The 66,266-nt window shown below is 40.4% G+C and overlaps 4 protein-coding genes and 3 long non-coding RNA genes across 7 annotated transcripts; 3 read left to right on the top strand and 4 right to left on the bottom strand.

Moving 5' to 3' along the window:
- The first annotated feature begins 9,117 nt into the window (after positions 1-9,117).
- On the top strand, positions 9,118-12,896 carry LOC104450808 (ras-related protein Rab7). The gene is made up of 7 exons (XM_010065508.3): positions 9,118-9,471; positions 9,574-9,600; positions 10,045-10,144; positions 10,240-10,386; positions 10,682-10,762; positions 10,837-10,982; positions 12,543-12,896. Exons 1-7 carry the CDS (start codon positions 9,419-9,421, stop codon positions 12,604-12,606), a joined length of 618 nt encoding a protein of 205 aa, XP_010063810.1. The 5' UTR covers positions 9,118-9,418; the 3' UTR covers positions 12,607-12,896.
- An 899-nt stretch (positions 12,897-13,795) lies between these two features.
- On the bottom strand, positions 13,796-15,957 carry LOC104450807. Its single transcript, XM_010065507.3, is given in 3 exon segments — positions 13,796-14,240; positions 14,243-14,294; positions 15,472-15,957. Coding segments are annotated over 3 exon segments (561 nt in total). The 5' UTR covers positions 15,823-15,957; the 3' UTR covers positions 13,796-14,082.
- Positions 15,958-19,909: 3,952 nt separating this feature from the next.
- On the bottom strand, positions 19,910-21,121 carry LOC120294783. The gene is made up of 2 exons (XR_005552084.1): positions 20,608-21,121; positions 19,910-20,459 (listed from the first exon to the last, which is right to left on the bottom strand). It is a non-coding gene; the product is annotated as an uncharacterized LOC120294783 (long non-coding RNA).
- Positions 21,122-21,444: 323 nt separating this feature from the next.
- LOC120294839 lies at positions 21,445-23,729 on the top strand. The gene is made up of 2 exons (XR_005552178.1): positions 21,445-21,728; positions 22,843-23,729. It is a non-coding gene; the product is annotated as an uncharacterized LOC120294839 (long non-coding RNA).
- Positions 23,730-24,222: 493 nt separating this feature from the next.
- On the bottom strand, positions 24,223-28,644 carry LOC104450806 (laccase-14). The gene is made up of 7 exons (XM_010065506.3): positions 28,303-28,644; positions 27,963-28,114; positions 26,112-26,356; positions 25,872-25,997; positions 25,154-25,754; positions 24,694-25,052; positions 24,223-24,600 (listed from the first exon to the last, which is right to left on the bottom strand). Exons 1-7 carry the CDS (start codon positions 28,591-28,593, stop codon positions 24,401-24,403), a joined length of 1,974 nt encoding a protein of 657 aa, XP_010063808.2. The 5' UTR covers positions 28,594-28,644; the 3' UTR covers positions 24,223-24,400.
- Positions 28,645-33,315: 4,671 nt separating this feature from the next.
- Positions 33,316-34,281, top strand: LOC108957667. The gene is made up of 2 exons (XR_001984626.2): positions 33,316-33,525; positions 33,685-34,281. It is a non-coding gene; the product is annotated as an uncharacterized LOC108957667 (long non-coding RNA).
- A 13,358-nt stretch (positions 34,282-47,639) lies between these two features.
- LOC104450805 (laccase-15) lies at positions 47,640-55,924 on the bottom strand. Its single transcript, XM_010065505.2, has 7 exons — positions 55,776-55,924; positions 55,495-55,646; positions 53,444-53,688; positions 52,888-53,013; positions 48,850-49,453; positions 48,267-48,625; positions 47,640-48,180 (listed from the first exon to the last, which is right to left on the bottom strand). Exons 1-7 carry the CDS (start codon positions 55,881-55,883, stop codon positions 47,981-47,983), a joined length of 1,794 nt encoding a protein of 597 aa, XP_010063807.1. The 5' UTR covers positions 55,884-55,924; the 3' UTR covers positions 47,640-47,980.
- Between the last annotated feature and the right edge of the window lie 10,342 nt (positions 55,925-66,266).

The following is a 66,266-nucleotide window of genomic DNA, read 5'->3' as shown; positions in this document are numbered from 1 at the left end:
ACCTTCACCAGTATTAAAGGTTTATGAGGTCTTTTATACACAACTCTTAGAAATTAAAGTAATTGACTTGCTGCAACTGATCAATCTTATTTTCTGGCAAGTCTGCAAAGTGCAATTTATGTCTAGGAATTCAATTTGAGTTCTGGTAGAGTATAAACCATTGAAGTTGTCTGAGCAAGTGTGTCGTCCAGGTCAGATCACCCTTTTGAATATACCCTCATCAACTCATCTATAAAGCCAGTAGATAACAGCTATGATTCTACTACATGCCCACTCTAATCTGTTTCTCATCGTCGCATTATCCGCAAAATAACTCGTTTTAATGTTTGGTAAGAGGCTTTTGATATTCTTCACCATTCTCGTTGATGGGATCGTGCATTTGATTTACAATGCATGAAATTGAAGAACTAAAGTGCCATGGACTCGAATTTATGACTAATTAAATAATAAAATTGAAAGAGGTTTCCGTTATAGAATTGCTAGAAGAGGCTTTGACTAAAACTGATTTAGTGACGTGTAAGTCACCAGGAGCAGTACACTTATTTAAACCAGAGACACACTCTAATTTAGGGGGACACAGGAGCTCCATTTCAAGTGTACATGTTTTGCGAGAAAAGACTTGATTATTTTTTGGTATAAACAACTGGTCTTAAAATATCAAGAATGTCCAAGCCAAGAGTGAAAAACAGGTAGACGGAAGATTCTTCTTGCCAAAGATGGAAATGAATCTTCAACATATAATGCTCGTAAACAAAGTAGGGACATCTAATATTCATTTCGGTGATAACTACTAGGAGAAACGCATTGGAAAACACGATGATCAAGAATGACATTGTAACCTGCAACATTCCATGTCCATCGGGAACTATGATGATTTGCATTGACCACCTCTTCATATAGCACCAGAGAGAGACGAAATGAATGACCAGCTATAGCAAGCCTAGAGCAAATTAAGTAACCATACATAGGCAAACAGTTGTTTTCCAGAGAATCCTAGCCATCGAAATCTGATTCTTTTGCATCAGCGTCAATGTATATTGTTTACCTGATACAATCATAACGTACATAATTTGCGATGGGATCAAGATTCTCCGCTGGATTTCTTACGGCCTTGTAGTGGAAGTGTAGTTGATGATCTAGAAGAGCAAATGACAAATAATGGCTACGACTATTACACTCAATCTACAAACTCAGACCAAGTCTGATAAGGCCACGCAGCTTGTACTGGGCACCTTTCAAATTTCGATTGTCATCTATGCTTGGTAAATGTTGGGCCCGACCTCACCAATGGGTGCCTGGATAATATCGGAGCACAAGAGCAGTTCAAAGATTGTAGAATGAGATATGAAAATTATCAATTCATGAAATGAATGGAGGGTGATCAATGAAGCTTGAAAAGCATGACTAGGTTCCGAATTGTTTGGCAATTAAATAATTGTGATTGGTGTCGTTATGATCGTTAAGTGTTATCAAATACCGTTGAACTCTCGTATTTAAGTTATGATTGATGGCACCTGAATTTTTATTTGACAAATCAAGCGTACCTTTTTTGCGAGAATAAAAAACAACAACTGCAATAACGCTATAAGTAATAATAACAACGAACGGTTGAACAAACAAGTAAAGGGAGATCGACCCATCTGGTGCAGCCCACAGCCCGAAATCAAAGGGAAAAAAATCCCTTAAACCCATCAAAGTAGGCCCATCTGGTGCAGCCCACAACCCATACGTCGTCGCCGCCGGTGCGTGACGTCATTCGCCGCCTCCGCGCTTCACCGACCGCTCCCCTTTCACGCTCTGTTCCGTGGCCGAGTGTCCAGATCTCACTCGTGGTGCCTCCTCCGGTCCTGCGTCCAATCATCCTCAATCACGGAAGCTTCTCTCATCGATCCAATCGCCACTCGCGGGTGCACTTAGCTTCGTTGACCAGGCAACATCTTTACTCTGTTCTGTGAAGGAGGAAAACAGAGATCTCATCCTCTCTATTGAGATCAAACCGGCTCCCGCTTGAGTCTATTTCGTTGATTGCACATGTCGCGAACTGAATTGGAATGAAACTGTGTCTTGAGTTCGACTTAATTATGCTTCATTTCATTCCCTGGTCGAACGCACGCAACCTGTTCGTTCATATTTCCCTGAGATATGGCGATGAGCGAAGTCTCATGTTGTTGTCCAGATCTGACGTTTTCTGAACGCCATACACGCGATGTCGATCGTTTCCATTAGCTATCCAGCTTGGCTTCCAATGTTATTTTGCGTTCCTGTGGCGGTTAATGGGAAAAGGGAGATGGAAGATGGTTCAGCAGAGTTCCCGTTCGTAGAAATAGATGAAGAACCGAATTAACAAAGAGGGAGAAACAAAAACTCAAAAAATTTATAAATAAATCAATCAATCAAAAAATTGTAGAAAGTATCCTCAATTAGGTGGTTAGCTTTCCTAGATAGATTTAGTCGAACCGCTTTTAGATAATGTTCATGTAGTTTTCGGCAATTTAGTCATACTAGTCAATTTTGACTAGAAATCGCTGATATCGTTGACGTTAACATTCTATGTGCATTGTAGCCTTGATGTTGACCATTTTTGTAATTTTTTAAATAAATTGAATTCTTTTTCTCTGCATTTTTTCCAATTGTGCCTGTGAGGATCGATGTTGGCCCTGCTAGCTACAACCTCAGCCGGCAAGACCACAAAGACCTTTGCTTGGGCGTGGCAAGGCTAGGATGGCCTTGCTCAAGGACTTCACAGCCTTGCCAATCACAAACAAAGATGTAAAGGCTCTCGCCAAATCTAGGCAAAGGTTGCGATGCCTTGCTAACAAGAAAAAAAAAAAGAAAATTCGAAATTGTAAAAAATTTTAAAAAATTATACACATTAGCATTGATTGTGCTATATAGGATAGTCTCAGTACCCATATAAGTGATTTCCGGCTAAAATTAGTCGAAAGAACTTAATTAACGAAAGTGTCAAAAGGTTAAGGATTAAATCGGCTAAATCCCAACAAAAAAAAATTGGCTAAATTAAAATATTTAAGACTGGATTGGCATAAATACAATATGTCTAAGACACAGAGGCGTGCAAAGGAAACGGGAACCACTCGAAACCAGATTTGACTGCCCAAGAATGGATGGTTTGTAAGGGAACCAATCCGATTCCCAGGCTCACTCAGACTCAACCAATAAAATATATATGATATATTTAATTTTTAATTAAAAAATGAAAAATTCTAAATCCCTAGGCTACTAACTAGTTTTTATGTTGGATCAATGTCTGCTTTTGCCTATCATAATAAGTTTGGGGAGTGTGCTCTCCTGTTTATACATTTCCTAAGATACTAATGTTGTCAGTTCATTAGATTTGGCTAGGAGTATTTTTCAATGAGATGTGATTTTAATTATTCCAAAATAAGTTGTTTTAGTTATGAATTTTTTGTTGCATATTACAGTGCTAACATGTGAAACTTAATAAGATCGATTCTTAGGTGGATTCATAAAATCAAAGGCGGTTCCTAATTTCTACTTCTAATTTTTTGAAACTATTTCTTGGTGGGTGGTTCCCGATTCTATGGTGGGAACCGCATCGGGAACCACCCACCCCTACTAGGACGTTATTATTTTTGGTAATATACTAAGGAAAATTAGTACATGTATACTGCAAGAAAGAAAAAGAAGCGATGGATAGTTATCCATCTGTAGGTAGCCGTGTTAGTTAGGCTTCACTATCTCATCGCTGATGGAATGGTTTGAATCTCTGGACGCTCGCGACTTAAGTAGGAGTCCCAGGAGGTGTTTATTGGGCCAGCCCTCGAGGGTTTACGTCTAAATAATGGCTTGCGGCGAAGCCCCACTGGTGCTATCAAACACCGGAAGGTTGTGTGATTTCCGAAAGATTATCTTTGCGATCCTTCGGTCATAAAAAAAAAAAAAAAAAAAAAAAAGCACGTTTGAAAAATAAAGTATTCTTTTTTTCAATTACTAATTTTAATAAAATCCACTCGAGAGCTCCACGTCGGCAAGTCGATTAAAATGAGCACCGCCGTACCTCTTTTCCCCGCCTCCCGTCGTCTTCATTAATGTTGGCCGGCTTTCAATTAAATAGGACTGAATCGACCCCCTGCAACATCACAGTGAAACAATCTGCAGAGAAGAGTGAGAAAAAGAGGGATCGAAATTGGCGCTCCTTTCTAGTGAAGGTAAAATAAATACCAAGTTAGCAAGTTTTTCCGTATATAAGTTCACATGCATAACTAATGCGAGGGTGCAAAGTGGTTAGTGATTCCATTTCTACAATTATTATGATATTGCATACTCTAATCTGATTGGGTACCAGAAAAAGAAATGGATCTGGATAGGTACGCTACATCTAAACTAAATTCTTTCTAGTTAAAGAATCTCTTTCTAGTTGCTTTGGAAAAATTAGGAGATTCTCTAGAAAAAAAATTGGGGTTATGCTTTTGGCAGCAACATGCTATGGGAAAGGTGAAATAAAACCAAGTTAGCAAATTTCTAATTCACAAATTAAAATCATGAAAATGATGCCCAATCGAAAAGGGAAGTATGATTTCGGTATTTTCCTGCTTTGGCTTCACCATTATCTCGTTACACAAAAACATGCATTTGATAAGAATGATGTTAATAGATGTCTTAAATGAAGTTATAGGATATTCTTCTTTTTGGTCTTATACCGAGGAAACTGGATATCACAAAAAAAAAAAAATTTGAAAAATAAGATATTCGTTTTTAATTAGTAATTTAATAAAATCCATCTGATAGTTCTACGTCGGCACGTTGATGAACATAAACACCGCCGTACTTCTTTTCCCCAATCATCATCGTCATTGATTTTGGCCAGCTTTCAATTAAATAAGAGAGAATTGACTCGCTACACTACAAATTAAAATGCCAAAAAAAAAAAAAAAAATCAGTCATATAATGCGTTGGTATATGAATTAAATTAGTCTCAATATATTTGACCATATGATGGGTTATAAACTTATTTCTTAACTCATATTTGATAAGGTTATTATATGCATTAAATATTCAGTAATTTGGTCATAAATGAGTTTCGAATGGTAAAATAAAAAATAATGTAGATGTTAAATGGGTCTATAACTTACTTGACCTCAACCCACCTACTTTCTTGTCCTTATGCGATCGGGTCAAGTATGAGTATGGGTCACTATATTTTCATTATATGAAATTGGCTTCAAAAGGGTTAAATGAGTCAATTTTGGGTCGGATTACTTTCGACTCACCCAAACCCCACTAGAACCACCTGTTTGATGGGTCTACCATCCATTCATATGGCAAAAAGGAGGGAAAATGACCAAAAAAGTCATAAACCTATGATAAATGTACAAATTCAATTATAAACATTTTTTTTTGTATTTGTGTTAATTCAATCAACTACCAAAATTTGGCCAATTGACGCTAATGTAGACCATTCTTAATAATATTTTTAATATTTTTTTAATATATATTTTTATTTTTTTCCCTTCCCTTCTTCTTCTTCCTCTAGCCTGAACCTTGGCAACCATCTAGAGGTGAGGGTCGGCGAGGTCATCACTCGCAATTAAGATAGCATCTAGTGTTAATATTGCCAAGATATGTACATAGGAAATTATATTCGACATTTTGGTAAATGCTGCATTTCCCACGCAAAGTTTTTTCCTTGTTAATGATAAATTAACTGTAGCTTTGATTGTACCTCTCGGTCGAAGAGTTCGTTTCACTATGTTTATCGAAGTTTAAAAATTACCAGATGTATACACTCTCAGAAGTTAAAATAATTACTCCCAAGAAAAATATAAGGCTCAAAATGCTCAATTAAAAAATTAACAAAAAAAAAACCATTGTCATTAATTGGACTAGCTTTATATTAAATAAGAAAAATGACTCATTACACCAACATCGAAACAACAAGAAAGATAACATAAATGAATCATGAACTTTAACGCAATGTGTAATGTCGTCTCAAAACTTTTAATGTGTTCAATGTAGTATCTAAATTTTAGTTTAATTTATAATATCGTTTATAAATTTTTAATTTTTATGATGTATCTCTTGATATCGAAAATAATCATAATGTGCATGAGTACGTAGTGGAGGATTCCGAACGATACAAATTAGATAAAGACAATGTGACCAGAAAGCAAGCAGAGACTGATCTCTAATACTAAGAATTCCAAAGCCAAAAATGAAAAACAGGTGGAGGGAAGATTCCTCTTGAATGCTCGTAGCCAAAACAGTGACATATCATCTTGGTTTCAGTGATAATTACTAGGAGAAACACATTAAAAGCACGAGAAAGACATCGTAAGCTGGAACATCCTACGCGCATCGGAAACTATGATGAACTTCACGAACGGCCTCTTTATATAGCACTAGAGAAGAGACGCAATTCACTGTGATTTTCGTCAGCCGCTTCTTTACATAGCAATCTTACAGCGAAATTAAGGGATTATATACAGGCTCAAAATGGCTGCTTTCCGAGGAATCCTGGCGGTCGGAATTTGGTTCCTTTGCATTCGGTTCAGCGTATATCGTTTGCCTGACACTTTCGTAATGGACAAAATTTGCAATGGCATTAAGTTCTCCTATAGCTCTCCTTTCCGCCAAGAAATGAATAGCGTCCTTGATGAGCTGGTGGAGGAAACATCAATCACTGGCTACAGCATTTATGCTCAATCTCCAGACTCTGGCCAAGGTTGCCATGGCCATGCGACTTGTAATGGGCTTCTCTCGTGTTTTTATCGCAATTTGTGCCTACAAAATGCGAGGGCCGACTTAATAAATGGGTGCCTGGCCAATAGCGGGGCACAGGTGCGGCTCATAGATTGCAGAATGAGGTACGAGAATTATCAATTCTCTGAGTAAATGGAGGATCGACGGAGCAAGAGTGTGAGCGGGATTCTGAGCTATTTTGGCAATTCCATAATTACGGTTGGTGCTGCAATAATACTCATATAGTATTATTGAGATCGTTCAATGTTATTAATTACTGTTGAATTCTCATACTTAAGCTATAATGTGTCAATGTTTCTTGAGGCTTTACATCCCTTTTCACGCAATTTGAAAGAAAATCACACCCAATTTTGTGAGATTACATGATACTATTATCAACCGTCCTAAAAATTTAAACTATTAGATGAATGCGTGATTTAACTTTTTAAATATTCTAACAAATCTTTCTAGGTGAACAAGTTTCGAAAGATTATGTTAGGAGTTTTTCATGGTATATTCATGTCAATTTCTTAACATTACTCGTGAAATGACAGAGAAAATTAATTACTGAAAATAAAATCACAGCTTCCTTTCTAAAAGAAGAGACGATACATAAAATAATGGTCAAGAATTACATAGCGACACATTCTGCACATTCCGCCGGGCTAACGGGCAGTTTAAGTCGCTCGGCACGAAGGGGACTAACAGAGGGAGACTCAATCGTCGATGACGTTCATGAACAACCTCTTTTCGGTTCTGGCCTGAAAAAGGAACTCAAGAGAGACATACGGTGGTGGTTCTTCGGAGAACCGTTCCCACTGGAGTTTGATTTCTTTTGCGTCTGCATCGGCGTAAAAAGGCTCGTCCCAACATGGATGTCCGAGACATTTAGGGGCGGTCGGCACGACTAGCACGCGACTTACCATGTCGAGGTGCGATATGTTATTGGTAACTTTGTGTACGAGACTCGATAAAACTACTGCGACTATTACACTCGATTTAGATAGTCGGGTCAAGGTAGCTACCGCCATGCGGCGTGTGACGGGCATCTTTCGCGGTATGATTACTTTCTATTCTTGATAAAAACGCTAATCACGAAATGGTGAACGTTTGTCAAGACAAAGTACAGCTCAAGAATTGCAGAACCAGAAGGTATTCGTAGCGGATGCCGATGACGGTGGAGTCGTGCTTTGGTTTGAAGATTTAAATAAGTGTAGTAAATTCATTATTTGGGTGGAGGTTTTTCGGAAAAAGAAACGATATTTTTTCTAAATAAGTTCACAGGTATAACTAGCGTGAGGGTGCAAAGCGGTCAATAAAGGTGAAAAACTAAATAGCAAATTTCTAATTTAAAAGATAGAAGTATGAAAGTGAAAAGTGACTGAAAATCGAAGTATGTTTTGGGGTTTTTTCACATAGTTCCATCACACAAGAACATTGATGAATTCATCTTAAAAGTCCTAAATTCATTATATTTATATTTATCATAAATTTTTCAATAATTTAGTCATAAATATTTTCATAATTTGCCAAGTAAGTTATTCTGGTTAATTTTGATTAGAAATTGTTAATATGAATGTCGATCATTTTAAATGGCATAAGGCAGCACTAAATATTGACAGTTTTTGTAATTTTGTAAAAATTTAAAATTTTCTTTTCTTTTTCTTTCTTTACATTTTTTTTTTTCACTGTGTTAATGAGTGGCACTACTGACCCTCGTTGGCGAGGGCATTAAGGCCTTTGGTAGATTTGGGCAAGCTCAAGGCTAGCAATGCTAGGATGGTCTAGCTCAAGGACTTCATAGCCTTGTTGACTGTGGGGAGAGGTGCCAAGGCCCTTGCAAGATGTAGGTGAAGACCTTGCTGGTGACCCACATTGGTGTAATGAAAAAAAGAAAAAAATTCTTAAAAAATTACCAAAAAATAAAAAAAAAAAAAAAAACTAACCCGTGTCAAACGTCAACTTTGCCATGTAGGAGACATCTATGTAGTAATTTGTTGTTTAAATTAATTAGAAAGATTCAATTGACAAATTCTGAGAAGCTTTATAATTAAAATTGACTAAAATAAAAAAATTTATGATTAAGTTGACCAAAACGCTTGGAATGCTCTTTCTTTTTGGTAATATACCGAGGGAAATTAGTACATGCATATTTTTATTTTTAACGATAATATATATGTATATCACGAGAAAGAAAAATAAGCACGTTCGAAAAGTAAAATATTCGTTTTTACAATCACTAATTTAATGAAATCCGTTGGAGAGAGTCCCAAGTCGGCACGTCGATGAACACGAGCGCCGCCGTACGTGTTTCCTCCATCGTCCCCGCCCCCATCGACGTCGTCATTAATGTCGGCCGGCTTTCAATTAAAAAAGGGACAGAATCGACTCCCTCACTCATAACAACACTGCCCCATCAAATTGAAACAGCTTTGCAGAGAAAGAAGAGAGAGAAAGAGAGAGAGAGAGGCATCGAAGTTGGCGCTCCTTTCCAGCTCGCCCGTCCTCAACCGACTCCCTCGCCGTGCTGTGCTCGCCTGTCGCGATCTCCTCCGTTTCCCAGATTTGGATTTCGGAAGGGAAAAGAAAGGAAGCTTTTTTTTTGTTTTTTTCCTTTTTTGGTTCGGATTGATTCTTCCTTCATCCTCCCCACGGACGGACGCCGGCCCGCCCTCGATTCGAATCGAAATCTCCTCCGATGTCAGTGCGCAGGCGGACGTTGCTCAAGGTCATCGTGCTCGGCGACAGCGGGTGCGCTTTTTAGGGTTTTCCCTTTCTCGTGCGTTTCTTCTCTGCTTCCCGGGTTGGGCTGGGTTGGTTTGTGGTTGATGTTCGATTTTGCTCTTGGTTTAGGGTTGGCAAGACGTCGTTGATGAACCAGTATCCTTTTGGTCAGTCTCCCCCCGATGCGTCGGCCGTGGTGAATGGTGGAATGCTGATTTCGTCGAATCTCTCTGTCTTCCTTTTCACCCCCGTCGGGGGGCAGCGAGATTCGTCCACTTTGGAAGCCCGTGCGTTGCGGGTTGGTCGTGTTTTTCCACCAATTAGCGCTTTTGTGTTAACGTGTTTGAATTCCGCTGGGCATTGTGAAGCTAGCACCATCTCGCTTTCGCTTTTTTGGTTCTGGCTTTGCCAATTTTTTTTTTTTTTAATAATAATAAAGTCTTGTTTTTTTCCCAGTGGAGGAGTGATGGACGGGGACATTGACTCGTTTTCTTTAAACTTTTAGTGCATTGCTGTCCGTTCGTCCTTAATGGGAACTGTATGCTCTGTCACAGTGGTTTTCGGTTTTGCCTGCACGATATTCTTTGACCCTTTACACAGATATGTGCACAAGAAGTTTAGTCAGCAGTATAAAGCTACGATAGGTGCTGATTTCGTTACCAAAGAACTCCAGATTGATGATAAGCTGGTCACCCTGCAAGTGAGTCTAAAGTTAGAACGGTTGTTTCTGTCAATGATGAATTAGTCGCGACTGATACGTGTCTTTAACATACATGGGGTGTTTTGCGATTGTAGATATGGGACACGGCCGGACAGGAAAGATTTCAGAGCCTCGGGGTTGCATTTTACAGAGGGGCGGACTGCTGCGTCTTAGTATATGATGTGAATGTGATGAAATCGTTTGACACTCTTGATAACTGGCATGATGAGTTTTTGAAGCAGGTTCGTGGTAAAGGTTTCTTTTTTGCCCTCTCGGATAAGGCCATTTGGCTCATTTTAAGCAATAAAAGCTTAGACCATGTTCTTCTTTTGTCCCCCTGTATGCTATTTACCTTCTCCTGAACAACTCTACTACATGACTTTTTATTTGAACCATCATCGTCTGTACAAGCTCTTCTCTCTCTCTCTCTCTCTCTCTCTCTCGCTCTCGCTCTATACATACATATATATGTGTATGTATGTATATGTTGATTAGGCAGGGGACATAACATGGTTTTTATTACTATTATCATAACAGGCGAACCCAGCAGACCCAAGGACTTTTCCTTTCATATTACTTGGAAATAAGATTGACATAGATGGTGGCAATAGTCGAGTGGTAAGCACTTGTAGTTGCACTCCTGGCCAAAATCATTTGCTTCCTGCTCCTTTACTCAAAGATAACTTCCGTAGGTTTCCGAGAAGAAAGCTAGGGATTGGTGTGCCGCAAAAGGGAACATACCTTACTTTGAGACATCTGCTAAGGAGGACGTCAATGTTGATGCCTCATTTTTGTGTATTGCTAAAGCTGCTCTTGCTAACGATCATGAACATGACATGTAAGTGTAACTTGTTTGCTTATGGCATATGTAATTGATTTGTTCCATTTTCTATGGTTATCTAACATGTAAGATTGATTCAATTTGATATAATTACATTGGAGAAGATTAACTCTAGATTCAGGAAATCACCATTTGATTCTTTTGAGAACCAATAAGCAGGAAATCTTGTGATGTTTTAATTGTTAAAAATATGGAATTAAGTGGAAAGGAAAAAACTTCAGTGAGGAAATTTAAAACTTAACCTTCAAATTCTTTGGGGAGGAGTGGATGTAGGTAAGCTAATCAATGTTGGAGTTTGTGACCCTGGTAAATAAGGACAATTAAAGATGCACTTTTAGCTTTGTCAATTTTACTGGAACGCGTACGATCTTGAAATGATAAAACAGATCTAATTTCAAGCTACTCTTATGATTTAAATCTTCTAATTGCTCAAAAGGGTCTACAGCATCTTGAGCCACTTTTGTTTGGCTAATAGAACTACGTAGATGAGATATATCACATTCAGTATATCTTGTCAGAAATATGTTAGACTTTGGAGTTTTTTAAGTAATCTGAATGTGGATTTCTCTAAAAGGTAACTTTACCTTCTTTTTTTAGCCTTATCAATGAAATTGGAATCATTTGACTTAGAGATGCAAAAATATGGCATTGACAACTCACTGAATGATAAGGAATATTCCTTCCATTAATGAAATAAAAACAGAGTGCAACTTGGAACTACAGTTACTTCCATCTTAAAGGGTTGAAACATTGTGCTTGTCATTATTGAAAAAAAATTGGAGTGTTTGTCAATCTTCAAGTCTTCATCATTTTACTTCAATTCATATTACTCTGTTCTCTTTCTAATATGTACTAGGTTGCTAGGTACTTATGTTGTATTCATCCTCTGTACCATGTATTTAGTTAGATTCTATGATTCACCGTCCTATTCCAGGATTCCTTTCTCTTGACTCTGCAAATGTTAAGAGATTTTCTTTGATCTGCAAATATAACCTTGTTTTTTAAATAAATGGAAGCATTGTTGATGGCAACTATGGAAGTGTAATTGTTTTACAAGATCAATTTGAGTGTAATCAATTAATCAAAAATTTCTTTTTGAGGTGTAAGGTGAAACATGAGAAATTTTTGAGGTCTAGGGGACAAGATGAAATGATACATGTGATGGAAGATGTCATCATATTCTCTATCAATGTAATTATACATGCATGCCGTGCCATGTAGGTGTGGTCATGAAAATGAAAGGAGATCAATTTTTCCAAGGTTGTGATGGAAAGCGTAACATGATATGCATGTAAATTTGTGCAATTGGAACAATCCATTTGTAACTTTTCTTAATTTGTTGTACAAATTACTCGAAGTGCTGAAATCAATGGAGTCTTCAATGAGAAAGTTATGTTTATAATTTGCCCTTACATGGGACACATTATATTTGCGCTTCTGTTATTAAATGTTGGTTGATTTCGATGAGAATTTAATATTTTTTTGACAAGGCTTATGCTGGAACATTTTATAATCAATTCTCTTTACTTTGTGGTGATCTTTCGAAATTGCTTGCAGATATTTCCAGGGCATCCCAGATGCTGTTCCAGACTCAGAGCAAAGAGGCGGATGTGCATGCTGATCAAGAACGACTTGACAAGAATATTATAAAATATCTATGATTGCAGAATTCCTTCATTTTTTGGGATTCTGTTGATACCTCCTGCCATTCCACGCCCTCGGCAACTAATTTTCTCGACCAAGATATCCTGCATTAGTCGCCCTATATTTTGATTGCAAAATGCAGAATCTCGGCTGCTTCTTTTTGGTTGTTATCGAAACGGAGTGTTTGAATTTTGGTGTACTGGTTTTACCCTTTTTTGCCATCAGGATGCCTTTTGATTCATTGATGAATTATCTTACAATTGAATTCTACCCTGATGTGATGGGATTGTTAGTCATGCGCGCTGGTCAAGTATACACAACAAGGAATTGTTTGACGCTGGCTGCAGATGTTGCCCAAAAAGACACTGGAAAACTGGGAAAAAAAAAGAAAACTAGTTCGCTTTAAAAAACTTGTTGCAAATCTTGCGAACTTAGTGTTTCAGTTTTTTTTTCTCTCTTTTTAATGTGAAATGCTCGCGGATGCTGATATGAAAAACTGTATGAACCTCACATACATTTGTCATTTTCAAACTTTCGGTGGGGAAGCATGCACCAGACGGGCTTATTAGTAGTAATAGCTTTACAAGGAAAAATGACTCCAGAAGCTCTGCTGTATGTACAAACACGTTGCAGGACGATTCAAATAAAAAAGAACCAAGAAAATCAATGGCGGACATGTCGTAGCTTAGAACGCTCTCGGAAGGAGTAGGATTCCAAGTCTTGCGATACGCGAGCCGTTCTCTCCTCCGAACTATTGTCACCGAACCAGAGAAATTATCCATCCTTCTTGAGGTTCGGTACGCTCCTCTCCCATTCTCTCGCTTGATTGTACCTCCCGCATAGACAGTGTCGTCACGCGAGTGTGAGGGAACATACTGTGTAAACACCAAACGGTTCTTACCGAGGGTGTTCAGGAAAAACTAAATCTTGTGCGCAGTGTCTATTTAATCTTCTCATCCAAAAAACCATGTTCTAGTAGCAATCAGTGGAATACTTTGTAGCCGTGGAGTTATAAAACAAGGAAGCACAAAAATATACTGAGAGCAGACACTGTACGGAGCCTCATGTGTATGATACAACTTAATGACGTGTAGTCGTAATTAAGTAGAAAAACATCGTAACATGTCATAAATATGATTTAGAGGACATTACGAGACGACCAATCATCATGACCAAGTGCAAAGCAATCGTAGAAAAAATAGGGATATCGTACACAAGTGGGCTTAAATTTTTTTTTGCATTACATTGTGCATCTGAACTGTGCACGAGTGGCAAATCTTTTGCCTGCAGAATTTCCTTCACTTCCAAAAAGGATTTGTTTACTACCCGTTATTGCTCACTTCACTACAGAAACAAATTCCAAAATAAATCAGTCATTAGCATGTCTTTCGGACAAGACTCGAGGACATTGGCGAAAATCAAACCAGAAGTTGAATGCTGGAGTCCCCTTGCTTCACCAACCATACTTTTTCAGCAAGTCCTTAGTTCTCTTCCTCATGCGAGTGAAAACAATGACTACACATGCTAGGATCCATGGAGGGAAGTTACCGCCAAAGATGTTCAACTTGTGGAGCCACTCTGGATGTTCTTTGGAAACTAATGCTAGCAAAGAGCCGTGACTGCTACACCAATTAAGATCTTGGTAATGGGCTTGACCAAAGAGTCCTACAATTGGAGCACAAGTAGTATCGTTATGCGACGATATAATGTAAGTACATACACTGATCAACCCAATACACGGGAAATAACATGTGAAGCTACAAGGAGGATCATTCACTTGCAGGGAAACTAGAAATGGTGATATAGCATCATAAGTCACTTCAGTAGGCCACGCTTTTGAGGCAGAAATGGCATAACTAAAGGACAATAACATATGAAAACTTGTCAGTCAGTTTACATTCTGCACTGCAAATAAGCCATGGAAACAGTACTTTCAAATGAAAATGTGCACATGGTGTAGGTGCAAACACATGAAGCTCATTCTTTTCCATTTCTAGCTAAACCTTCATTCCTGTCGCTAGATATCAGGATTGAGAAAAGGAAGTTTTCCAATCATTGTTATAATATCATCTGGATACCTGCAAGGGATCAGTTATCTAAACTGCAATCATCAATTAGTTCATGACATGCACATGACTCCATACTATTTGGAAAACTTTCCAATGATGTCGAGTGACATTCTAGGGCTGCATTTGGTAGCCGGAATGTCAATTATATCCCATGCTCTGTTTGGAAGATGGACAGTGACTAACAAAGGACATATTCTATTTCGATAGTGTGCAGTGCATGGGATGGGACCATTTGAAACCAGAAAGCATAAAATATCAAATCCCTCAGCAGATTAATCCAAAGTTCAATGTTCACTCTAAGGCCTCGGCCACCTCAACAAAACAATCATTCAGCTGAATTTCGATAGCATTCAGCTTGATGTTTCCAATTCTAGTAACAGAGACAAGCTGTCTGCTTAACTCAAACAAAGAAACATCCACTTATAGTTAGAGATAACCATCGACAACGCTCTGTTGCAGTTGGCATGAGCAAGACAGTGAAGCTATCAGAACAATGTCCCCAAATTCACCCAAGTAAGTCCGATGAAATCATTGCATATTTCCTTTTTCCTTTCTCTAAACAATACCCGGTACAGACATCACAATTCAAATGACAGAACGTCAACCCACTCACGGCATCCGCATTCCCATCGCGCTATTCAAATCCCTCCACGCCGACCCGCAATCGAAAGCCAATTCAACAAGAACGAGCAACACCCACCCAAGATTCTGCAGAAACAGAGAGACCCAAAAAGACACGATAGCAAATCAAGAACGCCGGTGGGCCTCCTCACCTTGGGCTCCCCGTCGACGTAGATGACGGCGCCGTCCTTGTAGGGCAGCATGGAGCGGCCGTTCCTGTGGTTGAACCGGATGGGGGCGCCGCGGCCCGACCCGGGATTGAAGGCGAAGATGGACTTGAGGCCGTACTTGTCGAGGATGTCCCGGACCTCGAGCTGGTCCTGTTCCCACCCGCCCAGGCTGGCCTTGAAGACGTCGACGGGACCCTTGCCCTGCCGGTACAGGTGGATCTCGACCTCCGGCACCTTCGTCCGGACGCTCCTCTTCGCGGACGACGTCGGCTCCGGGGGCGACGCGGTCTCGATCTCGCCGGCGACCTTCGGGGCGTCGGAGTCCTCCTCCATCGTTGATTTCCGTTCTCCCGTTTCGCTTTGGCAGGCCGGTGTTATATGTAGGAGGAAGGGGGAAAGTGCGAGGTTGACCTTTTCTTTTTGGCTCTTTCCCTTTTCGTAAAATTAAAATCCGATGTTCTCAAAAATGAGAACAACTTGCAATTCGCAGGCTGTTGTAAACGGTTATCATTGCCTTATGACTCTCGCATGATGACCATGCTGAAGATAGATTACGTCATCGCGCATCCAAAAATCTGCCAAAAAAATCTTAAATTTACTACGTTCCTATTACTTCGATCTCGAATATTTCGAGTATTTCTATTATGTCCTAAGCCTTTTAACGATATGTTAATATAATCTATTCAACTAATTTTAATCGGAAATTGTTAATATATAATGCCAATCCTTATATATAATTTTGTCGGTATTGATGTGAGCAATTTTTTTTTAATTTTTTCTGTATTACAGATTGATTAGGTCGTTAGGTGAGTCTTACTTGGCGAGAACTTCCTCCCTTGCTAGCCATATCCGTGCCCTTACCGGCCATAAGTAAGAGTATTAGGCCTTTGCTCAAATCCAGAAGAGGCCGCTACCCTCACCTATTATCTTATAAGGGCCATGACACCTTTGCCGGGTCTAGATGAGGGCCATGATGCCTTTGCTGGACACTTGTAATGTCCACGAGCAGATCTGTTTGACAATCTTCCAAGATCGCCCCGATTACAGCTTCTGCGTCGAAAGACAAGTCACAAGTTCAAAACCCCATGATTGATCAAGCAAAACACACTTGCCGTTCTTCCGTCTTTTTCGCAGCTTGCTCAAGCGGAATTATGATTATTAAGATCACTTAAAACCTATAAAAAGAAGGGTGTTTGGCAGCTCATCATTCGGAGTATTGCTGTCGTCCTCCTCCTCTTTCTTCGCTCCTGCCGCGGTGTAGGTTGTTCCGCCATGATGATCCATGGATCTTGGCCAACAGCGATCTTGCGAAATTGCACGACGGGGACACCAGCGAGCACAAGCCCACCAGACACCCGATCGCACTTGCCTCTGTTTCTCTCATCAATCCATCAATTCCCTGTTCGCTTGTTGTTTAGGGTATTGTAGACATGGAAACCTGTATAAAGACACCATTGAGATTTGAACAACCTCATGCGAACATGAGGAACGTTCGTAGTTAAAGAAATCATTCAAGAGCACGATGACTCATCAATTACAACAACAAAAAGATGAGCAAGAAATGATCTAAACCAGAGAGAGAGAGAGAGAGAGCAATGAAAACAGCCGTGGATGACGATTGATGAATCACCTCCTCTTTCTCTTCGTATTTTGCGCCCTCAAAATGAAATCCCTCGCTCCTTAACTGAATTATCATTGGAGCTAGAAGAAGAATAGCTTGTCTTTGTTCAATCATTCCACGGGCCACCTAGACACCCGAGAGAAACGTGGCATCAGCCCGTTCGCGCCACGTGTAAAGGACTCAGTATAGTGCCCTTACTTTCCTCTAGTGAGATAAGTCCAATTTCGGCTACCATCATAGTTACTTCAGACAAAAAAAAAAAAAAAAACAAAAAAACCTCAAATGGATCCGAATGCAGGTCACATCCACCATCAAACGTGGGACCCGGAACATGAGACGCATTCGCCGGACCCAATTTCTTTAATGTAAAGAAGAGCGATTCGATCTGGATCAGGGGAGCGCGGACACACGGAGGGGACAAGAAGTGCACCAGATCTGCACCGCAACGTGAAGTCAAAAGGAAGTATTCATGCTCTATCTACACCAAGCCCATGGGCTTGGAATCCCGATGCTTTGGATCCAGCCAAGAGTCGAGAGCATAGTCCACAAACCCTCCAAATGGTAATACCGAACCTCGCGGCGGCAGTACAATGACCAACCCTAAACTGGGCAATCTTTTTCCCAGGTCAGATCACGTTGACCGATCCACACACCCTAGTATAAAGCTGGAAAGAGTCGCGGCCTCGTTCAACTCAAGTGTTCTCCAGTCTCTCCCGACTCCGAGCTCTCTCTCGTGGGGTCGTTTTTGCGTTGGCAAGGTCTGCGCAAGGCTCAGGGCAATGTCCATTACATGAGCTTGTCTCTTCTTAGTAAGTGAGTACGTTTATGCGATGGACACTGGCTTGAGCCCTGCACAAACTTGTCATCTTTCTCTTCTGAAGTGTGGCATTCCGTGTTGCTGGTGGGTATACATGGCTGTCGCAGTATGTTACTGTAATAATAGTCGACATGAAGACATGATGCTCGGTTAATCTCTAGAGAAATGCGTGTGTAAGAGATGCTCAAGCATATGTTGCTATCAGGCTTTTGAGCACTATGCGGGTTCATTTTTTTCTAAACCTACCCTTGAGAAATAGTGCAACTTGATCATCTATTTTCTTTCTAGTTCAGCAACTTGTAGTTGCTACATGTCTGAGATTGAGATGCAATCTTGCATGACATAGTTTGTGCTAATTGATTATCTTTCTGTTGATGCATATGATGATTTGATTCCATCCCATCTAATCTTCCTTGAAAGTTGGGAAAGAAATTAATTTGGCATATGAAAAATTTCCCCATCAGTTTAAGAATGACCATGTTTCATTGCTGAATTACCATCTCAAAACCAGACCAGTGTTGGTGATTTTGTTAGGATTATACATCGTTGTACTCTCATATGGAGCTCGGCTCAAGAAATTGACCCCGAGGTAAAACTACGGGAAATTATTCTCGTTGAGGGTTTGATACTCAATGATATACTCAAAATGGTGTATAGAGTCCATATTTGCCTTAAATATTGCTTGGTGCAGAAGGATCACCTATAAGATGCATCCTTATTTTGTTCATTTAGAAGCGAATTAATTTGACATGATTGTTTTATCTATGATCATCATTATCATCGTCATATGGATCGATTTGTCTCTAATTGGTTACCATAGAGGTGTCAATTGAAGATTATGTGATAATGCCAAGTGCTAACAAGTAACAATATTTCTTTTTTATTTTAGGAGAGTAGAAGTTATTAGAAGTGCCAAAAGAAAAAGGCATTCCACGCACTTTCTCCTTAGAATTCAGATTTACTTCACAAGACATGTTTTTTTTAGAGAATGTGGAACTTTAGCCAATATGTAATAGTACTATAGGCGAAGCAAAGGCCGTGGTTATGTTTACATAGATAATGTTACACTTCCAAAATATGACTCGTTTGGATTATTGCTCATGTTTCTTCTTTCTATTACTAAAGAGTTGCGGGGGACTGAGCTCATTTGAACATATACTTGATGAGGTCCGCCGAAATTGTAGTGACTCATAGCATATTCTGCTGTCTAAGTGGAAGGTCAAATGGTTGGTTGCCTATATCGTTCCATGAAACTAAGTGTGTGAATAGTACTACTGAGAACTTTGCCAGGAGCCCAAGTGAATTAGAGAAATTATATCGCTATTCTTACACAAAGGTAATCTTATAAACTCCATCCTCTGACATTGGTTTTGTATTTTTCTTTTGAACCTAATGCTAATTCTTCATGCATAAGAAAATAGGAATAAATTCAACGAATCAAATCTGCTCGTTTTTTAGTCCAAAGAGGTCAAGCCGTAATTTTGAAGCTCTAAGAAAGAACCTTATGGAGCCGAAACCTTGAAACTAGACCCATCAAACAGGTAAGAAGGACCGGTCCGACTAAAATAAACCGATTTAACCAATTTTGACACATTTTTAGGAAATGCATATCTATTGACTCATATCAACTCAACTTATATTCAACTTGGCCTATATTGAAAAAAATCTCTCGTGCTCACTTACTCCGCACTCTTGACTCAACCTATATATCCAATCTAGGAAAATTCAGACCCAAGTTGAGTCGAGAGTGAAGAATAAGTGAGCACGAGAGATAATGAAAAAAGAGTATTAAAGTTAAGTTAGGCTTAAGTAAGCTGTAAATGTATATGAAACTCATGCTATGGTTAAACCCATACATAATATAACTAATACATATAACAATTTAACTCATCATATATGAGTTATAAAATGGGTTTATAACCCATTTGGATAGGTGTACTTGAGACCATGTAAAACACAACTAAGATAAAAACACTAGCATCTCAAGGATCAAAATCCAAAACAACTCAACAACAGTTTTGTTAGCAAAATGGATTCAAAGTAGGAAGCAATTACTTTCCACCGTTGACGAGGTTGTCAAAAGTGAGGATGGTGCCGGTTCCACGTCACAAGATTCAACTCCCTAAGCTCTTTAACGAGTGTGAACACAACTTCTCTTTAAATGTGGGGTTTTCACAACCATCTACAAACCAAATCAAATCAAACTAACATATCCATTCACTTCGTTTTGCCAATTAGCTCAACACCAAAAACTTTACCCGTCTAACCCCCATAACAAAACTCCATATCCAGATTTGAACAGGCGAAGAGGTCACGGCGCAAACATTCGGAGTGCAATACCGAATTACCAGTGCGGGTTTTAGTGCGGAACTTATTGTTGCCATATTCCAACCGCCAAACAACAGCGGAGGCTACGCGCCGGGTAATGCTGTATGTAGCGGATCCACCAATATGGTGGAGCAAGACCACCTGATATCCTAGAAGAAGAGTTTGTCGTGTTCCCAGCTCATCATCCAACGGGCCACCAGACGCCTGAGAGAAATGTGGCACTAGCCCGTCATAGCCACATATAAGTAACTCAATACAGTGCGCATACTTTTCAATCGAGAAAATATTGGCTACATGAGATGTGGCAGCGCACTAAATTGAAAGGGCATTGAGAATGCGACATGTGTTGTACCTTTCAAGACGGAAGTAGAGATTGCACAGTGGTTTGTCAGACGAGGGTTTGGTCGCGACTTGAAGGGAGAGAGGGAGGGCATAGATGCGAAGGGGCAGCAATTTGGCGACGATGGAGGCAACGGACGAGTTGGAGGGGCGGCACAATGGCTCGTTGGTCGGACGAGGGCTCGGTGGTTTGTTAGAGGGAGAGAGTGGGGTAGAGTCGAGAGCATTGGGCGGGGAGATGGGGGGCGAGAGAGAGAGAGAGAGAGAGAGAGTAGGACAAGCAGGAACTGGAGGAGCGGTGTGGTGATTTGTCGGTCGGACAAGTCGGTGGGACAGAGAGGGGCAGCGAAGTAGAGAGGGAGTTCGGCTAGAGAGAGACTGAGAGAGCGTGTAGGGGAGAGAGAATTTTTTTCCCTGACACTTGGCCTTACTTGTGACACATGCTGTATTATTGTGTTGGCACATCTCATGTGGCCAATGTTTTCTCATGATTAATCTGGGGTGCTCAAGAAAATCCTAAACGGATCGGAATGCAGTTCACACTTGTCATCCAAGTCGGGACCCATGTGAGGACCCAATTTCTTTAACGTGCATAGAAGACGAGCGATTCGATCTGGATCGAGAGAGACTGGGACACACCGTGACCTGCTCGTGCATCTCAAATGCAGTATATCTGTACCGCCAACGTGAAGTACTCATAATCATACTCATGCTCTCTCTATCAACACCCTCGTACCGCGGAATCCCGATGCTTCAGATCCGGTCGAGATTCGAGCATAGTACACGTTCCCCTCCGTGTGATAGTACCGAACCCCGCAGCGGTAGTACAATGGCCCAACCCTTATAAGTGAACTCCGCAACCTTTCTCCCAGGTCAGGTCCAGTGGACCCATCCACACAGCCTTCGAATAAAAGCCCGAAAGAGTTCTCCAGTCTCCCGGAGGGTTCGAGCTCTCTCTCGTTGGAGTCGTTTCTGCGTTGGCAGGGTCTGCGCAAGGCTCAGGACAATGCCCATTACAAGAGCTGTCTCTTCTGAGTGAAGTGAGTATGCTTGTGCAATGGACGTTGCCTTGAGCCTTGCACAAACTTGTCATCTATGATCTTTTCAGAAGTTTAGCATTCTGGGTTCGCTGAGGTGGGTATTGAAGGTTCCTTTTTTTTTTCTTCCCTTCTGTCTTTTGCTTCCTATGAGACCGTCTATTGGATCAGTTTTCGCATATCAGACTGGGTTCGGCGTTGCTTGATTTTGATCTAAACTAGTCGATCCGTCCTCAAGCGATTACATGTGTGATTGTTGACATGTTTTTGTCACGGACTCCAATTGCAAGTCGGGGGACGATCTCGGACAGCATGGTCAAATTCAGGTTGGATTATACAGAGTAATGGGGGAATTTGAACTCGTTCTTTTACCGGTCATGAGAGATTAAGCCAAAGTGCAAATTACTCCAATCGATTGCATCAGAGTAATCTCAGTTTCAAGTAATAAAAGATTCAACAATAGTATTGGACAGTTCTGTACTTGCATCTTTTCAAGCTCTGGTACTACCGCTTCTCTGTATGTACTGATTGTACCTGCGCTAAGACTATTTTAGTTTTATTATTGTAAATGTTGTCGTGACGTCAACTTCACTTTAAAGTTGATAGATAATCATATCAATCTAATTCTATACCGAAATTTACGCTGGGCTCTAACGTGGGTCCACACATCATCATGAATCTTTACTCTCCGATTAAAAGATAATTCGAGACATAAAATTGTAATAATTATTGAATCGTGTAATAATTCAAGCATGTGAAATAATTAGAATGGCCTTCATGATGAAAGTGATGAATGCCCCCATGAAATTGCACAATGACCATCGGTTGGCGGATGAAACATGGGGAGTCTACTGTCACTTTGAGTATAAGAAAGTGTTATACGGAAAATTTAGGGAAAATTATTCAAACATTCCTGAATTTATTATATGGGTCAGTTTAATTCTAAACCTTTTGATTGTGCCAATTTAAGCATAAATATTTTGACAACTTATTCATTTAATCACGAACCTTTTAATTATACTAATTTAGTTCCGAACATTTTCCTTATCTGTCAATTTCGTTCTAAATCTTTTAGCGACAATAAAAAAATTGTTGATGTAGTGGTACATACTCAACGCTAGCCATTATATATAACATGATTAGTGTTAACATGAATAATTTTTATAATATTTTAATTTTTTTTTTTTTTTCCTTTGTCGGCCATCGCTAAGCCTTGTTAATGGCTGGTGGAAGTTCGCCAGCCTCAAGGAGCGCTGCTGTCTGACAAGGGATGCCTTCACCTGTGCTGGCGAGGAACGCCCTCCTTGGCGGGGCGTGGGCCGCCCTCTCCCTATCTGCCTATTTGGTGAGGGCAACTCACACCCCTGCCCAGTCTGGTGAAGCCCGGCCCTCACACGAGGCTGATGGAGGTCATCGGCCATTGACGAGCATGAAGAGAGAAAGGAAAAAGAAAAAAAGGAAAAAAAAAAAAATTACAAAAATTATTCACGTGTGTCGACACCTTATTTTTGTTAGATAATCAACTTACCGTTCAGCAACCGCCATTAGCCGCTGTTTGCTGGAGTTTGCCGTTCCTCATCTTAGTCGTGTTTACTGAAGAGCCGGCCTCACGTTGGTCTCGGTTTGATTCTGCTCTTGGCCGAGCAGATTCGAGGGTGTCGTGACTACTATTGGGGGAAATAGATTTAGAGGTATTAACCCGTACATCATGTGACAGAGGAAAACAGGTTTCGTTCGACAATTCTTCGAGAAGCCAAGATTTCGTTCGTCGGTGAATCGCAAACGATCTTGTAGCCGACTCGATTGTCCGTCACAGTACAAACATTATAAACCAGGTAGTTTCAATGGTTTTCCATTTAGTTTTACTCGGTTTGGCTGTAGAATTGTTATCTAGAATGATGCCTTCTCCGATGATGTGAAATTGAGCGTGCTGAGATTTGTCGTTCAAGTGCGGATAACCCACATTCGTCATAGTCTCAATTTAATTCGGAATCTGAGCTCACAATGGTTAGAATCTCTCGCTCGACCAATTGCCCATAACCTATTCGATTATGTGCCTATGAGAATATGAATAAAAGTCAGTGCAGGATTTGCTGGATGTGTGAATAATATAGCTTACAAACGATTGATTTGTTGTCCATTTAATTCCATTTAATTCATATTCATCATCACCAGAGCCAAATCTGACCATTTCTTTTTGGTCTTTCTGGGCACCGTACAATCTCACGTTGGTTAATTGGCTATCTTCGATGAAGGAAAATGGATGATGATCATAAGTGTGCATATCATCGCTTCTCCGGTAATGTATTCGAATCTCCAGACTTATCTCAACTGTTCTTAATGCTCAAGGCATTGTTTGGTGGTATTAATACGATGGCTTTCGGTGATGGCTGAAAATGGCGAGCCAGTAGTGAAGGTTTGCTGTGGATAGTCGATGTTCAGCTAATGATGGAGGTGGCGATCCCACGTTGGTCGGAATAGAGAGCCAACGACAGTTTTCCAATAGTTGGATGGGTGAGTTGTCGGTCTTGCGGTTTTACCGTCATGGTTCGATAATCATAACGCCAATGACGTTTGGGCAAACACAATCCTTAAGAACTTACTGCATACTCATTCTTAGCACAACAAATAGTATAGACTGGTCACCGGCTATCGCATACGGATGGACACTCCATGTGGCTAGGCTTCAGGTAGATTTTCGTAATTACTCACATATGGATATATCTCCTATGCAACTATATCACGCGGCGGAGGGCGAGGGTACAAAATTCAATTGGAGAAGAGTTTTATTTGATCCGTTTGGTCGTCGAATGGCTCCAGATACGTCACGAAAGAGGCTTGGCAAGGCGGCATATTAGGCGGAGGGCTCCGGAGGCTCGTCTCTGGAGTCCCGCCGTTCTTCACTATCATCGCTGTGCTCATGCCCCAACTGAGGTGCCGGTCCAGATGGCAATGCCAAAACCATACTCCTGTCGCATTTTGTCAAGGAAAAAAAAATGAGCGTTTCGATTCGATACTCGATTTTCTATTGGGCAAGAAATGTCGCGAGATGGAAAACTCACCGGGGTTGTTTGCTTTGAATCTGATGGTTACCCATCCGTTCTTGGGCACCCCGATTGTGGTCACTTCCAACGGGTCGACGTAGTTATACGTCAACGGGTCGGTTTCGTTGTCGAAGTTCCCGTAGCCCGACCCCATGACGTAGAAGCTGTACCCATGGACGTGCATCGGATGGTTCTCCGAGGCGTTCAGCACCTCGGTCCCTTGGAATGTTATCTCCACTTCCTCATCGTACTCCAGCACCATCACCTTCGTCGCCTGTATCGGTACCGTCGTGTTGAATGGCAGATCTGATGCCGTGAAGTTGAACATAGTAGGCGGCCAATTGGGGAAATCCGGGGTGTAGTATCCGCTCAAGTTCCTGGTGCATTTTATTAACGATTCATACGCTCGTAGAATCCACCGTGCAAGAAGTTGGAAGTAAATGAAAGTGTTAGAGTTATAGCGATGGTGTAGCCATACCTGTAGTAGGCAAGAAGTACATCAGTCGAGGGGTTCACAAAACTAATGTTGTTCAAGCTTGACGAGAGCCGATTCCCATTAATCCCTTCGCATGATTCGTTCGGGCAGAGGATCTGATTCATCTCGACCGAGATGTACATTTTCTTGGTTACGTTCATTGGCACGTCTACCGGGTGCTCGGCGCTGGCCAGGCTCCTTAGCTTCCCCAGAAACGTGTCTGCCGCGATGAAGTCCTCGTATGTCGGCAAGCTATGAGGGAAGACCGGACTGGCCGGCGTGGTGTAGTTGCCACTGTACATGAAGATGGCGGTGGCGTTGGTTTTGTCGTAGTCTGTGACGTCCGGCCTGGCCGAGTCATACTGTCTGATGGCGATGTAATAGTGGCCCGGGGTCTGGTTCATCGTGACCAGCACGTCCATGGTCTGCCCGGGGCTTATCATGATGAAGTCCACTGTCACGGGCTTGACATAGTTGCCGTCCATTCCGACCACAGTCATGTTGTGCTCCGCAATTGCCAGGAAGAGCTCCGCGTTCATGTCTGCATTCACGATGCGGACGAGGTAGGTCTTGCCATAATCGACCACCCTGCGGTACGTCGAATCTGCGAGCCAGGGAAAAAAACAAAGAAAAAGAACAGCCGATTGGTAGCTTAGTTTGGTTTCCAATTAAGTGCCCCTCGTAGCTATGAGGACATTATAAGTTTGATATCATGGCTTACTTCTTGAGCAATTGGCAAAATCGCCGGGCTGACCGTTGATCACATAAGAAATGGAACGAGGAGTGTCTGCGCCGGTTACCAGGTCCTCGGCGACTTCTTGGTTAACATCGGCCTCGTACCATGATCCTGAGAGATATGCGAAATTATGGACAAGGACAGAAGAGGATTCGCAGTCAAGAATGCAAGAAAGATTTCATAATTAAGATATCCAAAGCTTTTCGATGACTTAAGTCGACTTACCGAGAACAATGACCTCTTCGTCGTCGGGTGTTGGATAGGGATAGGAGGTTCCCTCGCCCGGATGGATCACTATGGCTCCGTGAACGCTCGATCGGGTCCAATCACTGTGCGCGTGCCACCAGAGAGTCCCTTCTTCTTTCGAGAATATGACCTCGTACGTGAAGTTAGTCCCGGGCAAAATTGGACACTGGGTGATGTACTCTGGGCCATCCGACCATGGATTTCTCGGTTGCTTCACGCCATGCCTGAGAACAATTTGACAAAATGAAAATTAGTGCAATTGACGTAGAAAAAGAACGAAATTATAATTGAAAAAATCGAGGGGTTCTAACTTTTAGTCAACAAATTGACACCAATTAGTCATCACCAACAAAATGTTATAAAGTGTCTTATTGTTGGTCAACGATATTAATTTGGTCTGACTAACGGTTGGGAATCTTCATCTTAATTTCATCGTTGATACTTCTACCTAAGTTCAATCATTGATATTGTACTTGAATTTAATGCTGAACAGACACTCATACACATGTATCGTGTTAACAAGTACATGAATTTCTTTTATCATGTTGGAAAACTCAATAAGGACCTTTCTAATCGAACCCGGTAGTCGTTGGTCGGGCCACTCAAAAGTATTTTTAGAAAAAATTATAAAATAACGAGAGATGTCATTTTATACAAAGTAGTTTCCACATGGAATTTATTTTTTTGGATAAAAATGTTTGCAAATAAGAGGGAATTTCATTGGAACAGATGGACTTGAGAAACGTCATCGAAATGAAAGACGAAAAATAAATTGCATGGTAGCAATCATCACCTCTTGAACCCGTCATCAGTTCATCATTGGAATTGCACAATCTTAGTTTTGGGCTACATGGCTCGACAGTGAACATGACGTCAGTGGCATAATTGAAAAAAGTTGACAATACTCTAATCCAAATCGTACGGAAATGAGGCTAGCTCATGTAAATCAAGCTAGGCTATTCCAAGGTTTGGATCCATATCTTACCGGTGAAATTAAGCCCTAAATGGTCTATAAGATGGATGGATCCAAGTCCCGAATAACCAGACACAGGTCAATGATTGATGGCTTGATCGGGGTCCTCAAACGGTCTAATCCATGATGGTAGATGAGAGTGTTCCAATCGAGACAGCATCAGAATTCAAATATCTTTAGCACTCAATAGCCAAATAATGATATTCAATCTCACAAGTGATTTTCTACGAGGAATTCTTTCCTGTAGTAACATTTTGCAAATGGATAATATTATCGGTGAAACGACCGAACCGGTTGAATTCACATACAACATCAAAACACAACTCCTATCAGCAGCAGCATGGCCTGATGATCCTAGTTTCTTTGGGACCAAACATCAAGACCGCACCATATCAATAATTAGAAACGTTGCTTATTTGGTATTTTCTTCTTCAATTATGTTATACACTACGAAACGAGTGATAACTTCAGTTAATGCAAATTCGATGTCCGAATCGAACCCTAGCAAAATCCCTTTGACCAGCAACGTGTCCTGGTACTACTTGTGTCTCTCAAACATGTCTAGCCTAGGCACCCAAAGCGAGAGAGGTGGTGCAGACGCGAACCTCGAAACCTCCCAGGCGGAAATCCCAGGACAGCGATGCGAATAAGTAAGACATACACGACAGCAGACTTCATGGCGAGGGACGCCATAGCTAGGGCCAAAGAGGAAGAAGCAGGAATAGGGGAGAAGCATTTAACTCGATTCAGTACTTGACGGCCGCAATTTCCATTTTCCGATGGATTGCCAAGAGAGGGCCCCGGAAACTATAAAACACGATCCGGAGTATGAAACGAGATCAGGCGGAGGCACGTACCAATGGATGGTGATTCCGTAATCGCCCTGGTTGTGCACGTTCACGAACACCGTGTCCCCTTTCTGGACTCGAATCACGGGCCCTGGGAAGCTGTCGTTCACCACCAGCATGCTCTTCGTGCTGCACAGCCTCGTGTAGTTCTTCTCTCTCAGCTACCACAGACCAAAGACAAGCAATCACGACGTCATTCGACATGAATATAAGGTACGAAGAATAGAGCACCAGACAAGCGGATAAAGGAAACAGAGTGAACAATGCTCAGTTCGGAACACATGATACGGGCGTTAAAACGTGGAGCGATGCGCATGCATGCCTCATCTGGGATTGGATTGTCACTTACGACGAAATCATAGTAGTGGACTTTGCCATGGGCGGCGCCGAGGAGGAAGGCAGCCGCGACTAGGAGAGAGAGCAGAGCCGAGGCGGTGGGAGTGCGGCCACCCTCCATCTTCATCGGATCTCTCTCTCGTATTTTGGCCGTGGGGACCAGGGAATGGGAGTGTCGGGCGGCGACAATGCTGGGGGCGAGGCCTCTATGTTGGTACGATGCTATCCGGTTCGGGGGTATGTTGATGTAAATAAAGGGAGGTCGAGGTCGAGGTTGAGGAGGAGGTGGTGGTGCGATCTCCATTTCAAAGCCAGGTGAGGCGGCTGCTTCCTCCTCCTACTTCCAGCGTCCCTCACACGTGGGGAATGACTTCTGGTTAGAGAAGTTAGATGAGGGAAGAGGAGGAGTGGGGCTGCGGGCGTAAAAAAAGTCTTTAGTCAGATGCGGGGTCTGGGGTTTGCTTTGAAGGGGTTAAGGAATATATGGTTGGGGCTGTGGGATTCGACGTCTCGGGGAAGGAAGGGTCCGGCATTCGTCCCCGTCAAATCTTTAATTAGAGAGAGAGAGAGAGAGAGGGAGTCTTACATGCTTCCTGCGCAAACGCGTGGCCGTCTCGTCGAATCAAGACGCCCACTTATTGAGTACGCTCACAAAAATTGTAAAAATTTCTACCATCCGAAGGAAATATGGTCCCTTTTTTGGTCATAAAACTATGGTCCCTTAAAAGTTTGTGAATTTCTTCAAATTTCGGAGCTCTCTCTTGAACATTGTGTTTTCAAATGTTAGTTAAATTAACGTAGCCACATGGATTGTTCAAAAGTCTAAATCTATTGCATTTTTGTCGATTCGGTCATAAACTTTTTAATTTTTAATTGAGTCCTAAATCTTTTCATTTCTTGCCAATTGAATCAATCCAGTCAATTTTTGCCTAAATTCACTAACGTGAATGCCGGTCTTCTTATGTAGCATGGTTAGCGCTAACGTAGACATAATTTATTATTTTTTAAAACATTTTTCTTTTATTTTTTTCTCTCTTCTTCCTCTGGCCAGTCGCCTAGCCTCTGGCGACCGGTGAGAGGCTGCGTTTGGTGAGGGTCAACCTCATTGGCCTTAGGCGAGGTCACCCTCATTGGGATTTGGTGAGGGGCGACCTTGCGAGGATCAAGCGAGGGACGGCCTCACAAGCCCCTCACTCGAAGCAGGAGAGGGGCAACCTCGCCCAAGGCCTGTGAGGTCATTGCTCCCTAAATCTTGGTGAGGCCGACCCTTGTTGGCCTTTGGTGAGACTTGCCTAAGGCCAGCGAGAGGTCGGCCCTTGCCAAATCCTGGAGAAGGTGACCTCACCTGAGGCCGGGAGGCCAACCCTCATCAGTCGCAGCCTTTGGCCAATCGCCTGAGGCTGGGCAACCAGCCAAAGGAAGAAGAGAGAGAAAAAAGAAAAAATGTTTTTAAAAAACCGGAAAAATATTTTAAAAAATAAATTTTGTCCATGTCAGCACCTGCCGTGCAGCCCGTGGCACGTAGGATGACCAACATTTACATCAGCAAATTCCAATAAAAAATTGGCCGAATCGACTCATTTGGTAAGAAGTTAAAAAGTTTAGGATTAAATTAGTAAAATTGAAATTTGCAATGCATTGATCACAAGTAACACGAAGGGCGGTGGTGCATAAGTAAGACGATGGTTCTTTGTGTTGGTGTTTAAGGCCCCTTGTTAACAGAGTCTACAGGACAATTGCGAATGGACCACAATGATGGTTGGCCTAATGGTGCAGAACTTGCTCTCAAGTGATTTGGGTCCTTTGGTCAGGGGTCACAATACTCACTAGTCGATTCTCGACCTTAGAAAGCCTTGATTTATCCGCGACATGATGTTGATCATGCTGTGGCACAAGATAATCAGGCTATACTCCCGTTATGACTGTGGTGGGACGGCAGTGACGGATTAGCGCCGGACAAGCAGTAATTATTACTCAAAAACAAACATATTGTCGCGCGTGTAGAATTCTTATAACAACGCCTAAGATGGGCAGCCTTTTCCACTACCCTTCTAATGATAGCAAATAAAAAAAAAAGGAATCTTAGTTAATAGGCATCTTATCCTTATTCGAGTGTGACCAATCGAGGAGTAGATTTATGGATATCGTTCTGACATGCATGTGCTAATTTTCGGCGAATATTCCCCGATGTTCATCGTGCGTTCCAGGTCGAGCCGTTCGTGCTGTTGAAAGTGGATCGCGAATGAGGAAAGGCCATAAAGGCGGCCAGGAGCAGCACCAGGAAATTAGTAGCAGGACATATACGCCCTCGCGGCTGCCATCGGCGGGAAGATAAAGTTTGCTCACGGGAATTGTTTGGTACGATGCTTTTCAACTTGCAAGAAAGTTTGTTGAAGTGCCCATGCGGAGGACTTTTGTGTCCTAACTTCTTAGAAGTCAAATTAATATTTCTTAACTTTCTCATCAGAACTAATATAATACTCATCAAATTTTGACCGAAAGTACAAGAAAACATTATATCAATCCACGTGTCATTATCGTACCATTTCAATGCTTGCGAGCATATCACATTAAGAAAAATCAAAGTGTGAGTGCCCCGGGATTTGGAAAATATTGAAAATCAAAAGTAGAAGGTTTGACTCTGAAAGGACGAAGTATTTTAGATATTTCTTTTAAGCATTTGAAGTCATCAGCTAGTCGCAAATTGATTGCGTTCCAGACGAGTTATGCGGTTTAATAACAATGTTTGGTAGAGGTTTCTTGGTACAGGGATGGATCTAGAACGATGTGGTGAGCAATTGGGTGAGGTTTTTCTTGAGATGGTGTCTAGACATAATCTCACAAGTGAGATGCTTATGGTAATGACACCCATTTCTAATAGGTAAAGTACTTTGATATTCGTTTCTATAGAAAATTCTAAACTCCCATTAAATTTTGTATGAGAGATATTAAATTGTCTGGACATGACACATTCCAAAATTGCCCTAGCAATCCCATATTTTCAATTTAGGAACTAATGGTTGTGGGTTCAATTCTTACCCTAGGGAACTCAAATTTAAATAAGGGCAGGGAATTATTGTGCTAGTTCTAGTCGAGATAGCCGAGTCATTACAATGATTTACCCTAAATGAGTAAAGAATTCTCTGGACATGCCTTGCGCTATAGGGCACTTAGATTAGTTCAAATTTGATAATAATAGCCCAAGCAACAATGATTTTGGAGATGCCGATACCCTATCCCAATTTAGGGAAGGAAGGGTATTTGTTCTCACACCTCGTTTGCATGTATTGTCACCCTACTCACAACCTAAGTCGCACGGACATGTGACACGGACACGCAACACAACATGACACAACACGTCGACACGTAATTTCTAAAAAATAGAGAGTTTCAACACGTTGGGACACGTTATATATTAAATGAACATTTTAATTTTTAATTAATTTAATTCAAATTCAATATTTTTATTTTTCGAAATTATTTTTTAATCTCATTTATTTATTTTTCCGATTAAAAAAAATCCCCGCTGGGTCCACTCCCACTCTCTTCTTTCCCTCGTTCATTTCCCCACTCTCAATTTTTTTTTTTCCTACCCACCATCGTCCATTTCACCCCACCCCACACCACACCATGTCCATTTGCCCCAATTCCCAAATTTATTTTTCTTTCCCTCCCCACCACCACATGACAGACGGGCTGTCCCTGTCACTTCCCCTCCCCCTCTGTCAATTGCCAAGAAAATCCCGACGTGCACCCGTAGCCGTCTTCATACCCCACTGTGTCAGTCGTCGCATGTAGTCCGCCGAGGATGCTACCGTCACCTCTCTCTCTCAGAGGGAGGGGCGGGCAGAGGAGGCAAAGACAGAAGTCGTCGTGGCCGCACATATCAAGCAAATAAAAAGTAATCACATAGATATTGAAGTATGGACAAGATCTTTTATAATGACGTGCCAACAAATTAATATTATCATTGCAATCCTATAAGTGAAGAGACAAAATTGTGCAAATGCAACGTATTGGTGGTTGAAGTAAGAGATCTATATTTTTGTTGCAAGAATCATTGAGAAATGTTACATTATAATTTTGTTCTACGTGATCATCATACCTAAATTTATTATATAGATGCCAATTTAGTCATAATTTTTTTTTGATTTTGGCCAATTTATTGCCAAAATTAGTCAGGAGGACTATATTGACAAATTATCAAAAAATTTAAGATTAAGTTAGCTAAATTGAAAAGATTAGAACTAAATTGGCATTCGTATAATAAAATTTAAGACTTTTTTTTTGGTAAAGAACTCTTTTGGTAATTTTCCCTTGTATCTATAAAGATGCACACTATTCTAAATGCAAGCCACTGTGTTATTACTATTATACATTACAATTTATTCAACAGAGATCAATATAATTGTTGGAAAATTCCTAGTGCTTTATCTGAAAATACTTCTTTCCAACCTCGGGTCCAAGGTTGAAACGCCTCACCTCTAGAAGAGGTATCCAAACACCAGCGCACATGATCTCTTGGCATTTGATGAACTTTCCTTTGAAGAGGAAAACCATAATTAGAATTTTACTTTGTGCAAACTTTTCATCCAAATGAATAAAATTCATTCCGAATCGATCCGAGAGAGATGTGGTGCTTCTTGTGTTTCAAACATGTCTAGGCTAGGCTCCCAAACCGAGAGAGATGGGGCAGACGCGAACCTCGTAACCTCCAGGCGGTCGTCCCAAAACAGCGATGCAGATAAGTAAAGACATATTTGCATTTGGTTCGCTTTCCTAGAGCTTTCGGCCCGAAAGCCCATGGGAAAAAGAATTAGTATTTGGTTCGGTATTTGGAGCTTCCATTCCCCAAATGCTGACCTTTAGAAATCTTGAAAGCGGCAAAGTGGTGGGGACCTGCTTTGGGCATTTCAGCATTTTCGGCATGCTAGTCCCTTTATTAATGAAATTTTACTGGTTGCCTATTTTACCCTCAAAATCTTATCAAAAGTCCAATTTTACCCATACTAAACAAAACCCTAACTCTTTTAACACTCTTTCAACGCTTTCTCCTCTGTTCTGCAGCGACAACGGCTCTCTTCTTCTTCGTCTCTCTCCCTACAACTCGTACCACTCCATCACGATTTGAATCCAAGCACCACTCCATCAAGGCCGAAGTTTGTTGCGACGAGCGAGCGAATCCGAGATCTGGCTCTTCTACCCTCTTGACGAGCGAGTGAATCCGAGATCCGAGGTTGGTTTTGTTTCTTTTTGATCGTTTGCTTCCTCTCGCGGATCGGCGACGGCTCTGCTTCCTGCTCCTGCGACGGTGAAACCCTAGGGACGAAATGGGGGTTTATCTTGTCTTGTGTTGCTGACTTGAACTTGCCCTTTCGATTTGAATCGGTGGCAGCGAGGATCAAGATGCACGAGCTGAGGCAGAAGTCGAAGACCAACCTTCTGACCTAGCTGAAGGAACTCAAGGCCGAGCTCGCCCTCCTCCGCATCGCCAAGGTCACCGATGGCGCCCCGAACAAGCTCTCCAAGATGTACGTCAGTGTTCTTACTTGATTTTCGCGATTTCGATGGTCTACATTGGAGTTTTTTTATGTTTTTGGTAGATGGTAATGTTGGGTTTGGGATGACCATGAACTTTGGTTATGGTGGTTAAATTGGGTTTTCAGCACATATTGGATTTCTTGTTTGTGGAAGTTAGTCAGAGCATGCTGTATTTGTTGCTGTTTATATGATGAATGATCAATGTTTTGGTGATGGGTACTTTCTGGTAATGGGTGGCCGGAAGCATGGGATGGTTATATTATGTAAGGCATTGGAAATTCGGAAAAGCTCGATGGGTATAATTCCCTACCGGGCAGTTATGTTTGGCAGTGAGGTGTTTTTAATGTCAGGCTTGTAGAGTTAAAAAATTGCTTCTTGCCGATGAACTCGACCCCTCTGTTTTGCTGAGCATTATCAAGTCAATGTCGAAATCACATTGGTGGTTTTGGGAGTTGAATTGGCGTTGGACCCTTTCTTTTGCGTGATGGGTTGTCCTACCGGCGGCGACTTGGTCTCCTCCTTTCCATTTGCTGAGATCAATTTGTTTGGTGAGCTATTTGGTTGTTAGAGCTTTTGCAATTGATTGAGCAACGATGTAGGTTTGCTTACTGGGCTATGTGGCGGAAGACTTAAGACGACCTTGATCAATTTTCGTTTCGAGATTGGAAACTATCGGGAATGCCGGAATCGATGTCTTGTCTGTTTGAAATTCTCAATCGGAGTTGGTTTTGGGTTGGAAAAATGTGAATTCTGCAAATCGGTTCATAACGTGTCCAGCATTGTTATCCTTACACCATTCGATATTCAATTTTCTGGACACCATTTGATGTATCCATTTTTGGAGGGTGGAGAAGTTAAATTGTTTGAATAATGCCATAGGATAGTATTATGACAGATTAAGGTAGGTACGATGCTTTTGAGTTAATAATGGCTCATCATTGTCTAATTATCAAGCTGTCTTATTTCAAAGTTGCCAGCATTATACTTGAAAGCCTTCCGAGTTTGCATGATTCAAATTCAGCAGGGAGGATAAAGTTTCATTTTTCGGCATTTTGTACCTGATCTTGAAACGTGGTTCTAGTTATATTGACCTCAGCTGTTGGTTAATCTCTCCTGCTTTGCTGAGAAATGACGGATAGTAATTTGTCTTGACCAGAGAATGAGGCGCCGTTGACACCATCTGATTATTTCCACTGGATGTACCTCCAGAAATTATCTGAATAAAGCTGCAGGGCAGCAAGGGAAAACACTCGCATATAGTTAGATCTAGTGATTTGTCATGGAAGTTGAAGTGTCTTATTTTACTTAGCAGGTCTTTTCTGAGGTAATTTGATAGATGGATAATCTATTGGGCGACTGTTTTACCCAGGAGCAGTGCTCGCTAGAGGCACTAAAACTTCTTCTAGAAATTTCTTTGCAGTGTTTCTTTGATAAATCTTGATTTTTTTAGAAACTAGTAGGGTGTTCAAGCTTTTGATGATTGATAATTGTTTGAATTTAAACATCAAATAGGGTCTGGTCATATCAATTGAGGATAAGTTTTAATAGGAGGTAAATCTGTCAAAATGACAACCCACTATATCAATTCAGATTTATTGTAATAGATTATCTATGGACCAACTCAAACTTGAAATATGGTAGCAACTCGAGAGCTGCTTGAGATGGCAAGACAGGCCTTAAGGTGGGAGGCACGTGACAGGACCAGGTCCTCCTGGGTTGGAGTGAGGGGTTGTCGGCAAACAAGCCAGCAGAGGCCGCGCGGCAGTGAAGGCGGCAGTGGGGAGACTAACAACCAAAGTCACCGATCAACGTCGTTACAAACCAACACCGCCACCGCACAACACCATTGCCGACCATCTCCATTCACTAATTACAGCCACAATCTCAAGGAAATGATTAGGATATGAACAAAATGCATATTTCTAGAAATTATATAACCCAACACCATCTCCAGCCATCGACCACTTTCGTCAGCCACCATCACCGAATGGAACCACCATCACAACAATCACCCAAGACTTTTGCCAGTTATTATCCGCCCCAAAATTGACATCTTTTGTCACTGTCGGTCACCGGCATCTCACACTCAGCGCACGAAACAGCAAATATATCAAGAGTACAGATTGGAGAGAAAAATTGATACAGAATATCTTATAGGATTGACATTATAGGATTGACATTACTGATGTAGACTCCGAACACTCCCTCATCGGCAAGCACCGCAAGGAGACACGCAAAAGGAAGTAAAAGAAAGGAACAATTGTATGCTCAGTCTTGGTCTCATGATAAAAGTAACACTCCAGAAAAAAGGGGTTTCCAGTTGTACTAATGATCATTAATTAACGAATATGATTAATACTATAACAATTAAAAAAAAATTATTCAAAGTTGAAAATAAACCTAAAAGAATTTTAGGCCAAAAGTTGAGCTTTGCATCTAATCTATAATCAAATTTTTTAAATATAATTTTTAAATAAATTTACTAATATGTATCTTTTACATTATTCTCAACATAAAAAATGTAAAAGATTATATAGCTATTGTTTCTTTTATGAAATTTTAAAAATACTAAAATTAAAAAATTTAATTTGGTCACACCAAAGGGCTTTTCAAATATATGTTTACCAAACAGTCTTGCATTTCCTTAAAGCACTTTTCAGTTATAGTTTACCAAACAATCTAGCATTTTGGAAAACCCCTTTACCTCAAACGTATTTGCATTCTCCTAAGGACATTTCCAGAAAGCTGAACCAAACGGGCCCATACACAGCTGCAGACATTTAACGCCAAAGCTATTGACAAAGAGGAAGAAGAAGGTAAAAGATTCAACACAGTCCATTTAACTCGATTCAGTTCTTGACGGCTGCACACGCCATTTCTGGATGGAATGCCAAGAGAAGCCCCAAACGAAACACTTTCTTGAAGATTGTGTATTCAATGTTAGTTAACTTAACTGAGCCACGCGCCGCCTGTTGAGCGAAAAAAACCCAAGTAAAAGATGTGTTTATTTGCTATGCATCAATTGCAAGTAACGCAAGGAAGGTGGTGCATAAATAAAACGGCGGTTCTTTGGGTTGGTGTTTAAGGCCACTTGTTAACAGTCCACAAGATAATTGTGAATGGTCTACATGATGGTTGGCCTAATGGTGTAGGACTTACTCTGGAGCGATTTGGGTCCTTTAGTTATGGGTCCAATACCCCCTAATCATTTCTCGACCTTAGAAAACCTTAATTTATGCACAACGTAATTTCATCCATGCCATGGCATAAGATGACCCAGCTCTACTCCTGCTAGGATTGTGGTGGGACGATGTAACGGACTAGCTCCAAACGAGCAATAATTATGACTCAAAGCAGACATGTTGTCGTGCGTATGGATTCCTATAAGAGCAAAAGCCACAAAAAGAATCTAAAATATGCATATTATGATATATTTATCCTAAACTTTATTCGTGACACTAAAAATTTCCAAACTTGTACTTGTGTGACACATTTACCCTTCATCAAGGTTCCATGAATGAATACTGTTAAAAATCTGCACAAAAAAAAAAAAAAACAAATGATATTGACATAGAACGACATTATTTTGACTAAAAAATCATCTCACGGAACCTAGAAAGAAGATAAATATATCATATATGCACTAGTATGAAATTTTTTATATCACAAGAAGAAGTTTAGGATAAATAGTTATAAATATATAGTTTGGTGTTTTTGATATCACAAAAAAAAAAAAAAAAAAATTCAAGGGAAATGTGTCATTGTGGATCTAATTTGAGATTTTTTTGTGACTTTTTCCCATCTTATATAACGTCTCAAATGAGTTGCCTTTTCCTCCACCCTTTTCATCATAAGAAAAAAAAACAAAAGAACTTTGGTTAATGGAGATGTTTTTCTTATTCGAATATGCCGCTCTAATTGAGGCATAGATATAAAGAAATCGTTCCGACGTACACGTGCCAATTTAGGTGAAGATCCCAGGTGTTCATCCGCGTTCCGGGTCGAGTCGTTTGTGTTGTTTATTAAAGTGGATCCCGAACGAGAAAAGATGATAAAGGCTGCCAGTAGCAGCACCACGAAGTTGGCGGTCCGGACGAGGAGACAGTGTCTCCTCATCGGGTTTGAGTCGGGTCATTAATGGTCCGATCCAAATTGACCCATTAACCCATTTATGACCCATTTATGCTTAATGTAATTTTTTCGACCCAAACCCGACCCGACCCATACCCGACCCGACCCAACTCATATTAATAAAATATTTTCATATTTAAAAAATTTAGAAAAACTTATTCCTATATTTAAAAAAAAAAAAATTATATTATTAAAATACTTCCAATCTTTTATATATATTATTTTTTAAAAATTGTATTGCTAAAATAGTTTTATACAATATAAATTTAATGGAAATTTTTATAAATTTTAAAATGATTATTTAAAAAAATTCGAAATTTAATTATTTTTATTTTATTTTTAAAATATAATTTTCTTTTTCTTTTTCTTTTTCTCTTTTTCTTCTCCTTCTTCTTCTTCTTTGGCCCCGTCGGCCACGACGACGGCTGGCGACCAGCCATAGGTGAGCCTCAAGCTCACGCGATGCCGGCGAGCTCGAGGCTCGTCAGTTGGCAAGGCTCGAGCCTCGCCCGACGCCGGCGAGGCCTCCGCCTCGCCGGATCCGGCGAGCCTCGAGCTCGAGGCTTGCTCGGCCGGTTGCCGGCCGTCGCCGTACCAGCGACCGGAAGGAGGAAGGAGAAAGAAAAAAAAAAGAAGAAAGATAAAAAGGAAGAAAAAGAAAAGAGAAAATAAAAATAAAAAAATTATAATTTCGGTTTTTATAAAGTTAAAGAGAGAAGGGAGGGATTATAATGTTTTTGTTAAATATGAGTTTTCAACTCAACCCATTTAAAAACCTACTTAAAACCCACTTATCTTAAACCTTTAATTGTAAAACCCACTTAACTCTCTTTTGTTATAAACAAGTGACCCATTTATGACCCATTTAAGATTTAAATGGGTCATAAATGGGTTTATGACCCATTTTAACACCTCTAGGAGACACTGCTGACAATTTATTTGAACGAAGTCGGATCGGTCCTCGTTGCAGGCATTGCCAGTATTTTCTATCGAAGGACGAGCACGCCCGTACGCGAGTCTTTGGTTATAGCAGACGAACATTTGGTCTCTCTCGAGGCCGCCACCGTTTGCTGGAAAATCAGTCGTGCTCACGTGAATCGGTACCAATGCTTGTCATCTTGCAAGAAAGTTTGTTGAAAGTGTCAATGCGAAGGCCTTTCGTTCTAACTTCTGTAAAGTCAAATCAACCTTTCTCAACATTTCTCATCAGAACTTATAGGATACTCACCGAATTTTTACGAGAAATTAGATAAAATATTATTTCAATCTGTGTGTCATCGTCATTCAATTTTATTGCTTGCACGCATGCCGTGGGATTTGAAAAATATCAAAAGTCAAGCGAAAGACATGACTCTGAATGGACGAAGCATTCTAGGTTTTCCTTTCGAGCACTTGAATTCATCGGCTAGTCATAAATTGATTGCATTGACGAATTCTCCGATTTAATAACAATGTTCAATGGAGGCTTCTTGGTGCGAGGAACGTAGAAATATCGGTGCATGTAGTAAGTTCGTAACCTCGCTTCGCAGCGTCTATCAACCCTATTTAGTCCCTTAGTCATCAATCATTCAACCATCTTTTTGAAGCAGATATGATAATTCACTGTGCTCATTCGATTTGAAATGGATGTAGAACAATATGTCAAGCAATTAATGAGGTGAGGAGATGGCGTCCATACATAATCTCACAAGTGAGATACTTGTAATAATCACACCCATTTCTAATAGATAAAGCACTTTCAATATTTTATTCCATGGAAAATTCCAAACTCTCAATAAACTTTGTATGAGAGATAGTAAGTTGATGGACATGACCGATTTTGAAATTGCCCTAGTGATGAGGATGTTCCCATATTTTCAATTTAGAAACCGATAATTGTGGGTTCGATTCTTATCCTAGGGAACTCAAATTTAAGTAAAGGGCTATGGCAGTGGGTTATTATGCTAGTTCCACTCCAAGTAGTCCTCTCATTACGATTATTCCCCATGAATTAGTAAAGAATTCTCTAGACATGCCTTGTGTTATGAGACATCTAGATTAGTGATCCTTTGTACTTCGGATATGATAAAAATAGCCCAAGCAACAATGATTTTGCAAAGACCCTATCCCAACTTAGGGAATGAGGGTTATTGTTCTCATGCCTCGTTTGCATGTACTGTCACAGTCCACAGTCCTCATAAGCATCGGATATTGATGTCATATGTCCGTCAATTGCCAAAAATAAAAAAAATAAAAATCCCGATGTGCACTCATAGCCAGCTTTGTGCCACACTGCTTCACACACAGCCACCTTCGTCATTGCGTGCACTCCGTCGTGGACACTGCCGTCATCTCTTTCCTTCTCAAGCATAGATTGAGCGCAAGGCTCAGACTCTGACTCGATCCATGCCAATAGGTTAATGGTCTGGGGCTCGAGCCAACCTCAATTTAGAATCGACCTTAATTTGAGGTCGCTTGAGGTTGGCGATTGTTGAGGATTGGGTTTTCAAGGTCATCAAACATTGGCGACCCCCTGTGTAGAGTTTTTATTTTTATTTTTTTTTTTTTGGGGGGTGGGGGAGGGGGTGGAAGAGAGGGAGGGAGAGAGAGTAAAAAAAGTATGAGCATAGATATTGAAGTTTGAGCAAGATCTTGTATAGTAATTTGCCAATAAATTAATATTATCATTGTAATTGTATAAGTGAAGAGGCAAAATTTTGCAAATGCAACATATTGGAGGTTTAAGTAAGAGATCTATTTTTTTTTTTTTTTTTTAACAATCATTGAGAAATGTCACATTATAATTTTATTTTATAAAATCATCATAGCTAAAGTTATTGTACAAATACCAATTTAGTCATAAATTTTTTGATTTGGTCAATTTAGTCTTGAACATTCAATTAGTCTTTCCGGTCAATTTCGACCGAAAACCGCTGATGTGGATGCTGATATCTTGTGTATGACTAGCATTGATGTTGACAATATTTCCAATTTTTTAGAAAATTTTCTGATTTTTATTTTTTTCCTTTTTCAAATTGAATAAAAAATACAAAAAATTTCCATTTTAGAGTTGGTCATACCACGTAAAACGATTGACGTCCATGTTAAAGATTTGCTGCCAAAATTGGTTAGATGGATTATATGGACAAATTGTTAAAAAATTTAATACTAAATTGGCTAGCTTGAAAAGTTTAGAACTAAATCGTCATCTGTACAATAAGTTTCAGACTTTGTTGGTAATAGTTTTTTTTTTTTTGTTTGTTAATTTTCCCATATATCTACAGTATGTTATTACTACTTTACATTTACAATTTATTGCCTCGGATCCAAGGTTGAATGCCTCACCTCAAAAAATAGTATACAGACAGCGACGCACATGAATTCTTGGTATTTGATGAACTTTCCTTTGAAAAAGAAAAACATAATTATAATTTTACTTTGTACGAAATTTTCATCCAATGAATAAAACCATTCTTAATGATTTTAACTTTTAAAGAAAATCCATAACTTAAAACAAGAAGAGAGCGTTCGACCCAAAAAATAACAGACAAAAGAGTTGCACTCCAAACGTATAATTCAAACCTTTCCACCATCGGTCGTCATCGATCACAACCATAAAACCATATTGTAGTTGAAAAAATTGTCTAAAAATTCATAAATTTATTACACTTTTATCAATCAAATCCCAAATCTTTCAATTTTACTAATTGAGTCATAAACTTTTTATCTTTTGTTAATTGAGTTTATTAAGTCAATTTTGGTTGAAAATTACTAATATGGACAACGATGCTAGCATGTCAATTTTTAAATAATATTTAATGATATTTTAATAATTTTTGAAATTTTTATGCTTTTTTTATTTTTTATTTATTTAGAGTTTGGAGAGAAGGTTCGCGAGGGTGGCCGGTGACCCTCGCCGGCTAGAGGCGAGGTTCGGTCCACCTCGCCAACCCCGGGGCAAGGGTGTCCGGCCCTCTCTAGTTTTGGATAAGGACATCGCGGCCCTCATCAACAAAAGCAAGGGTGCGCAAGCCCTCGGTTAGGGCCAACAAGGGTTAGCTAGCCACCCTTGCTAGCTATCTCTCCAAACCCTTAAAAAAAAAAAAAAAACATAAAAAACATTAAAAAAAATTAATAACAAAGAAAAAAAGGGAAAGAAATAAAAAGAGAAAAAAGAAATTAAAAATTAGAAAAAATTAATAAAATTAATAAAATTTGTCCATATTAGCTGGAGCCAATTTGGCAAAATGTGTAAATATTTAAAACTCAATTGATAAAATTGAAAGATTTATAATTGAATTGATAAAAATATAATAGGTTTAGGACTTTTTAGAAAACTTTTCCACTTAATTCCGCTAGTTTCGAGTTTCGAACCTTGATTTTGGCGGAGTGCTTTCAAAGCCAGATATTTTACCATAATTCAGCACCACCGTTGCGTGGGAAATTTTGTAGCTGTGCCACCGAATGCAAAATTAATCACAATCTTAAACCTTTATATCTCACGAGAAGCAAATTGTTTACCTTACATCCTTATAGTGACCATTTACCATCTTTGCAATCTTCCCCTTAACAAGAGCTGGCCTTATTGAATGAAATTGAGAAGCCATACAATAGATTTAGAACAAACACAGTAGCCATTATGAATGAACTTTGTGATTCCCTAGGGGGTAATCTTACTTCATAAAAGCTAAACCACGAAAGATCGACACATCGGCACGACAATATTCATCCGGTCCAGATCGATTGTTCCTATTTCCCCTTTATTTGTCTTTCGTACCCTTTTTCTGTTCTCTTTTTGCCCTTTCGCTGTATTTTCCCAAGCTGTCCCCCTCCATTTTCTCATGAGCACGATCTTCTGTTGGAAGAATACCAAGACCTACCAAGACCTCGACGTGTTTCATGACTCTGCGCACGAGAATGGGCTTAAAGCAAGAGCAAATACGCACTTCCGATGCAACTAAGATGGGCAAGTTGCACCAGTCTGGAAAACGAAAATTGACCGAGGGGGCCCTTTTAAAAGTAGCGATCGGACCAACCTGTGCAAATCATGCGGTCGACACCTGTCTGTGAACGTGCAGGTTATGCCAAAAGCCGATCTGTCACTACCTCGTTGCGCAGCTCTATCTTATTGCTCCCATTGGACCTTACGGTCGTTGATTCGTAAACATTCGCCATCCTCCAGTCAAGTCGACGTGCGCAAGTATAGATCGGACGAAACATTTTGCAGCAAAGCGTGTTTGAATGTCATTGTCTATTCGGATCGAGCATACCCCACCTTCCATCTCTCCTTGCTAAAGGAGAAAATCGCGATCGACTTAGCCCACGACTGGCTCGGTCAATTGGATTACTGGAAGCCGCCCATTCAAATCCCGCACGACGAGTTAGCTTGGGATGGCACTTCTATCGGAAAAGCATGCCCCATGCAATGATGTTTGTTTTATTTACGATGAAGATGCACGATCAAAGTTCCCTATCCAAAACCATCCACGTATTTGTTAGATTCGTCTTCACTTAAAAATTTGATCAATGAATGATAGACTGATCATAATATATTAATTGCTCAGCATTACACTACATCCTTGATGTGGGTCTTTCACTTAACATCTTATATGTATATCTTAATAATTTTTATCTCACGTGTGTGTATATTTAGAGCAATTAGATTCACATTAACTTAAAGTACTATCAGTCGTGGAAGCCATGACATCTAAATCTAGTGCTTAGATATCATGTGTTACTTGTCCTATGCCTTTGCGAAGATTATGCCAATTTCCTTTGATCAGAAAAACACCGATGTCTAGCCAGTCTAATGGCAATCTCCAGTGCAAGAGTGCATAAGCAAATCTGAGTAATTAATATGTGAATAGAAGACATCACGATAACTGCAGATTAATCTCTGTAGGCCAAAAATCATAATAATTTTCACTTTCTAGTGAAAATAATTGTTTTCTCAATCTAGCATAAAACGCAAATGCCTCCCATCCTTCACAGAATCAAACAACTGGACACAATACGAAATGAGAAGAACCCTAAGAATTAAAGACAGGTTTCACTGATCGTCCTGTACGTTGTCGCCTCTTATCGCTTTTTAAGGAATGATGGTTATTAATCTACCGAAGATTTAAATAGTTTAGCGCACCATGAAAATTTGACTTCATCTCACGAAACAAAGGTTTTTTCAACCTGCAAATCTCAAGGAGGATTAGACTTAATATCTTCAAGCAAAAATGAAGGCAAGGAGGACGGACACAAATCAACGTGTTGCCTTTTGTGCTCGGCTAGCAACCCAATCGCCACATCGAATTTTCCTTTCGATGAATCGAAACTAGCACAAAAATTCCTAAAGAGAATACTGAATAATTTTCTTAATTTCTTGAATAATAAGCTGAGAATACTGAATAATAATACCGTACAAGACCAATCTAACTCCATCTTGGTTTGCCTCCAGCTTGCTCAATAAATTCACAAAAAGCATGGATGTGACTTAAGGCCAACGTGCAGAACTCGAGGGGGTAACAAAAAACCATGACACTGTTCAATAATTGCGCGTCGTGTCACTGTTGCTTGTGCCCCTCGTACAAAGTACTATGACAGTTAGGGCGCGTTTAGGCGATTCATTCCCGGGAACCGATTCTCGACAAAGAAATGATTATTTTTGATTACATTAGAACCGATTCCGAGTAAAAGTTAACGTGTTTGGAATCGTCTAAACTTTTTTATTCGGGAATAGAATTGCGTTTGATAACGTATCCATTGATTCTCTGTTCCAAATTATTTTTTTTATTTTTAAATAATTTTTTCTACTTTTTTTCTTTTTTTGTTTTACCTTTTTCCTTTTTCCTTTTCTTTTTCATTTTTCTTTTCATTTTTTCCTTTTTTCCTTTTCTTTTTCATTTTTCTTTTCATTTTTCCTTTTTCTCATATTTTTCTTTTCTTCTTGTGGCGGTCGCCGGGCCGGCGATCGGCCGGGACGAGGGCCGGCGACCTCACTAGAGCGTCGCCGGCCCCGGTGAGGGCCGGCCCTCGTCGGCCGAGCGTCGCCGGCGGCCTCGCCCGGCCCCGCCGAGGCTCGGCCTCGCCGCCCGAGGCTCGGCCTCGCCCGGCCCGCCGAGGCTCGGCTCGCCCGGCCCGCGAGGCTCGGCCTCGCCATCCGGCGAGGCCGAGCGTCGCCGGTGGATGCGGGCCTTGCGGGCCGGGCGAGGCTCGCCAGGAGCCGGGCGAGGCCCGCCTCGGTCGAGCTAGGCGAGCCGGCGGTGGCTAGGCGGGCCTCGCCTCGCCGTGGACGGGCGGGCCTCGCCGGGCGGGCGAGGCCCGCCCGGCCACCTGGTCGAGCTAGGCGAGCTCGGCCGGTGGCCGGGCGGGCCTCGCCCGGCCCGGCGAGGCTCGCCAGTGGCTGGGCGAGCCTCCGACGAGCTCGCCGGACCTCGCCCTGGCCAGGCGAGCCTCCGGCGAGCTCGCCGGACCGGCGGCCGGCGGCGGGCAGCAGGCGACCGGCGGTGGTGAGCGGCGGCGGGCGGCGGCGAGCGACGGTCGCGTGATGGCGGAAGGAAAGAAGAAGAGTTTTATTGTGTTGATTCTTTTTTTGATTCTCGGACGTAGAATCAAATTTTTTTATTCTCGGACATAGAATCAAATTTTTTTTGATTCTCAAATCTACTCCAAAAGCGATTTCTAACAAAATTTTTACCAAACGCGATTCTCGTCCCAACCGGATTCGAGAACAAAAATCGGAATTAGTCACTGTTTTGGGTGTTGCCAAACAAGGCCTTAATGTTTTGTCATTGTGCAAGGACATAATGTATGACTTATCAGCTTCCAGTGACCCCTTCACGAGACATCTAACTTTTGTGGTCCATAAGTGAAGATTCTTCAATCTTATCATGTACGAGCTATTTCAGCTTTTTGAAGAAAGAAAGAAAGAATTTAGTAAAGAAAGCCATAAGAAGACACCAATATTTATTACTGTTTATTTCAATGAGGAGCAGGATATGTACCTGATATTGTGTACGGATACAAAGTATTTGGCACCTCATTTCAAGTGTGGTCCCTTTAATTCAAGACAGCCAAGTCCTAACATCTCCTTACGAGGAAAGCTTTTGTAAGAAGTGAGACCTTTGGAACGGTTCCTTCTAAAGACTGACGGGTTCCTAAACTAAAAACAAATCCTTAATGGATATCTCCTTGGTCAAAGCAGCCCATCCCTAATTCACACACTCAAATTATTGACAAATATAACCAAAAAAGTCATAAACATATTATATTGTATACCAATTCAAATCTGAATTTTTCTATTTGGAAAATTTAATCTCAAACATTTTAATAATTTATTACTTTAGGAAATTGTTGATGTAGACATTAATCGTCTTATGTGGCATGGCCTTTGATTATGTGGAAATTTTTTACAAATATATATTTTTTTTTTCTTCATCAATATGGCCATTGACCAAACAAAGCTCTTGGCATCGCGATGCCTATTGTATCCATCTGCTAGTGAGGGCCTTGCCCTCACCAGATTTACTTACATTACATCTAGTCACAATAGAAGCTATTACATTACAAGTTAGGTTGGTGACGGTCGCAACGCCCTTTGTACAGTCGTAGGCAGCATGCGTGGCAGAGAGGCATTGTTGAGTTTGAGCTTGTCGGGTGGGTCTTGAGAGAGAGAGAGGGGAGAAGGGGGGAATGATGGTCAAGCTCAAAAGAAGAAAAAGAGCAAGTACACCTTCTTTTATTTTAAAATTTGAACAATTGCTGAGGATACATCCATGCACCGTTAGTGTTCATAATTCCAAAGGCACATCTCTCTTTCAAGATGACTTTGCAGCATGTCAAAACCTTATCCCTGATAAGGTTCTTCACTTTGCATCGGATAAACTGGTACTACGTCCAACAAGAAGCTTGAGATTGCTAATAAAATATTGATTTTCTTCTTGAGACCCAACTAGATCTTCATAGATTTCTCTGGCTATTTTCTTACGAAATTTTATTAGTGTTTATTGCTGCCTCAAGTTTAGGCTGATGGCCCGGCAAATGGACATCGACTCATTTACCTTTGTCGAGATCAAATACATGAATGAAAGAGTGGCCGATTTCACCTCTTTTCCAATCAATTCCAATAAACCGATACTTGTTTGGCAACTCCACCGAAGCTAGTTGGACGAAAATAAAGATTTGATTTTTTCTTTTTGGGCGGGGACAATTTGGGAAAGAAATTGACAATTTGCAAATTATGGGTAGGGGGTTTGAAATCAAATAAAAAAATTGAGAATAATAATTATAGATTAGAAGGGTAACTGACATAACGAGTTTCTTTATTTTATTTTTTGGGTTGATGTCGGGGCGAGGAAGAAGAGAAAAATACTTGATTCGGCCTATGGCCCAGAAGAAAATTCAAAACATGAGGAACACCCGAGTCAATCGATTCTTTACTAGATCTCGGGCTTAAAAGAAACGAGCATTTGGGCCGAGTTCGTATCAACACCGTCGTCGTCAAGGTTTAGAACTTGCGGAAGAATATTCGAGCTTTTGCCCTCCAAATTTTAGGTTATCCTTGATTTTTCTATCACACGGGGTTTTATTCATCCAATTAAGCCACTTCAAAACGAGTTCATGGGGGAATTCATCTTCTTCAATGAATAAAAAATCATTTGAAACAAGACCCTTTTCAAATAGTTCGCGTAAGCAAAATTTCGGGGCCCCATCCGGCGTCGGGCAAGACGGATGAACAAAGGCTGAAGGACACTTGGGTAGATATCTTCAACTAATCGAACTCTTGATCCAGCGGAGCTCCTTTCTCGATTGGCATTCGCTTCGTCAATAACAAGGTCAACAAATGCCCACAATAATTCTTTACGAGTCGAGAGGATTGTTAATTAAAAGAGGAATGATAAGAATGGTATAGTTTGTGAGTAAATATAGGAGGAAAATGCTAAAAATATGAGCAAAATCCATCGTTCCCAAAATTTGACCATCAATTGATGAAGCCCTCAAGATGTGATCCTCGGTAATCCTGAGAATAAGTGTAATGGAACGAAGCGATATCATAGCTGCTGCATTTCCACCTGATCGATGCTTGATGTTTGCATCGATATGCCAGGAGATCCCATGTCCATGCATGACGGCATGTAGGCAGGCGGCGGACGGATGCTTGTCTCTGCAGTCCCTCCGTCCTTCACTATGAAGGCCGTGTCCATGCCCCAGCTCATGTGCCGGTCCAGATGACAGTGCCAAAACCACACGCCTGTCCAATCCAACCGTAGGATTAACGTTAACTGATGATGCATAAGTGTCCTGTACGGGTATTGAAATTAAAAAGGAGGTACGCACCGGGATTGTTAGCAGTAAATCTGATCGCCAGCCAACCGTTTTTAGGGACCCCAAATGTATTCACATAGGGCGGGTCGACCAAGTTGTACGTGCCGGGATCCGTCTCGTTGTCAAAGTTCCCGTAACCGATCCCGACGACGTAGAAGCTGTGACCGTGCATGTGCATGGGATGGTTGACGGAGCCTTTCAACACGTTCGTACCTTGGAAAACGATTTCTACCGTCTCATTGTAATTCAGCACTTTTACTTTGGTCCCTTGATACGTCATGTCGACACTATCCGGCAAATCATCTCCCGTGAAATTGTACATGGAAGGAGGCCAATCCGGGAAATCCGTTGTATAAGTCCCACTAAGATTTCTGCACAATAAAAAGAAACCCATTAATGAGAATTCCATGTGCATTCACCTACTAGTCATTATACACAAACTAGATTTGCCTGACCCCAGGTGGCAGGGCGGGTGTTGCGACATGTACATTAGTATCGAGGGTTCAATCTAGAGATGGATCGAGGTATCGAGGGATCGAGAGAGAGAGAGAGAGAGAGAGAGAGAGAGAGAGAGAGAGAGAGGGGATGACGTTACCTATAGTAGGCCGATAGCACATCCAGGGATGGGTTGACCCAACTTACGTTGTTCAAGCTTGAGCCAAGCTTGTTGCCACTCACCGAAGTGCAAGAGCTATTGGGACAAAGGATCTCGCCCATGGACACAGTTATGAACATCCTCGTGCTTATATCTCGAGGAACATCAACCGGATGATCCTCACTTGCCAAGCTTCTCAGCTGATTCGTAAATCTCAGCGCCGCTCCATAGTCCAAATAGAGTGGGAGTGTGGCGTTCGGAAAGACCGGTTGTGATGACAAGCTATAGTTCCCTCTATACTGCAAGATGGCCGATCCGATGCTATGGTCGAATCCAGTGACCTCGGCGTCTTCGCTAGAGTATTGCCTCGTGGCGATGTAGTACCTTCCGAGAGATTGGTTAGCCGTGAGCAGCACGTCCATGGTCTGTCCCGGGCTTATCATGATGTAAGTCGTGGCAATCGGCTTAATATATCCTCCGTCCATCCCGACAACAGTCAGGTTGTGGCCAGCGATGGCGAAGAAGAGTTCAGCGTTCATGACTGCGTTGATTATTCGAAGAAGATACGTCTTTCCATAATCAACGTACCAGTGATGCGTTGTTTCTGCACCGAAAATTTCGATGAACCTTTATGAAAATAATGTCCACGCATTATTCCTTTTTATGCAAAAATTAAATTTGTTTTGTCAACTCTATGTCAAAAGAAGTTTATATGTATATTTTGCGCACATAACGATGGGGGAACAACATTAACCCCAATTTTATCAATTGCATGAGACTTGTACACTCACATAGAAAAGACAGGTTACATAATTAGCAAAAGCGAGTCTACATAATTGATTTATTATGTGACACCTTCTTATCAAATGCTTAATATTCAATTTGACGGCTGAAGTACAGCCCAAATGCTAAAACTTGACACGATGGGATACTTAAGTGCCAAAACTTTGAAAATATACATTTAAGTGTCATTTTCTTTAAAAAGTGAGATACTTAAGTGCTACCTCCAGCAAACATTGCCGGAAATCTTACATGACAATATTTTATTATTTTTACTTGCCTACGTGGCTTGCCGAAGAGCTGACTCGGCTCAAAATCACCCGAAATGATGTCGTCTGCAAAATAAAAATTAAACTACAAGCTAAAATATTCTTAAAAAAAAGTGTAAATAATTAATATAAAAATTAATTAAATTAAATTTATTTAAAATATTCTAAAAATAAAAAAACTTTAAAAAAGGTGGGGGCGAAAGGAGGCGGGCGAGGGCCGAGCCTTTGCCGTCGCCTCCTCGTTGTTGATGGAGGGGGAGGGTCGGTTGGGGTGGCCGCCCCGGTTGGCCGGTGGCGAGGGCCGTGAGCCCTTGCCGGATCGAGCGAGGGGGTCGCGACCCTCACCCCAGATCTAAGCGAGAGCTCGAGCCCTCGTCATCACTGGGAAGGGCCGACGACAGTGGGGGGAGCATCAGCCGGGGTCACCGAGCCCTAGCTAGGGGCCGGCGACGCTCATCGTTGGTTCGCTAGGGGCTGGCAAGGGCTTGCGGGCGCTTGCCACGGCCGGGGGTGTCTCCGGCCCTTGGCCAGGGCCGAGCGACCTCGACCGATGCTCCCCCCCCTGGTTGCCGGCCCTTTCTAGCGACGTTAGGGAGGCGATGAGGGCTTGGGCCCTCGCCTAGATTTGGGGCGAGGGTCGCGGTCCTGGCCTAGATTCGGCAAGGGCTCACAACCCTCATCGCTGGTCGGACCCCCCGATCGACCCTCCCCCCTCCGCCGCCGGTTGGCTAAGGGTCGGCCACCCCGTCTGACCCTCCCCCCTCCGTCATTGGCCCTTCCCGCGGCGGCGGTAGCAAGAGCTCGTCCTTAGTCGCCTCCTTCGGCCCTCTCGCCCTTTTTTTTTTTTTTTTTTATAAAGTTTTTTAAAGAATATTTTAAATAAATTTAAGTTTAAATTAAATTTAATTAATTTTTATATTAATTATTTACACATCGACACAAAAATGACATCGTTTATGTATTTTCTCGCCACGTCGGTGTGCAAAATGACGCCGTTTTGCACTCACCTTTGGAAAATTGCCACGTCGCAAATTGGCGGATTTTGGTGAAATGGCACTTAAGTGATCCATTTTACTCCGATTTTGGCACTTAAGTGTACATTTCCAAAGTTTTGGCAAATAAATGTCACTCCGTACCAAGTTTTGACACTCCAGGTGTCCCAACCTCTCAATTTGACTATCCATTTTTAGGGAAAATATTTCTAAATTTATTACAATTTTTCCAATTTAGTCTTAAACAGTTTTTTCTTTTGGCCATTTAGTCCTAAACTTTTTGTAATTGTGTCAATTTAGTCAAGTCCGCCAATTTTGACCTATTGGTGCTTATGTGGACACTAGTTGTCTGACCAATGCTAACATGAACAATATTTTAATAACATTTTGTTTTTTCAAATTTTTATTAATTTTTTTCTTTCTCTTTCTTTTTTTTCTTCACTTCCTTCTCCTTCCTCTAGTTGATCGCTAACTTGGTGCTAGCGATCAGCTAGAGGTAGGGCTAGCAAGAGACCTTGTTGACCTTAAGGAAGCTTGGTAGTGGCTAGGCAATTATCGACCTCGTAAGGAAGCTTGGTAGTGGCTAGGCAATTATCGACCTCGCCAAATTTGGAGAGGGTCAAGCCTCATCAGCCATGGGCAATGCCTAATTTTGCCAAAGGTTGCAAGGTTGAAGGCCAAGACCTCACAAAATTTTTGGCCTTGATGAGCCCCAACTAGTGATGGTGAGGCTACCCTTGCTAGTGGATGGTGAGCACGAGCCTCACCAGCACTCGCTTCTAGCCGAGTCATAAGGAGGAAGGAGGAAGAAGGAGAAAAAAAAGAAAGAAAAAATTAATACAAATTCGAATAAAATAAATTATTATTAAAAAAATTGTCCACATAAATGGATTGAACTGACATAATTGCAAAAGTTTTAGGACTGAACTGGAAAAAGAAAATTTATGACCGAATTGGAAAAATTGCAATAAGTTTAGGACTATTCAGTTAATTTTTCCTCCAATTTTGAGTTAATTTCATCACTCAAGTTATTCTTTTCCTAATAGCTTCTGTGTTGGGCTAAGAAAGTGTATGTGCTTGGTAATTCGGCTTAGACCCGTGAGCATCAAGCTTAAGTACGTTGTGTTTGCTCTTAGGGAGTGATAGCTCATGCTTTGTAATTTGGAGTATAGGGTGTAATTCTTGTAGAAGGGGAAGCTTGTGTGTTTGTAGTTTTGGATGTGATTGCGAAGACTAGAGGAGACATGTGAGAGAGAGCGCGAGAGTGAAAAGAGATAAGGAGGGGTTAGGGTTTTTTATACTTCCAAAGTTGCATCACATTCAAATTGAAGATAAGGAGGGGTTAGGTTAGGGTTTTTTTTATAAGGTTGCTCAAGCTTCAAGTACGTTGTGTTTGCTCTTAGGGAGTGATAGCTCATGCTTTGTAATTTGGAGTTTAGGGTGTAATTCTTGTAGAAGGGGAAGCTTGTGTGTTTGTAGTTTTGGATGTGATTAGAATCCTTTACTCTTGATTGAGGTCGGTTAGTGGACTCCGTTACTCGTAGTTTATTTTTTCCATTTTCACATAGAAAGCCTTTCCATGTAAATCTCGGTACTGCCATGTTTTTTAAATCCTCTTTTTATAACCTCCGTTGCGTTATTATGGTTGTTCTTCGTTGGCTTGGCAGTTGGCTTCATATCTCACCTAGGTATCGAAGGTTCTTGCCTCCTAACAATCTTGTATCAATCTAACTCGATATGTCACATTTTTTTTATTACTATAGGTAACCCAATCAAAGCTCTAACTTGAATGCACTAAAACTAAGATACCTTAAAAACACATTACTAACAAAACACTTGTCAAGAGATTACATAAAAAAAAAAGGCCTGTAGTTTTCAATGTACCATTTCTTTTTTCTGTTACGTGCAATCAATTATCTGAAAATCGCAATACTTTATGGTAAATATATATTTAGCAGGTAATCTAAAAGATAACTTGTTAAGTTTGGTGGAAGTACCTTGGGAGCAATTGCAGAAATCCCCAAGCTCACCGTTTATGGTGTAACCATCTGAATGGGGCAAGTCGCTCGCATCCATCATTGCCTCGTCCACCAATTCCTTCAAGTCCCCCATGTACCAAGCAGCTATTTATTTGGCCAAAAGGATAGCGATACTCAAAAACAAAGCTATATATTAAATTAAGCACACTAAAAGAATGGTCTTAATATTCACCAAGGCGGAAAAAAAAACCAGATATATATTATAACCAGAGGATAATAATACTTTTTAAGATAACTATAGTTTGTATTTCAATTGATAGCATAATGAAATAATAAATCATACCTTTATCTATCATAAAATCTTACATGCTATCATAATAGGAGGTTCTTAGTTCAAATATTTTTTAGGTACCTATTTACCTCCCAAAATCATTTACAAAATGTTCTTTGTAATATAAGGTTCGATTGTTTAGCTAACTATAAATCCAATTTTTATTCATGACATAGCTATTCTATTATTTTTCTATCACTATAGCAATAGAGCAAGTAGAACGTAGGGGATCAATTCGCGTACCGATCACAATAACCTTGTCGTCGTTGGGCTCTGAGAAGGGATATGATTTTCCCGGTTCTGGTGAGATCACGATAGCTCCATGAACCGTAGCTCGTGTCCAATCGCTGTGAGCATGCCACCAAAGAGTTCCTTCCTCATCGGAGAATATTACTTCATATGTGAAGTTTGTTCCCGGTCCTATCACACATTGGGTGATGAACTCTGGTCCATCCGACCACGGGTTCCTTGGCTGCTTTACTCCATGCCTGCAGTAAAATATAGCCATTTAATTAAGATAATGTGACGTCTCGTTGTATGGAAGAACTACTTAATGAGGCCTGATTATATATTCAGGTACACATTGCATTGTGCAGTCCGGGGAGCATTTCCACTGAATTGATACTCCATCAGCCTGTCAAATGGGCTAGTTTTAGCAAATCATTCAGCATATTCGCACTACTTTCGACGGAGCAGCCGGCGAACATGAGATTTTTTTGCTTGGTATGTCTTGACCATCGAGGAAAAGTTATGGGATGCTCTACACGTACTTAAAGCATAGAATAACAAGTGACGTTGGAAGTCCGATACCTCGTGTCGGAAATCCGAATGGGTAATTCTAAGATGTCTTGTTAGACCTAATTTTAGTCATAGCTCCACCACTCAGATGAGGTCTATCGTGCAACCCGTCCCTCGTTAAGTAGACCATAGGGTGGTGTTATTAATCTTGGATCTTGCAACTAATTTTTGATTGACAAAATATTTATATTTAAGGACTAATAAAATTATTCCTTAGCTTTGCCTCCATTGTAGATGGAAGACTTTTTGTCTTTCACCCACATGGTAAACCCATCTCTCAGATCGAATGAATCATCCCGCCCGCCTGTTTTCCCGATATTGTAGTCAAAAGAATGTCATTTCACCACCAAACAATTTGACAATGAAATGCAAAAGTGCACAAATTCTTTGCTAAGGTCCGGGCTCATCATGACATAAGAATGCATTCAAACTGCACGCATCCTTAGGGTTCAAGACTGTTTTCGCCCACCTATCCATGTGATCTAATCAAGGATGGACCCAAGAGACTGCACTAATTATGCAATCTCCGAGCGTCCTCGAGCCCTGCGATTTTATGAGATTAACATGGTGTCATTCCTAACCTGGCGGGTTGGTGTCCACACGCGGTGCGATTTGTTTGACGAGTTGAACACACATGTGACCTCCACGGAAAAAGGACGATGTGCAATCAAATAATCACGGACAAATTCGTGGACGTAGTTTCTTTGGTAGGTTTTCGATGTCAGAACCAAGATGTTGCCATGTTGAATTTCACAACATTAAAGCACCACCACGAGGCACTGAGCCCTACATTTCTCTCTCAATCTCCAAGGTAGCTTGCACTTATTATGCTTCAGTTGACTTTCTTTCGTCAAAAAAGAAAACACACAAAGAACCCTAAACGATAAAAAAAAAATGAGAAATTATTTATAGAGAAAACAAATCAAACAAACGGGAAAAGAGGTGGACGTGTGTTTGGCTCTTTGCATTGGAAGGGGGATAAAATCAGTTCGCCATCGACAACAATAAATAAATAATCTGTTCAAATTTCGAATAATTTTATGAGACGACTATAATTCTAAAAGACGTTATTTATCATATAAATATCTTACAAAGTTATCGATTATTTTAAAGAAACCTGGTTACTTTGAGCTAAGAGTTACTGTACTAGTTCAGGAGATAATAAATCCTTAGAGAATATTCAAAGACGAGGAGGAGAGGAGAGGAAGCCTAAGGTACAGATAAGCAAAAAATAAAGCTTGAAGAGGGCAAGAAATGAGAAGCTTTTCATGGACTACAACTCCACTAACTCTAAGTCCCGGTAGATTTCCACTAGAGTGTCCCGAACGTTGACCCGAAAATAATGTAGTATAGCTGACTAATTAAGTGCAGACATGATAAAAATATACTTGGACTTCCACGAACAAAAAATTAAAAAAGAAGAAAGCTAATCAATATGAACCAATCACGAAAGTACTGGATTATAAAAGAAGGAAGGCAAAGGAAGAATCGCTTACCAGTGAAGCGTGACGCCGTAATCGCCTTGGTTATGAACATTCACGTACACCGTGTCCCCTTTGTGCACTTTGATTGTCGGCCCCGGGAAACTGTCATTCACCGTCATGATGCTCTTTGTCTCGCACAGCTTCGTCACGTTCGTCTCCTTCAACTGCACACCACCGCCGAAAGAGAAAAAAAATGGCGAAAAGAAAACCAGAAAAAAGGGGTAAATGACTCAGTCCGAAGCGCATTCTTGTGCATGAAGCGACAATCAGAGAAATGGGGATTAAGAACTCACGATGAAGTCGTAGAAATGGACATCGGCTCGAGCAATGCAGAGCAACTGGGCAATGAGGAAAGCTGAAAGTAAGGAGGACCATGTCTCATGAGTGCTTATCGAAACCATTTTTGGTGTGTGCGACGACAACGAAGAGAGTCTCTTTTCTTGTTTTTCTAAAAGGAGAGTAGAGACTTTGGACCATCTATGTTTATTATTTATAGCCCTACCCTATCATAATGAACCAAACGGTCGTCCCGTAAAGCTGAAAGCTGCGATCACATGTCTTACCTATCTTCCGGTCAACTTCTTGGACTGAACCGGAACTGTTCGCACCAATGGAACAACGTGTGAGCCCTTTCATCACATCATAAAAGTATGAAAAAGAAAGAATAACGAGGGAGTGTCGAAACCTAAGGGACACCTTACTGTTCATCCCACAATCCAAATGTCGAACATGTTTATCTGGTTTCACCTAAAATCTGCCGCTTCAAGCTGCGCAAGTTAGCATTGGAGAGCCGGTGTTTTTACCCTGAAATCAGTCCAGAAGTTACCAATTAGCGGGTGAGCCCATTTACATATAGGTCAATGTGTGCTGTGCTTATTCCAGGGTCACATGGATCCAATGGGCGTGCGTTGCTAATATTCGAAGTCGGCATTCTTTCTCAATATTTTCGAACTGGCAAAGCAGAGATATATGAAAGTCTAAGACAGAATCGCGAGAAGAGAAGGAGATGGCACAATTTTTAATTAACGAAGAAAGGCTACTGGTCATTGTCGGCATATTTTATTTTTGTTTGATTGTACTTGCCCGCTTTCTTATGCTTCCTAACAAGAAAAGAATCTTCATTAGAGTTGGAGTTTAACATATTCAATCAAAAACGGTCCCGAGAATCTTGCTTAAGCTTATAAGGAGGACTCCATTCCGTGAATGGGGTGTTGTCTACAAACCTATTTTTATATTCTATTAACAATATTCGTGGCGATTGATCTTCATATTTCATAAATTGTATTTATGCTTACATTTGATTTTGGAAGATAAGAAACAAAAGAGAAGAAGAGACCACAAGTTAGTTAAAGTTAACCCAGCTGACTATTGAAACGAAATGGTGTTTATGTTGCATGAAAGGGTGAAGAGAAGAACTCAGGATGATTTTGTTCTAAAAGGTGCGATCCATACTAACATTGTTATAAAATATGCAACGCAATGGAGGATTAGTTTATTTCGCAGAAAATATCACATTTCTGAAAAATGATTTTTAGGAAGCATTTTTTTCAAGAAAATAACTATATTTTCAAGTGTTCAACTAAAATCTGAAAGTGGAGTGGAAAATATTTTCTACTATTCGTCATATAATTCGATTTCTTGGGGGACAATAATAAAAATATTAAATTTTAATTTTTTAAATGACAACAAATTTAATTGTAATTTTATATATTTTTAAAAAATTGAATTTTTAATTTTTTTAATTAAAAAAAATCGATATTTTAATTTTAATTTTTTCTTTCTTTTTCTTTTCCTTCGACCTTCTTCCTTCTCCTCCTTCCTCTGCCGCCGCATGCCTTGACAATAGCCGATTGCCCAACGATCGAGGAAGATGTGAATTACCATATTCGATGACTCGCCAACCTCGGCGGAGCTCGAGCTCCGCCCAGGCCAACGAGCTTGAGCCTCGCCCTTGTCAAATTGAGCCTTGGGCAAGGCAAAGCCTCACTTGCCTTGCCACAGGCTGACGAGGGAGGCTGGAGTTGGCTTATGGCCGGTTCAGCGATTGACAAGGAAAAAGAAAAGGAAAAGGGAAGAAAAATAAGAAAATAAATTAAAAATCATTTTTTAAAGAAAGAAAAAAGAAAAAGAAAAAGAAAAAAAAAAAAAAAAAAAAAAAAGTGTTTGGTGAACAATGTGAAGCGGAAGTTATGTTTAAGGAGTCGCAACTTGCCAAAACTTGCACACTTAGCTGCTTTGTTGAGTTTTTAGATAGACCAAAAGAAATTAACACACTTGTTCAAACTTTGTTGCACTTTTACATGGGTAAGTACTCCTTGGCAGAGCCAGGTAGCGTTTGCTTGCCTATTTCTAAGGCTTCTGGCAAAGCTACGTGGTTCTCCACTTCTTTTAATGGCAAAAGTCTTCTCAGATTGCATCCAGCTAACATCCATCCACCCACTAAACTTCCTTATCTTTACAACGACTCCTCAGCCACCACGTGTTATTGCCATTCAATATTGTTTTACTTCTGCACGGCACTCGTGATTTGGGCGCGAGATAACAGATCTCATGCTCAACTCAACCACATTCTCCTTGTGACCCCACTCATTGGATCGGATCTAACTATTTTTGGACTTCTCTTAGAACTAGTCTCCCCCAAATCATCAGTGTTGGTTCCACTCAGATCTTCGTCCTCCTCATCAACATCATTTGCGCGAGCGGCATTTGATACAAAAGAAATAAAAATTTGATGCAGAATCAGTTGCCTCCGATGCAGAAGCGGCTGCAGCAGTGACGCAATAGCTGTTGGTTATTTCAACGGTTTTGAAACATCGTTGATAGAAGTTATGACCGCCGTCAATTTGTGGCGGTTTTCATAACGGTTTTCAGCCCCAATAATTTAAAACGGTTTTGTAATGACTTTTTATTTGATGCAAGAATTGATGAAGGAAAAACCACTCTCTCTTATTTACAAACCAATTATTTCTCTGAACCTAATATGATGCCACACACCTCAACAAGAAAATTCTTTTCAATCCTGCCATTTTCTTTCCTTTCTCTGCTGGGTTTTCCATATGATTTGTCGTTCCCACATTGCTTTTATAATTCAGTGTAGAATAAAGAAGAATATCTGTTGTATCCTACAGGATAACCGCAAGAGCCTATTGCACTAAGTTTTATAATTTAAGAGGCGAAATTATCTTTAAGGATAATGCTTGCACACCATATCAACTCCTATTGAGGAAGAGCCTTGATGAGGTATTTTTTAGAGGTCGGAACAAGCCGGCTAGCATTAGTGGTGCACCCCTAGATAACAACATTACTCTTTGAAATGCTGTGATATTTGGTCTTGATGATACTCGACAGGTGGAGTGCCTTTTGTTTCTTGAATATTTTATCCAAATTATGCTACAAATTTAATCGACAATAAAGCTCTAAGAACACAAAAATGCTATATCGGAATTTAATTGATGACGCAACACTTATGATAGAGATACACAATGAATTTTAATCATCAATGCGGATTTGAAAACTATAGCCTAAAAAGACACTGAAATTTAATCAACAATGCCAGACTAGAAACTAAAAGTACAGTGCAGAAAAAGTAAGGATGATTGCAAGCCAACATGACATCTGAAATGTGCCAATAAAAAGTAAGGATGATTGCATTCTGGGCACATTTCAGAGTTGACGCCACAGATCCACAAGGTGATGCTTTTACAGGTAATACGGCCTCAATTTGCCATGCATTATATTGAAACTTGATCTTTCGCTCGTGCAGACCATCATTTCTGGTGGACCAGTCACATGCTCGGAGACATTGAAAGGGGCTGCTCAGAGACCATAGTGGGTCCGATTCTCAATGAACCAGTCACGTCGACACGAACTCCATTAGCGACGCGCGAAATGCTCTAAAAAGACAGGAAAAAGAAAGAAAAAGATTTGTGTAATGCCGTCCACAAAATCGTTGATAGAATTAAAAGGCCAAACCAAATTTGGTGGGTGGGCACACCCTAATATTTTGCGACGATTACATCTCCTTGCTTTTTCTAAAAGTGTGATTTTAGATCTCAACTTTGACCGGTGCAAATTTGCACGTATGTCTGCCCCATGAATCACGATCCCCCGTTTTCGATATTTGAAAATGTGGCAAAACAGCTGTTTTCTTTCCCTATTCGATTGGGGGCTGATTAAATGAGCTTCGTTGGTGCGCGTCCTCTAGTTCAAGTCGGGTTGCGAAATAGGGTTCAATGCATTGTGAAGAGTGATATTGCCGCAATCGAAATGAACTTCGGTGGGCGTTCCACCTCGGGATTCATACAAGCCCTCTTCAAATCTCTTGCAAGGATATAAGTTGCTCCTAACATCCTTGATAAATCAATCATTGGAATTTATCTAGTAGCTATTCTTTCCACATGAGAAGGGGAAGATGGAGGTGGAGAGTTTGAATGTTCACTTTTTTAGAAGGGTTGTGGTGAGGATGATTTAGTTTTCATGTGGGGGTTTCAATTCTCACGCCTTATAATGATACAAAGCGAAAATTTAAAAGTGAAAATTGGAATATGAATAAAGTAGAATTGATAAAAAAAAAATTCCTTGATAAATTCACGAGTTAAGGGAAAGCCCTAATTTCTTTATTGGCAACGCCCTCTCTTCCAAAAAAATCCTCCCTCAAAGAAACTTCATTTGTAGGCTCTCATATTCCAATTTGAAATTGAGGGTCTGCTTCACTATACTTTCCTTTTCCAGGCCTTGATTTCCTTTATTTTTCCTCTCCCAATCTAATCTATGATTATTATTTATTTGTTTTGCTCATTGTTGTTGCTTTTCTTCACTTGTCACGGTGGATAAATTTACTAGTAGCTAAAAATTTTGTGAGAACATTATCACATTTCCAACTCGCAAGATGCACGAGACGTGTAACTATGACTTCTTCGACATTCGGCATAAACTCTTATCTCTTGATTTTATTGTATATGTAAATCTGAAAGTCTTTTTCTCTTGATCTGTATATAGATTTGAAAGTTTCTTAAATGCATTCATTTTATGGTGGTTCAACATGTTATTATCATTGTCATCATCTCCGTATGGTGATGATGATAAGGAAGTCAAATCTAGGCATGCATTGCAAGGTGTAATTTCTTGAGGGAAAAGTCTTAGCGTGTGCCAATCACCAATGGTTCCGATGATTGGCTACCGATTGTTTTATGATATTGTGACAAATCTAGTCTTTTTGGATGAGATGTGTTTATATCTACAACTTGTATACTCTTTTGTTTTTGTTGATACCCAAAATTACCTTCGAAACCACGTGTCGATCACAAGAGATCACTGGGTGAAATGCTATGTTTGACTTGCGAAGTTAAAGGGTAAAATAGCTTTGTGAAGGTTACTTAAGTTGAGCCTCGAAGGGATTTTGGAAGCCAACTCTAGAGTCGATGGCTTGGAAAATTGTCACGTGTCGGGCTATATGGATAGTGCACTAGATTTAAAGATAAAGAGAAATTAACATTAGAACTCAAGTGACAATAATTGCTGTGAGAAATGCGCATAAAAATAAGGAGCAGTTATTTGCTCAAGGAACAAGTTACGTAGGCATTGTCGACAAAGTAGGAAGCGATTATTAAAGGACAAGGTCATCAAAAAGAAGTGGAAAATGTGGAGAATGTGAAGAGCAGTGTCCAAGAAAGAGTGGCCGATTGAGGAACAATCAATCCACTCTATAAATACCGCAGCCCTACCATTGAGAACCTCCCGAACAACACAACAATTACTTTTATGTTATTTTTACTTTATTGCATTTTCGCTATAGTTTTCTAGATTCCCATTGTTGATTAAATTCCGACATGCATCTCTATCCACTCCAACATCGTCGATTGAATTCTGATATTGTTTCACAAGCCTAGCATCGTTGATTAAATTTGAGCATTGTGTGTGTGTTTTTTTTTTCTATCTAGGTGTATTGCTGTTAATTGAATTCCAACTTTACACCTAAAACAAGATGTGTCATAGATCAAATTTCGGCATTATTTGAGTTTGAAGCATAGTAGCTAGCTACTAGTGTCCAAATTACATCATTGATTAGATTCTGGTGTAATTTGTGCCTAGAGTGGTTAATCTTCGAGTCACCCAAATATCAATCGTCAGGATTGTATATATAAGTTGATAAATAAAATTCATCTTTGCATTTGACATCCTCTGTCCAAGTTGAACACAGAACCCGAGTCCCCTATAATAAAACCAAAACACAACATTCGGTGAAAGATTTTCGCGGGGATCAAAATCGATGAAACATGTTTTTGGCATGCCCGGTGGGATGTATTGTATTAAGTCGAGAGAGTGCTATACCATGGACCCAAAGCCGAATCAACTTAAATAGTACAACCAATGAGCAAATGCTAACTGCTGAGAACAATACACAAGCCAAGTCATCATCAGCACAACACCATCGAAACGAAGTCATGAAGGTGCTGATGTTTCAAGGCATCGTGTAGAAGAAAGAAGGCAAGTGGACCTTACACCGGTCATTCTTGCTATTATGAGGCAAACAATGGAAGAAACTCAAAATGAATTTGCTAATTATATGATCAAACAAATGATTGATGTAGTTAGACCATTAATTATCAACACATATCACAAGTGTGCGCAAGGGCAACATAGTGTTCCAACGAACCTAGTTCAGCCTCAAATTAGAAAGGTCTCTGTTTTGACTAGGTATGTTCTTGTGTCATTAGCTTCACAAATAACATTAAGTAATTAAGTAATATAGGAAAAATCCCGTCGACTGAACCCCCTTTGAGAATCCTTCAAAGAGGAGAAGTTCTTGCAACTGTGCAAGCAGATAGGCCTATCAATGCGCATGTCATTACAAATGCTAATTGTGATCTCGCAACGCTCATGCCGCTAGCAACTCAACGAAATACATTATTGGAGAATACCTCAAGAATGGGTCTAACTAAGCCAGGTCCCATTCTGATGCCTTAGGCAAGTGCGTTCACAATCACAGTGGAGGTTCTTGGAGTGGTAATGATTCCAGCTAGGGGTAGGACCAACCGTCACAAATGAGCATTCAACCTTGGATGGAAGTCCTGAATATTCAACCTCAAGCACCTCAATTAGGGACATTTAATGCCAAAAAATTCCAAATATATGGCCCTAGGTGCCTCCGAATGTTCAACCTTAGATGTTGCAGTAATCTCTTCTTCATGCTCAAATGAACATGCCCAATCCATAAATGAATCCAGTACTTATAGTCCACCCATAGCCACAATTCTTTCGGTCTCAGCAACAATACCATCAAGTACCTCAGCAAAATGCAAATCTAGTATTACAACCAAAATATGCTATGCAACAAGTCATAAGGTTTCCTCACATGACTCCAATCCAAAATCAACCAATAATTGGGCCATTGTTTTGAGGGTATGGTAATTATATAGTGTGTTTTGCCAACACCTATAGGAAACCGTACCAAGATTGGATGGATATTATATCATGTTCGAGGGGTTTCAAAATGCCTGAGTTTACTCTATTTACTGAAGAAGAGAGTTAGTCGATTTTTGAGCATGTTAACTGTTTCCTGGCTCAATGTGGAGTTGTGGCACATGCAAACTACTGGAAGCTGAGGTTGTTCCCTTTGTCATTATTGAAAATTGCTACATTGTATTGCTGCCGAACTTGGTTAATTTATGAGAACAGATGAAAAGATTGTTCCATATTTACTTTCAAAGGGCTATCCTAAATCTATCGGTGGTTGATTTATCAACCATAAAATAATTACATAATGAGTCAGTCAACTAGTTCATCTCTAAGTTTAAGAGGCCAAAAATAAGTATTTGGTTCTCTTGCCTGGGCAAAAGATCGCTTCAAGTGCCATAACTTGACACAAATGAATACTTAAGTATCATAACTTACGAAAATAACACTCAAGTGTCAAAATCAGAGAGAAATAGATCATTTAAGTGCCACTCCGGCCAAAATCCGGCTAAAACGCTGACGTGTTAATTTTCCGACGAAGCGAATGCAAAATGGTGTTGTTTTGCATGCTGACGTGGCCAGATAATGCAAAAACAACGTCGTTTTGGTGCTGATGTGACAAAAAAATAATATAAAAATTAATTAAATTAAATTTAAAATATTTAAAAATAATTTTTAAAATATATATTAAAAATTTTGAAAAATAAATAAAGGGGGAGGCTGTTGAGGGCTGCCACCTCCCCACCGCCTCCCTCTTTCTTAATTTTTTTTAAATTTTTTTTTAAATTTTTTAATATTAAAAAAAAATTAAATTAAATTAAATTAAATTAAATTAAATTTTATATTATTTTTTTAATTTTTAATTTTTATTTTAAATGTTTAAATAAATTTAGTTTTAAATTAAATTTAATTAATTTTTATAGTAAATTTTTACCACGTCATCATTAAAATGATACCGTTTTGCACTCGCTTTGCTAGAAAATTGACACGTTAGCGTTTTAGCCGGATTTGGCCGGAGTGACACTTAAGTGATCTATTTCTCTCCGATTTTGGCTCTTAAGTGTCACTTTCATAAGTTATGATATTTAAGTGTTCATTTATGCCAAGTTATGGCACTTTAGAAGTTTGCGCGTCCTCTAGCCTGAGAATACCTTTGTAGATCTCACATTTAATGGTCTAAAGTTTGAAATCCGGGAGAGAATGGTTAGGCAATCCTATTCTGATTTGTTTCAGTTATCTATAATAGCCACTAAGCATGAGAGCTTGCTCAAAGAAAAAGACAAAAGGCATGGTAGATGAGCAGACATTAGTTGGCTGGATACAGTGGAAGCAGATGAAGAACTATAACAAGTTGACATAGCAGAGGTGGTAGTAGCTAAAATGATTATTGACAAACCTCCATGTGACAGTGAGAAGAAAGATCGGTGACAAATGCCAAGGCAATCACCAACTCTCACATTTTTACACATGAGTCAAGCCTACACTGCGTCCCATTGTAAAATTCTCTTCAAGACTAGGGACATTTCAATTAACGTAGGATTTCATATATTTATAAGTATCGCTCAAAGAAGTATGAGCAAGACTATTCTATCTCTTTTCGCAGGGTTCCTAACTTGTAAACTCGGAGATAATTGTGCATTGTTCCATTCATAAGCCTTGACTGTGATGGTCTTTGTTGATGAGCCAACAACCAAGCCTACATTAGGTAAAGTCGTATCACTTGCGAGAATACTCGGACCCCTGCTGACATGATGACAGTGAGATAGTGTGGTTCTCATAAATCCTGCATTAATGGTCAGGATAGCTTTTTTATGAGAGTGAGTAAAAAATCCTTTTAGATTGAAAGTCCCTCATTTGGCATGCTCAAAACATCTACATTCTAAATGAATGTTGTCTTTCAAAATTTTCCCTAGTGGAACTCAAATGATGCAAAACTGACAAAATTGTCATGCATGAATCACATTTTAATTCATGAATTTACAGCATATATAATCATGTGTTCATGCTGTGCAAATAGCGGACATACTCTCTGAAATAAGAGATATTGCTAGGTAAGCATATCCCTATCCCTATTTGTCTTAAAGTACCTACCACTATCTAGGTACTCTCTTATTGACACTCGACCTATTTGAGTCATCCCTTGAGTTTGGGTACTTGCAACTGTCCAAGTATTCCCTTATCTTTGAGTACCCACCACTTGCCGAGTACTCCCTCTTATTGACACTCAACTTGTTTGAGTTGTCTCTAGAGTATTGATATTTGCGACTGTCCAAGTATCCCCCTATTTTTGAGTGCCTGCTGCTACTCAGGTGCTCCCTCTGTTGACACTCGACCTATTTGAGTTGTCTTTAGAGTTTGGATGATTGTGACTATCCAAGTATCCCATTGTTTTTTAGTATTGGCCACCGTTCGAATACTCCATTTTCTTGACACTCGACCTGTTCGGGTTGTCCCCACAGTATGGATACTCGTGACTGCTCAAGTATCCCATTGTTTTCAATTACCTACCACCATCTAGGTTTTCCAGCCCTTCCAAGCGCCCGTGGCCATCCAGATAAGTCTCATACCACATTCGAGTTTATGTTGCCAAGAAGTGGGAGACATTCATGAATATGCGAGGCGCATTATTGATGTTCCAATTACCAATAGGAGGTGTGAGATTTTCACGAATATGCAAGGCCCATCCTCAATATTCCCACATACCAGGGGGTGAGAGACTATTACGGATATCTCAGGTACGTCATCGATATTCCATTTATCAGGTACTCCTTCAACGCCTGCGAACATCTAGACACCTTCTAGATTTCGTACTTGTGATCATTCAAGTACCCCTTCAATACCTACGAACAACTAGGTATCCTCCAAGTTAGTACTTGTGAATATCCAAGTACTCTTTCGATGCCTACAAACAACCATGTAACCTTCAAGTTAGTACTTGTGAATATCCGGGTACTCTTTCAATACTTGTGATTATCCAAGTACCCCTTTCAATACCTGCAAGTAATAAGGTATTTTCTAGCATCTAGTACTTGCGATCATCCAGATACCCATTCAACGCTGCGAATGTCCAAGCACCCTTTAGAATTTGCACTTGTGATAATCTAAATACCCCTTCAACGCTTGCAAAGGCTCAAATATCCTCCAGGTTAGTACTTGCGAATATCCAGGTATTATTTCAAATGTCGGTAAATGTCCAGGTATCTTCCAAATCGATGCCCCGAAAAAAGTCAGTGCATCTCCTGAGAAAGTTCGGGTACCAACCGGTGTCCTTGATAGAGGTCAGACACCCCACAAATCGATGCCCTGAGAAAGATTGGCGCATCTCCCGA

Source organism: Eucalyptus grandis, chromosome 6 (assembly GCF_016545825.1).
Source record: "Eucalyptus grandis isolate ANBG69807.140 chromosome 6, ASM1654582v1, whole genome shotgun sequence".
In the NCBI taxonomy this organism is placed as follows: domain Eukaryota; kingdom Viridiplantae; phylum Streptophyta; class Magnoliopsida; order Myrtales; family Myrtaceae; genus Eucalyptus; species Eucalyptus grandis.
The sequence above is the reverse complement of the archived record's forward strand: the minus strand, read 5'-3'. Positions and strand labels throughout refer to the sequence as shown.

Coding starts and splice junctions, on each gene's coding strand:
- LOC104450808 (XM_010065508.3), top strand. CDS start 9,419: ATGTCAGTGCGCAGGCGGACGTTGCTCAAGGTCATCGTGCTCGGCGAC. Junction 9,601..10,044: donor AAGACGTCGTTGATGAACCA/GTATCCTTTTGG, acceptor CCCTTTACACAG/ATATGTGCACAAGAAGTTTA. Junction 10,983..12,542: donor AACGATCATGAACATGACAT/GTAAGTGTAACT, acceptor AATTGCTTGCAG/ATATTTCCAGGGCATCCCAG.
- LOC104450806 (XM_010065506.3), bottom strand. CDS start 28,593: ATGGAGATCGCACCACCACCTCCTCCTCAACCTCGACCTCGACCTCCC. Junction 26,357..27,962: donor TACGGAATCACCATCCATTG/GTACGTGCCTCC, acceptor AATTGTTCTCAG/GCATGGCGTGAAGCAACCGA. Junction 25,053..25,153: donor GTACTTCTTGCCTACTACAG/GTATGGCTACAC, acceptor AAAATGCACCAG/GAACTTGAGCGGATACTACA.
- LOC104450805 (XM_010065505.2), bottom strand. CDS start 55,883: ATGGTTTCGATAAGCACTCATGAGACATGGTCCTCCTTACTTTCAGCT. Junction 53,689..55,494: donor TACGGCGTCACGCTTCACTG/GTAAGCGATTCT, acceptor ATTTTACTGCAG/GCATGGAGTAAAGCAGCCAA. Junction 49,454..52,887: donor TTTCTGCAATTGCTCCCAAG/GTACTTCCACCA, acceptor TTTTCGGTGCAG/AAACAACGCATCACTGGTAC.